Source organism: Crinia signifera, chromosome 3 (assembly GCF_055691185.1).
Source record: "Crinia signifera chromosome 3, ASM5569118v1, whole genome shotgun sequence".
NCBI classification, from domain to species: Eukaryota; Metazoa; Chordata; class Amphibia; order Anura; family Myobatrachidae; genus Crinia; species Crinia signifera.
In genome coordinates this window covers 330572214-330644302 of record NC_139219.1, presented here as the reverse complement: position 1 = coordinate 330644302, position 72089 = coordinate 330572214, and the positions used below count along the sequence as shown (strand labels likewise).

The 72089-nt window shown below is 50.7% G+C and overlaps 1 protein-coding gene and 1 long non-coding RNA gene across 3 annotated transcripts; both read left to right on the top strand.

The window, feature by feature from the left end:
* Positions 1–25756: 25756 nt before the first annotated feature.
* On the top strand, positions 25757–46363 carry LOC146062817 (uncharacterized). Of its 2 annotated transcripts, none has more exons than XM_083174827.1 (9): positions 25757–25844; positions 27661–27757; positions 28145–28382; positions 29402–29582; positions 30938–31044; positions 31420–31566; positions 32857–32937; positions 38781–38993; positions 45849–46363. In XM_083174827.1, the coding sequence occupies exons 3-9, from the start codon at positions 28164–28166 to the stop codon at positions 45966–45968; spliced, it is 1068 nt and encodes a 355-aa protein (XP_083030953.1). In that variant the 5' UTR covers positions 25757–25844; positions 27661–27757; positions 28145–28163; the 3' UTR covers positions 45969–46363. The 2 variants fall into 2 exon arrangements, with proteins under 2 accessions (XP_083030953.1, XP_083030952.1); XM_083174826.1 differs by lacking the exon at positions 25757–25844 and adding an exon at positions 27296–27507.
* A 3582-nt stretch (positions 46364–49945) lies between these two features.
* LOC146062816 (uncharacterized) lies at positions 49946–51442 on the top strand. The gene is made up of 3 exons (XR_014471535.1): positions 49946–50015; positions 51171–51217; positions 51318–51442. It is a non-coding gene; the product is annotated as an uncharacterized LOC146062816 (long non-coding RNA).
* The last annotated feature ends 20647 nt before the right edge of the window (positions 51443–72089 follow it).

The window sequence follows — 72089 nt, the reverse complement described above, 5'->3', positions numbered from 1 at the left end:
TTGGTTGAAATATATTCATTCATAAAGAAATAGAAATAAACGATTTTAACGACTTTTATCCCTTTATACACTTTTACTATCCGGCTTGTTTATATGAATTTGCGGTTTCATACTAAACAACTAACTCATTACTCCCGCGACTATATATATATATATAACCCGAGCCGGTCATGTGACTGTGACCCGGAATTAATATGAATATTTATTTTTGTTATTACACTTTTTCTCTTTTTATGCGATGACTGAATCATTGCTGAGTTTCCATATACAGCTATAGAGCAGGGAGAACGAATCCCGCTGTGTGTATAGAGGAATGTACAGTACTGTAAATACTTCTGGGTAACTAATCCCGCAGACGGCTGAGATTTGTTACTTCCCCTTGTTTGTCCCGGCTTTCTGCGGATACATATTACACGCATTACACGCAAATCAGGGGTAATGGTATTATAAATCACTCCAAGCGGCAGCACCGCGGTGAGGGCGGGAGATGGATTTGGTTTAATATTAATGTCTAGAAGATTTATATTCTCGCTAATTCCCTTTCTCATATCCTTTAACCGGCAATGTGGAAGGTAATAGATCCAGTCTGCAGAACACTCAGTAAGGGCTGAACAGAGAACATCAGTAACAACAAGTAGCACAGAACAGAACATTCTGCAGGGCTGTATAATGAACTGCACGCGGAACATTCTGCAGGGCTGTATATGGGACTGTATGCGAAACATTCTGCAGGGCTGTATACGGGGCTGCACAGGGAACATTCTGCAGGGCTGTATAATGAGCTGCACGCGGAACATTCTGCAGGGCTGTATAAGGGGCTGCACGCGGAACATTCTGCAGGGCTGTATAAGGGGCTGCACGCGGAACATTCTGCAGGGCTGTATACGGGGCTGCACAGGGAACATTCTGCAGGGCTGTATAATGAGCTGCACGCGGAACATTCTGCAGGGCTGTATAAGGGGCTGCACGCGGAACATTCTGCAGAACTGTATAAGGGGCTGCACGCGGAACATTTTGCGGGGCTGTATAAGGGGCTGCACGTAGAACATTCTGCAGGGCTGTATAAGGGGCTGCACACAGAATATTCTGCAGGGCTGTATAAGGGGCTGCACGCGGAACATTCTGCAGGGCTGTAGAAGGGGCTGCATGTGGAACATTCTGCAGGGCTGTATAAGGGGTTGCACACAGAACATTCTGCAGGGCTGTATAAGGGGCTGCACACAGAATATTCTGCAGGGCTGTATAAGGGGCTGCACGCGGAACATTCTGCAGGGCTGTATAAGGGGCTGCACGTAGAACATTCTGCAGGGCTGGATAAGGAGCTGCACATGGAACATTCTGCAGGGCTGTATAAGGGGCTGCACATAGAACATTTTGCAGGGCTGTATAAGGGGCTGCACGTAGAACATTCTGCAGGGCTGTATAAGGGGCTGCACGTAGAACATTCTGCAGGGCTGTATAAGGGGCTGCACGTAGAACATTCTGCAGGGCTGTATAAGGAGCTGCACACGGAACATTCTGCAGGGCTTTATAAGGGGCTGCACGTAGAACATTCTGCAGGGCTGTATAAGGAGATGCACACGGAACATTCTGCAGGACTGTATAAGGGGCTGCACGCGGAACATTCTGCAGTGCTGTAAAAGGGGCTGCACGTGGAACATTCTGCAGTGCTGTATAAGGGGCTGCACGTAGAACATTCTGCAGGGCTGTATAAGGGGCTGCACACGGAACATTCTGCAGGGCTGTATAAGGGGCTGCACACAGAACATTCTGCAGGGCTGTATAATGAGCTGCACATAGAACATTCTGCAGGGCTGTATAATGAACTGCACGCGGAACATTCTGCAGGGCTGTATATGGGACTGTATGCGAAACATTCTGCAGGGCTGTATACGGGGCTGCACAGGGAACATTCTGCAGGGCTGTATAATGAGCTGCACGCGGAACATTCTGCAGGGCTGTATAAGGGGCTGCACGCGGAACATTCTGCAGGGCTGTATAAGGGGCTGCACGCGGAACATTCTGCAGGGCTGTATACGGGGCTGCACAGGGAACATTCTGCAGGGCTGTATAATGAGCTGCACGCGGAACATTCTGCAGGGCTGTATAAGGGGCTGCACGCGGAACATTCTGCAGAACTGTATAAGGGGCTGCACGCGGAACATTTTGCGGGGCTGTATAAGGGGCTGCATGTAGAACATTCTGCAGGGCTGTATAAGGGGCTGCACACAGAATATTCTGCAGGGCTGTATAAGGGGCTGCACGCGGAACATTCTGCAGGGCTGTATAAGGGGCTGCATGTGGAACATTCTGCAGGGCTGTATAAGGGGTTGCACACAGAACATTCTGCAGGGCTGTATAAGGGGCTGCACACAGAATATTCTGCAGGGCTGTATAAGGGGCTGCACGCGGAACATTCTGCAGGGCTGTATAAGGGGCTGCACGTAGAACATTCTGCGGGGCTGTATAAGGGGCTGCACATAGAACATTCTGCAGGGCTGTATAAGGGGCTGCACGTAGAACATTCTGCAGGGCTTTATAAGGGGCTGCACATAGAACATTCTGCAGGGCTGTATAAGGGGCTGCACACGGAACATTCTGCAGGGCTGTATAAGGGGCTGCACGTAGAACATTCTGCAGGGCTGTATAAGGGGCTGCACACGGATCATTCTGCAGGGCTGTATAAGGGGCTGCACGCAGAACATTCTGCAGGGCTGTATAAGGGGCTGCACGTAGAACATTCTGCAGGGCTGTATAAGGGGCTACACGTAGAACATTCTGCAGGGCTGTATAAGGGGCTGCACGTAGAACATTCTGCAGGGCTGTATAAGGGGCTGCACGTAGAACATTCTGCGGGGCTTTATAAGGGGCTGCACGCGGAACATTCTGCAGGGCTGTATAAGGGGCTGCACGTAGAACATTCTGCAGGGCTGTATAAGGGGCTGCACGTAGAACATTCTGCGGGGCTTTATAAGGGGCTGCACGCGGAACATTCTGCAGGGCTGTATAAGGGGCTGCACGTAGAACATTCTGCAGGGCTGTATAAGGGGCTGCACGTAGAACATTCTGCTGGGCTTTATAAGGGGCTGCACGCGGAACATTCTGCAGTGCTGTATAAGGGGCTGCACACAGAACATCCATTAATTGGCTTATCATATTTTCTGTTAGAGTAACTACTATGCGCTGACCACCGATGCCGATGGCCCAGGTGTCATGTGACCGGGTGGGTGATGTAGCTATGCACTAACGTTGCAGTATGTTAAGGAATACAGCATCACAGTTATGTTTCCCATAGAGAAGCATTGAGGGGGGTTACACAAGTTCTCCCATTGATTTGTATATTGCAGCGAGTGCCCTGACAGGTTTTTCCGCCTTACATTCAGTTGATATAACGTGATCTTTCGGACACTATCAGGATACCGTAAACGTTAAATTAACACAAATTTTATTTCTCACTATTGAGCATCGATGTTGTTTGGTGCATTGTATAGAAGTTATCTTCTGAAGTTTGTAGTTATGAAGCCTCCTTCTAAGAAACACCATCTTTGTTAATAATTATCAGCTTAGGCGATACTGCCCCCTACTGTTAGCACCTAATAGTGCATATACATATGTAGACATCATACCCTCCAACATTTGAGGGGAAGAATTCGGTACACATTTGGAAAGGGGGCATGGCCAAGACTCCTTTCCTGTGGCTCCCAGCTGGCGTGGGACTACAAGCCCCAGCAAGGCATGCCAGTCACACTCTAGTAGACTAGAGAGCTGCAGCCTGTGACCCACATCACTGCAAACAATTCACACTGCAGTCATATAACTATGTCCCATTTGCTGCTATGACTCACACTACCACCTCCCCGTATACACCTACAGCCCTGTGCATTATCTGTGGCCACAGCTTACACTTTCTAGACACTCCGTATAGTATCAGCATATCTAGACACGCACTGGTGAGCCCAGTAAGAAGCCCATGCTTCCAGGAATGATTCCTTTTAATAGACTTGAACTCACCCAGCTCCTTGCTCCTGAGCGTGCAGCGGTGTCTACAGCTGAATCAGGCGGCGGCACAGGTTAGAGCGCTGGGAGGGGGTGGCGGCGACACACACAGGTCACACACAGTGTCCGACGCTGCCGGGGCTGGCCACCGGACCCCTCACTCAGGCAGATTTGCGCCTTTCCCATGAGTGCGCACTGTGCAGGGTGTGCGGTGCTGGCGCGTGACGTCATGACGCACGGCACCGGCCAGCGCATTGCACTCTTTTTTCAACGGGTGAGGCAGAGGAGAGGGGAGAGCTCAGCCGGAGGCGTAGTCGCATACCTCCCAACAGTCCCGATTTTATCGGGACAGTCACGATTGTCAGGGCCTGTCCCGCTGTCCCACCCGCGGGCGGCAGCGTCCCGCGGTGTGGGGGGCTGTTGGGAGTCCCCCCTGTCAGCTGCTAAGCAGCGGGGAATAAACGCTGTGCGCATGCGCACAGCGTCTATTCCCGCAGCCAGGGGGCTGGGGGCATGGCTAGAGGCTCACAGAGCCTCTGGGTCATGCCCCCATAGCGGCAAAATGGGGGCATGGCCTCGCGGAAGAGCCGCTAGTTTAGACCAAGCCCCCAAATTAGGCCACGCCCCCAAAAATTTCTGCACGCCTCCGGCGCGCAGGAGCATCGTCCCGCATGCATACCTTCAGAAGTTGGGAGGTATGTAGTCGGTCCAGGCAGCACAGGGAGCCGGGGCCAGGAAGAAGTTGATATGCAGCGCACAATGTGAGTCTGCTGAAATGTCATAAAATTCGGTACAACTTAAATTTGCCGTACAGACTGTTAAAAAACAGTACTGTACCGGCAAATTCAGTACAGTTGGAGGGTATGGTACACATTAAGGGGGAAATTTACTAAAGGAAATTTGTAAATAAATAGGTGTATTTGCATCCAGAAATACACTTATTTTTGACATTTACTATCCCGAAAATTCAGCAATTCGTATTCGTATTGATCTGCCATGTTCATAGGGCATTCGGACGTTTTCGTATATTTCCCTCTAAAAGTAGATGGACATGTAACTAATCCTGACATCACAAGATGGCGCCATTGTGCCAGCGATAATACATGACTGAAGAACAGAACTACATCTCTTATATATTTAGCCAGATCTGTCACTCATCCCCTGTGTAGGTAACGTTCCCGCCCAGCAGGATACACAAACCCGCCCCCCCTAGGGAAAAGACCAGTGTTCTAGGGATGGCCATCGTTGCCATTGCCATCGATGGTTGCCATCGATGGCAATTCTGCAACAGGCCATCGATAGTGCTAAACTATGCAATGGATGACCATCAATATTTTTACATATCGATGGTCATCCATTGTGTTTGATTGATTGGCCTGTGGGCCAATCAAAACACGGGGGCGGGGATTCGCGGGTGTCAGGGGGCGGAGCTATGCTCAGTGTCCAAGCACTTTGAAAAAAAAAAAAAACATTGTTTTGCTGTTCCATCGATGGAGGTAAACTATCTGGTTCTCCCCCATCGATGGCAAAAGTATTCAACATCGGCCATGAACCATCGATGATTTCGAATCATCGATGGTCGTTGGCCATCCCTACAGTGTTCTATGTGTGACAGGCTCACTGACACGGTGTGGTGTGATGAGTACCTGGACTCTGGACTTGCCGGCTTCAGATCTTCACGGCCTCTTCTTGGATGAACCTGTGGCAGGGAATGGCACAACCCAAGGAGGACCCACAAAAGCAACAGTACCACAATTAGCAGCGACAGTAATTTTATTTACCACTACACTGACTGGCCACTGCAATATTTCAATAAGTTGCAAACGATGTAACAAATACTCAATAAACAGGCATTTATAGTAAAGCATAAAATCAAACAATAATCACTCTCTACTTCAGCAATCAATTTAAATAATTCAAAAATCTCAATATACTCTAACAACAAATCAATTAACATACACTGCCACAGAATGCCAGTCTCTGGCTCAAACCAATGGTCCCTCGTCGACAGGTCCTCAAGCATATAAGGGTATGTCCCTATGATAGTGTGCACACTTATTTATGATTCCTAGGGAAGGGTAAATGACAAAAACAATCCTCACTGAGGGGCAGGCAGATTCCCGGCTCAGGGGTAACCTCCTGTTTGTAACTGTAAAACAGGCTGCCGGGGTAGCCTCAATATAGAGCTGTCCTGGACAGGGTGAATCTAGCAGGCACTTCTCTGCCCTGCTTCTATATCCTTTTACTGGGGTTAGGCAGACCTTGTCCTGTCTGTAGGGCAGGGGCGTAACTATAGCACCGCAGCCCCCGCGACCGCGGGGGGGTGCTATGCATGTGCGGGCGCCGGGGGCTGCAGTACTATAGTTACGTTAGCTGCAATGTGAAGGGAGCAGGGGGCAGGGGGGCATTGAGGCGGCTGGGGGGACGGAAGCTGCGGGGGACACAGAGGCGGCAATTACTTACAGCTGAGCCGGGCAGGGGGAGCCGGGAGCTGTCTGTACTGAAGAAAAAAAAGCCCATACAATGAATGGGCAGCCTGTGATTGGCTGCTGAGCGCTCTCTCAGCCAATTGCTGACTGGCTGAGAGAGCGCTCAGCCAATCACAGGCTGCCGATTCATTGTATGGGCTTTTTTTTTTTCTTTCGTACTGACAGTGACAGCTCCCGGCTCCCCCTGCCCGGCTCAGCTGTAAGTAATTGCCGCCTCTGTGTCCCCCGCAGCGCCCGTCCCCCGCAGCGTCCGGCCTCGCAGCGTCCCCCCCCCACCTGCATTGACGGCTACCTGGGGGAGCGGCAGGTGGCGCAGATGGAGACCGGGGGCGCGAGAATATAAAGAAATCTTATTCAAAAGACCGGGCGGCCAATCAGCGGCCCCCGGTCTCCATCTGTGCCACCTGCGGTCCTCGCCTGCCGCTCCCCCAGGTACCCACAGATATATCGGATCTGAACATCTAGACTGCGGGGGTTGGTGCGGCGGGCGGAGGGGCGGGTGAGTGGCTGGGCGCCCTCCCTTGAACGGCGGGGGGCGCCCAAAATGTAGTTACGCCACTGCTGTAGGGCTCAGCAAGGTACTAGCCTTTGTAGTGGGAGTCTATAAGGTGTCTCTATTTCCTGATATCCCCCTACAATGGTGCAGACGCTGTCTCAGGGGGACTGAATCAGTACCTTGGGTGTTGCTGGCTTCTGCCACATGAATCTCTGGCTATACTGCTGCATGCTGTCTGGCCCCTCTGCTGGGTGCTGCAGTGTGCTCTCTCTCTCTCTCATCCTTCTTCTCACACTTGGGACAGCAACCTCCTTCAACTTCCTTTCACATGCCTCAGTGCACTTGTTCCCCCTGCCTTTAGGCAGCACTGTCCTGTTCTCTCTGACACTGGGGTTGTTGCAGATCTTCTTCACAAAGCTTTTTCCCTCTCTCCACATGTCCTCTCTCACACACTGCTGCTGGGATCCCCTCTGACCTCCCAGCTTCCTGTCACACGTGCAGGGGAGGTGCAGTATACTGTTACACTGAATATTATTATGCAAATAAGACACAAAATTATAAAGAAAAATATGGCGGGGGATGGTGTCTCTTCAGGGCCGGTGCTAAGGTGTCTGGCGCCCTCCTGCAAACTAGAATTTTGCGCCCTCCCACAAACTAAAATTTTTAGACCCTCCCTTAATTTGTGCTACAAAACAAGATTTTGTTAGAGTACCTTTTCCCGTTTGATTTTTTGGTACTCTTTACCTAGAACGGCGCCCGTCGCGGGCATCGCGGGTACATTTATGGCTACCCGCGACGCGACCGACGCGATGCCCGCGATTTTCCCATTGAAAACCATGTTAAACCTGAAAAATCGCGTCGGTCGCGTCGCGGCCGGCCATAAATGTACCCGCGATGCCCGCGACGCGATGCCCGCGATTTCCCATAGGGAACAATGTTAAAAGGCAGATTGACCGCGATTTTACCGTTAAATGCCTCAATGACCGCGATTTTGACATAGGAAACAATGTTAAATGGGCCACAGAGCCCAAATAGTCCCCCTGAAGTCTTAAATGGCCCCCAAAATTTTTAACGCCACCCCACGATCAACGTGAACCCGAAGCGTGGCGAGCGCAGCGAGCCCCGCGAGGGGCGGCGGTACGCGTCCTACGACCTTTTCATGCCCTACTATCCACGTCGGCGTGGAGTTGAGAATAGAATAGTGTGGCGAGCGCAGCGAGCCACCGAGCCCGAAGCGTGGCGAGCGCAGCGAGCCCCGCGAGGGGACGCGGATACCTTCACAGGTAAACGCGTCCCCTCGCGGGCTTCACAGGTGTCCGTGGCGACGCGGACACCTGTGAAGCCCGCGAAGGGACGCGTTTACCTGTGAAGGTATCCGCGTCCCCTCGCGGGGCTCGCTGCGCTCGCCACGCTTCGGGCTCGGTGGCTCGCTGCGCTCGCCACACTATTCTATTCTCAACTCCACGCCGACGTGGATAGTAGGGCATGAAAAGGTCGTAGGACGCGTACCGCCGCCCCTCGCGGGCTCGCTGCGCTCGCCACGCTTCGGGTTCACGTTGATCGTGGGGTGGCGTTAAAAATTGTGGGGGCCATTTAACAATTCAGGGGGACTATTAGGGCTCTGTGGCCCATTTAACATTGTTTCCTATGTAAAAATCGCGGGCATTGAGGCATTTAACGCTAAAATCGCGGTCAATCTGCCTTTTTAACATTGTTCCCTATGGGAAAATCGCGGTAATCGCGGGTACCCGATTTTGATGTACCCGCGATTTACCCGCGATTACCGCGATTGCCGCGATTTTACCCGCGATCCCGCGATTTCAATCGTGGGCGCCGTTCTAGGTAAAGAGTACCGATTTTTTTTTTGTTAGAGTACCCTTCCCCAGGAGCCATCTCTCTCATGCACAGCCCCACACTCAGATGGGGGCATCTAGTGGCTCCTGCCAGTACTGCAGTTAGCAGTAACCCCGGAGCTTTAATCTGCCTCCTCCGACGCTCACCATTCCCCGCGTGCAGGGCGGTACTTCATGTTGCCAACGCCGCTGTCTGTCAGGCAGTGTCACAGGCAGCGGCAGCCGAAAGGAGCAGGGTGCAGAGCAGGGAGAGCGCCTCTGCTGGCTGGCGCCTCCCTGCTTTGCATCCCTTGCTGAGCGGGTTCCGCCGGCCCTGTGTCTCTTTCATATGGTGCAAAGACGCCAAGTCTATAGGACACATCTGTAGTTCTAAAGATTCCCAACTTAAAAAGTGCTTTTGTCATTGCTGGTCCTTTGTGACAGGTTGGCATGACGCCGCTGCTGCAGGTTGGTCGGCTGCGGTGGTGAATTTCCCACTAGGCACGTACCGTAGTGATGAGGAGGGAGGGGGCAAAGGTCATAATTTTTGGTGGGGGGGGGGGGGGGGGCTGAGGATGGTGCTACTTAGGCAGTTGAGACGGCCCAAATTGAAGGGGGCAGCGAAATGATGAGAGGGGGCAACTGATACCAAAATGTTGTGTCTAGGGACTTACTGACCCCTAAATCAGGGTTGCCAGCTCCGTGAGGCAGGGGGGTGGTGCCGCAGGTGTGACGAGACAGGGGCAGGGATTCGCCCCTGGTCAGCAGCACATTCCTGCTGCATATCTCCCGTTCTCCCACAAGCAGTGGCGCTGCACTGTACTGAGAGAGTTCTATTGAGGGTAGGATGTTTCCCATAGCAACCAATCCCTTTCTATCTATTACCTTATAGAAGGTGCTAAATAAAGTGCATTCTAAATGGTTGCTATGGGCAACATCCCAAATAGTAAATGTAACCCCTAGTGTCTGTGAGTCTGCAGCATGGTTGGGGCAATGGTCAGCATCGCTAGCTCACAGCACTGAGGGTTGGGTTTGTTACCCACAAATGCCCTGTGTGGAGTTTGTATGTACTCCTAGTGATGAGCATGGGATTCGCCAATAATCCAAAAACATACTGGTAGGTATTTGCCCCCGGCCAATCAGTTCCTAATTGTCATTTTTCAAACCCAGGCCATGGCTTGACAGCTAGGAGCTTATTGACCGGGGGTACAGTACCTACCAGTATGTTTTTGGATAATTTACGGAATACCAGCCACATTATCACTTCACTGAGTTTAATAAATCTGCCCGTGTGTGTGTACATGTGGTAGGGAAACCAGATTGCAAGCTCTGTGGTACAGTGACTGATGTGAATGACCAACTACCCTCTGTAGAATTGCACAAAACGTTTGCATTACATAAAGAGACGACAGTACAAAACAAATTTTGTGCGTGACTGAAGTTTTGCGCTAAAAGCAGCCTTGAGTGGTTCCCGGAGCTTAATAGGGCCTACACCAAAAAGGTCCTTGGAGTTGAACAAATGGAAAAATTGGTTTTAAGATCCAGAAACAGTACACAGCGCTAAGGTTAAAAATAAATAAATACAAAAATATCGTGAAAATAAAGTGAACAAAATCAATGTGCACAAGTATAAGGTCAAGAGTACTTCCCTTTCATATGTCTCAATGGGAGGGAAGTAAGAGTATCGGTCCCTTGAAGGAATTCTTTTAAGGTGCGAGATCCGTGCGTTTTCGTATGTCTCTCAAAAAGGGCATGAAATGAAGAAAATGTACATTGTATAAACAAATGGAATTCAATACAAATGAATCCTAAATAGTAAAGTTCAAGGTATTGACAGAGGAATTGGTTTTCTCCCGACTTCTATATTTTGTCACGAGGTCTACTTCAGGGGCGTTCCTCTACTCACTTAGATATTATATGTTATAATCCCATAAAGGTATCTTTTTCAAACACAGTTTACTGACAGAAAGAATAGATAAGCGTACCCCCACTCACTGGTTGCTCGGTGGGTTAAATCTCATCAGGGTATCTTTTGTGAAGGTTATCCCAAAGATTATATATCAGGTGAATGAATATATATGGGTGTACCCCCACTCACATCCAAGATGGTGAATGAAAGCACATCAAGGTATCTTTTATGTGTTTATTCAAGGTAGAGGTCTTAAAGAGGATAGCGTACCACACTCACGGTGTTTTAGACTGGAGCCAGACGCATCAAGGTTTCTTTGTAATATCAAAAAGAGGGTCTTTATGTTTTATTTCCACAGAAATTCTCTCAATTTAGAGAATTTCTGTGGAAATAAAACATAAAGACCCTCTTTTTGATATTACAAAGAAACCTTGATGCGTCTGGCTCCAGTCTAAAACACCGTGAGTGTGGTACGCTATCCTCTTTAAGACCTCTACCTTGAATAAACACATAAAAGATACCTTGATGTGCTTTCATTCACCATCTTGGATGTGAGTGGGGGTACGCCCACATATATTCATTCACCTGATATATAATCTTTGGGATAACCTTCACAAAAGATACCCTGATGAGATTTAACCCACCGAGTAACCAGTGAGTGGGGGTACGCTTATCTATTCTTTCTGTCAGTAAACTGTGTTTGAAAAAGATACCTTTATGGGATTATAACATATAATATCTTTATGGGATTATAACATATAATATCTAAGTGAGTAGAGGTACGCCCCTGAAGTAGACCTCGTGACAAAATATAGAAGTCGGGAGAAAACCAATTCCTCTGTCAATACCTTGAACTTTACTATTTAGGATTCATTTGTATTGAATTTCATTTGTTTATACAATGTACATTTTCTTCATTTCATGCCCTTTTTGAGAGACATACGAAAACGCACGGATCTCGCACCTTAAAAGAATTCCTTCAAGGGACCGATACTCTTACTTCCCTCCCATTGAGACATATGAAAGGGAAGTACTCTTGACCTTATACTTGTGCACATTGATTTTGTTCACTTTATTTTCACGATATTTTTGTATTTATTTATTTTTAACCTTAGCGCTGTGTACTGTTTCTTGATCTTAAAACCAATTTTTCCATAAAGAGACGACAGTTATTGGCAGCTTGGACACAGGAACGTCGTGTGGCGCTCGGATAATCTTTGGAATTAACATAAATAATAGGATATAAAGTAGTCTGTCTCCTTACATAGCTATACCCAGTGCCAGGGCTAAGTGCCAATCTCCGCAGCACACCACCATATATATAACATAAATACTAGGATATAGAGTAGTCTGTCTCCTCACATAGCTAAACCCAGTGCCAGGGCTAAGTGCCAATCTCCGCAGCACACCACCATATATATAACATAAATAACAGTATATAGAGTAGTCTGTCTCCTCACATATGTATACCCAGTGCAAGGGCTAAGTGCCAATCTCCGCAGCAAACCACTATATATATGTAACATAAATACTAGGATACAGAGTAGTCTGTCTCCTCACATAGCTATACCCAGTGCCAGGGCTAAGTGCCAATCTCCGCAGCAAACCACCATATATATAACATAAATACTAGGATATAGAGTAGTCTGTCTCCTCACATAGCTATACCCAGTGCCAGGGCTAAGTGCCAATCTCCGCAGCACACCACTATATATATAACATAAATAACATATAATTATAACCTAGAACATTGTTTATTCTACTAGATAATACAGGTGAGTGGTAATCGCTGATAATAACTACAGAGCTGTTACTAATTGCACATTAATCACCATAATATATATGATGAGATCATCCATCACTCATAACTAAAGCTTAATAACTACACTGCAAATACTACAGTCTGTGTACTCAGAGCAACCGCTTACTGGCCATACAGATACAGCATATATACTCAGAGTAACTGCTTACTGGCCATACAGATACAGCATATGTACTCAGAGTAACCTCTTACTGGCCATACAGATACAGCATATATACTCAGAGTAACCTCTTACTGGCCATACAGATACAGCATATATACTCAGAGTAACCGCTTACTGGCCATACAGATACAGCATATGTACTCAGAGTAACCTCTTACTGGCCATACAGATACAGCATATATACTCAGAGTAACCGCTTACTGGCCATACAGATACAGCATATACTGTATACTCAGAGTAACCTCTTACTGGCCATACAGATACAGCATATATACTCAGAGTAACCGCTTACTGGCCATACAGCATATATACTCAGAGTAACCGCTTACTGGCCATACAGATACAGCATATATACTCAGAGTAACCGCTTACTGGCCATACAGATACAGCATATATACTCAGAGTAACCGCTTACTGGCCATACAGATACAGCATATATACTCAGAGTAACCTGTTACTGGCCATACAGATACAGCATATATACTCAGAGTAACCTGTTACTGGCCATACAGATACAGCATATATACTCAGAGCAACCGCTTACTGGCCATACAGATACAGCATATATACTCAGAGCAACCGCTTACTGGCCATACAGATACAGCATATATACTGAGAGTAACCTGTTACTGGCCATACAGATACAGCATATATACTCAGAGTAACCGCTTACTGGCCATACAGATACAGCATATATACTCAGAGTAACCTGTTACTGGCCAAACAGATACAGCATATATACTCAGAGTAACCGCTTACTGGCCATACAGATACAGCATATACTGTATACTCAGAGTAACCTCTTACTGGCGATACAGATACAGCATATATACTCAGAGTAACCTGTTACTGGCCATACAGCATATATACTCAGAGTAACCGCTTACTGGCCATACAGATACAGCATATATACTCAGAGTAACCGCTTACTGGCCATACAGATACAGCATATATACTCAGAGCAACCGCTTACTGGCCATACAGATACAGCATATATACTCAGAGTAACCGCTTCCTGGCCATACAACATATATACTCAGAGCAACCGCTTACTGGCCATACAGATACAGCATGTATACTCAGAGTAACCGCTTACTGGCCATACAGATACAGCATATATACTCAGAGTAACCTGTTACTGGCCATACAGATACAGCATATCTACTCAGAGTAACCGCTTACTGGCCATACAGATACAGCATATATACTCAGAGTAACCGCTTACTGGCCATACAGATACAGCATATATACTCAGAGTAACCGCTTACTGGCCATACAGATACAGCATATATACTCAGAGTAACCGCTTACTGGCCATACAGATACAGCATATATACTCAGAGTAACCGCTTACTGGCAATACAGATACAGCATATATACTCAGAGTAACCGCTTACTGGCCATACAGATACAGCATATATACGCAGAGCAACCGCTAACTGGCCGTACAGATACAGCATATATACTCAGAGTAACCGCTTCCTGGCCATACAGATACAGCATATATACTCAGAGTAACCGCTTCCTGGCCATACAGATACAGCATATATACTCAGAGCAACCGCTTACTGGCCATACAGATACAGCATATATACTGAGAGTAACCTGTTACTGGCCATACAGATACAGCATATATACTCAGAGTAACCGCTTACTGGCCATACAGATACAGCATATATACTCAGAGTAACCTGTTACTGGCCATACAGATACAGCATATATACTCAGAGTAACCGCTTACTGGCCATACAGATACAGCATATACTGTATACTCAGAGTAACCTCTTACTGGCGATACAGATACAGCATATATACTCAGAGTAACCTGTTACTGGCCATACAGCATATATACTCAGAGTAACCGCTTACTGGCCATACAGATACAGCATATATACTCAGAGCAACCGCTTACTGGCCATACAGATACAGCATATATACTCAGAGTAACCGCTTCCTGGCCATACAACATATATACTCAGAGCAACCGCTTACTGGCCATACAGATACAGCATGTATACTCAGAGTAACCGCTTACTGGCCATACAGATACAGCATATATACTCAGAGTAACCTGTTACTGGCCATACAGATACAGCATATCTACTCAGAGTAACCGCTTACTGGCCATACAGATACAGCATATATACTCAGAGTAACCGCTTACTGGCCATACAGATACAGCATATATACTCAGAGTAACCGCTTACTGGCCATACAGATACAGCATATATACTCAGAGCAACCGCTTACTGGCCATACAGATACAGCATATATACTCAGAGTAACCGCTTACTGGCCATACAGATACAGCATATGTACTCAGAGTAACCTCTTACTGGCCATACAGATACAGCATATATACTCAGAGTAACCGCTTACTGGCCATACAGATACAGCATATACTGTATACTCAGAGTAACCTCTTACTGGCCATACAGATACAGCATATATACTCAGAGTAACCGCTTACTGGCCATACAGCATATATACTCAGAGTAACCGCTTACTGGCCATACAGATACAGCATATATACTCAGAGTAACCGCTTACTGGCCATACAGATACAGCATATATACTCAGAGTAACCGCTTACTGGCCATACAGATACAGCATATATACTCAGAGTAACCTGTTACTGGCCATACAGATACAGCATATATACTCAGAGTAACCTGTTACTGGCCATACAGATACAGCATATATACTCAGAGCAACCGCTTACTGGCCATACAGATACAGCATATATACTCAGAGCAACCGCTTACTGGCCATACAGATACAGCATATATACTGAGAGTAACCTGTTACTGGCCATACAGATACAGCATATATACTCAGAGTAACCGCTTACTGGCCATACAGATACAGCATATATACTCAGAGTAACCTGTTACTGGCCAAACAGATACAGCATATATACTCAGAGTAACCGCTTACTGGCCATACAGATACAGCATATACTGTATACTCAGAGTAACCTCTTACTGGCGATACAGATACAGCATATATACTCAGAGTAACCTGTTACTGGCCATACAGCATATATACTCAGAGTAACCGCTTACTGGCCATACAGATACAGCATATATACTCAGAGTAACCGCTTACTGGCCATACAGATACAGCATATATACTCAGAGCAACCGCTTACTGGCCATACAGATACAGCATATATACTCAGAGTAACCGCTTCCTGGCCATACAACATATATACTCAGAGCAACCGCTTACTGGCCATACAGATACAGCATGTATACTCAGAGTAACCGCTTACTGGCCATACAGATACAGCATATATACTCAGAGTAACCTGTTACTGGCCATACAGATACAGCATATCTACTCAGAGTAACCGCTTACTGGCCATACAGATACAGCATATATACTCAGAGTAACCGCTTACTGGCCATACAGATACAGCATATATACTCAGAGTAACCGCTTACTGGCCATACAGATACAGCATATATACTCAGAGTAACCGCTTACTGGCCATACAGATACAGCATATATACTCAGAGTAACCGCTTACTGGCAATACAGATACAGCATATATACTCAGAGTAACCGCTTACTGGCCATACAGATACAGCATATATACGCAGAGCAACCGCTAACTGGCCGTACAGATACAGCATATATACTCAGAGTAACCGCTTCCTGGCCATACAGATACAGCATATATACTCAGAGTAACCGCTTCCTGGCCATACAGATACAGCATATATACTCAGAGCAACCGCTTACTGGCCATACAGATACAGCATATATACTGAGAGTAACCTGTTACTGGCCATACAGATACAGCATATATACTCAGAGTAACCGCTTACTGGCCATACAGATACAGCATATATACTCAGAGTAACCTGTTACTGGCCATACAGATACAGCATATATACTCAGAGTAACCGCTTACTGGCCATACAGATACAGCATATACTGTATACTCAGAGTAACCTCTTACTGGCGATACAGATACAGCATATATACTCAGAGTAACCTGTTACTGGCCATACAGCATATATACTCAGAGTAACCGCTTACTGGCCATACAGATACAGCATATATACTCAGAGTAACCGCTTACTGGCCATACAGATACAGCATATAGACTCAGAGCAACCGCTTACTGGCCATACAGATACAGCATATATACTCAGAGTAACCGCTTCCTGGCCATACAACATATATACTCAGAGCAACCGCTTACTGGCCATACAGATACAGCATGTATACTCAGAGTAACCGCTTACTGGCCATACAGATACAGCATATATACTCAGAGTAACCTGTTACTGGCCATACAGATACAGCATATCTACTCAGAGTAACCGCTTACTGGCCATACAGATACAGCATATATACTCAGAGTAACCGCTTACTGGCCATACAGATACAGCATATATACTCAGAGTAACCGCTTACTGGCAATACAGATACAGCATATATACTCAGAGTAACCGCTTACTGGCCATACAGATACAGCATATATACGCAGAGCAACCGCTAACTGGCCGTACAGATACAGCATATATACTCAGAGTAACCGCTTCCTGGCCATACAGATACAGCATATATACTCAGAGTAACCGCTTCCTGGCCATACAGATACAGCATATATACTCAGAGTAACCGCTTCCTGGCCATACAGAGACAGCATATATACTCAGAGTAACCGCTTACTGGCCATACAGATACATCATATATACTCAGAATAACCTGTTACTGCCCATACAGATACAGCATATATACTCAGAATAACCGCTAACTGGCCATACAGATACCGCATATATACTCAGAGTAACCGCTTACTGGCCATACAGATACAGCACATATACTCAGAGAAACCTGTTACTGGCCATACAGCATATATACTCAGAGTAACCGCTTACTGGCCATACAGATAAAGCATATGTACTCAGAGTAACTGCTTACTGGCCATACAGATACAGCATATGTACTCAGAGTAACCTCTTACTGGCCATACAGATACAGCATATATACTCAGAGTAACCGCTTACTGGCCATACAGATACAGCATATACTGTATACTCAGAGTAACCTCTTACTGGCCATACAGATACAGCATATATACTCAGAGTAACCGCTTACTGGCCATACAGCATATATACTCAGAGTAACCGCTTACTGGCCATACAGATACAGCATATATACTCAGAGTAACCGCTTACTGGCCATACAGATACAGCATATATACTCAGAGTAACCGCTTACTGGCCATACAGATACAGCATATATACTCAGAGTAACCTGTTACTGGCCATACAGATACAGCATATATACTCAGAGTAACCTGTTACTGGCCATACAGATACAGCATATATACTCAGAGCAACCGCTTACTGGCCATACAGATACAGCATATATACTCAGAGCAACCGCTTACTGGCCATACAGATACAGCATATATACTCAGAGTAACCTGTTACTGGCCATACAGATACAGCATATATACTCAGAGTAACCGCTTACTGGCCATACAGATACAGCATATATACTCAGAGTAACCTGTTACTGGCCATACAGATACAGCATATATACTCAGAGTAACCGCTTACTGGCCATACAGATACAGCATATACTGTATACTCAGAGTAACCTCTTACTGGCGATACAGATACAGCATATATACTCAGAGTAACCTGTTACTGGCCATACAGCATATATACTCAGAGTAACCGCTTACTGGCCATACAGATACAGCATATATACTCAGAGTAACCGCTTACTGGCCATACAGATACAGCATATATACTCATAGTAACCGCTTACTGGCCATACAAATACAGCATATATACTCAGAGTAACCTGTTACTGGCCATACAGATACAGCATATATACTCAGAGCAACCGCTTACTGGCCATACAGATACAGCATATATACTCAGAGTAACCGCTTCCTGGCCATACAACATATATACTCAGAGCAACCGCTTACTGGCCATACAGATACAGCATGTATACTCAGAGTAACCGCTTACTGGCCATACAGATACAGCATATATACTCAGAGTAACCTGTTACTGGCCATACAGATACAGCATATCTACTCAGAGTAACCGCTTACTGGCCATACAGATACAGCATATATACTCAGAGTAACCGCTTACTGGCCATACAGATACAGCATATATACTCAGAGTAACCGCTTACTGGCCATACAGATACAGCATATATACTCAGAGTAACCGCTTACTGGCCATACAGATACAGCATATATACTCAGAGTAACCGCTTACTGGCAATACAGATACAGCATATATACTCAGAGTAACCGCTTACTGGCCATACAGATACAGCATATATACGCAGAGCAACCGCTAACTGGCCGTACAGATACAGCATATATACTCAGAGTAACCGCTTCCTGGCCATACAGATACAGCATATATACTCAGAGTAACCGCTTCCTGGCCATACAGATACAGCATATATACTCAGAGTAACCGCTTCCTGGCCATACAGAGACAGCATATATACTCAGAGTAACCGCTTCCTGGCCATACAGATACATCATATATACTCAGAATAACCTGTTACTGCCCATACAGATACAGCATATATACTCAGAATAACCGCTTACTGGCCATACAGATACCGCATATATACTCAGAGTAACCGCTTACTGGCCATACAGATACAGCACATATACTCAGAGAAACCTGTTACTGGCCATACAGCATATATACTCAGAGTAACCGCTTACTGGCCATACAGATAAAGCATATGTACTCAGAGTAACCGCTTACTGGCCATACAGATACAGCATATATACTCAGAGTAACCGCTTACTGGCCATACAGAGACAGCATATATACTCAGAGTAACCGCTTACTGGCCATACAGATACAGCATATATACTCAGAGTAACCTCTTACTGGCCATACAGATACAGCATATATACTCAGAGTAACCGCTTACTGGCCATACAGAGACAGCATATATACTGAGAGTAACCTGTTACTGGCCATACAGATACAGCATATATACTCAGAGTAACCGCTTTCTGGCCATACAGATACATCATATATACTCAGAATAACCTGTTACTGCCCATACAGATACAGCATATATACTCAGAATAACCGCTTACTGGCCATACAGATACAGCATATATACTCAGAGTAACCGCTTACTGGCCATACAGATACAGCATATGTACTCAGAGTAACCGCTTACTGGCCATACAGATACAGCATATATACTCAGAGTAACCGCTTACTGGCCATACAGAGACAGCATATATACTCAGAGTAACCGCTTACTGGCCATACAGATACAGCATATATACTCAGAGTAACCGCTTACTGGCCATACAGAGACAGCATATATACTCAGAGTAACCGCTTACTGGTCATACAGATACAGCATATATACTCAGAGTAACCTCTTACTGGCCATACAGATACAGCATATGTACTCAGAGTAACCGCTCACTGGCAATACAGATACAGCATATATACTGAGAGTAACCTGTTACTGCCCATACAGATACAGCATATATACTCAGAATAACCTCTTACTGGCCATACAGATACAGCATATATACTCAGAGTAACCGCTTACTGGCCATACAGATAGATCATATATACTCAGAGTAACCGCTTACTGGCCATACAGATACAGCATATATACTCAGAGTAACCGCTTACTGGCCATACAGAGACAGCATATATACTGAGAGTAACCTGTTACTGGCCATACAGATACAGCATATATACTCAGAGTAACCTCTTACTGGCCATACAGATACAGCATATTCTTTATACTGTATATGCATTGGGGGAAGCCACAGCCAGCACATGGTTGCCTACCTGCCCATCTTCTTCAGGGAGAACATGCTCTGTACCTGGACTTCCCTGGTAATGTATGATTGCCATCACCTGTGGTGACACCTTTATTATCAGTTACCTAGCTCCCCACAGGTGCTGGCAATCATACATTATCCATACCTCCCAGCATGCCCCTCTCCAGGAGGACACAATGCTCTGTTCCTGGGCTTCCCTGGTAATGTAGGATTGCCAGCACCTGTGGTGACACCTTTCTTATCAGTTACCTAGCTCCCCACAGGTGCTGGCAATCATACATTATCCATACCTCCCAGCATGCCCCTCTCCAGGAGGACACAATGCTCTGTTCCTGGGCTTCCCTGGTAATGTAGGATTGCCAGCACCTGTGGTGACACCTTTCTTATCAGTTACCTAGCTCCCCACAGGAGCTGGCAATCATACATTATCCATACCTCCCAGCATGCCCCTCTCCAGGAGGACACAATGCTCTGTTCCTGGGCTTCCCTGGTAATGTAGGATTGCCAGCACCTGTGGTGACACCTTTCTTATCAGTTACCTAGCTCCTCACAGGTGCTGGCAATTATACATTATCCATACCTCCCAGCATGCCCCTCTCCAGGAGGACACAATGCTCTGTTCCTGGGCTTCCCTGGTAATGTATGATTGCCAGCACCTGTGGTGACACCTTTCTTATCAGTTACCTAGCTCCCCACAGGTGCTGGCAATCCTGCATTATCCATACCTCCCAGCATGCCCCTCTCCAGGAGGACACAATGCTCTGCTCCTGGGCTTCCCTGGTAATGTAGGACTGCCAGCACCTGTGGTGACACCTTTCTTATCAGTTACCTAGCTCCCCACAGGTGCTGGCAATCCTACATTATCCATACCTCCCAGCATGCCCCTCTCCAGGAGGACACAATGCTCTGCTCCTGGGCTTCCCTGGTAATGTATGATTGCCAGCACCTGTGGTGACACCTCTCTTATCAGTTACCTAGCTCCCCACAGGTGCTGGCAATCCTACATTATCCATACCTCCCAGCATGCCCCTCTCCAGGAGGACACAATGCTCTGTTCCTGGGCTTCCCTGGTAATGTATGATTGCCAGCACCTGTGGTGACACCTTTCTTATCAGTTACCTAGCTCCCCACAGGTGCTGGCAATCATACATTATCCATACCTCCCAGCATGCCCCTCTCCAGGAGGACACAATGCTCTGCTCCTGGGCTTCCCTGGTAATGTATGATTACCAGCACCTGTGGTGACACCTCTCTTATCAGTTACCTAGCTCCCCACAGGTGCTGGCAATCCTACATTATCCATACCTCCCAGCATGCCCCTCTCCAGGAGGACACAATGCTCTGTTCCTGGGCTTCCCTGGTAATGTATGATTGCCAGCACCTGTGGTGACACCTTTCTTATCAGTTACCTAGCTCCCCACAGGTGCTGGCAATCATACATTATCCATACCTCCCAGCATGCCCCTCTCCAGGAGGACACAATGCTCTGCTCCTGGGCTTCCCTGGTAATGTATTATTGCCAGCACCTGTGGTGACACCTTTCTTATCAATTACCTGGCTCCCCACAGGTGCTGGCAATCATACATTATCCATACCTCCCAGCATGACCCTCTCCAGGAGGACACAATGCTCTGTTCCTGGGCTTCCCTGGTAATGTATGATTGTCAACACCTGTGGTGACACCTTTCTTATCAGTTACCTAGCTCCCCACAGGTGCTGGCAATCATACATTATCCATACCTCCCAGCATGCCCCTCTCCAGGAGGACACAATGCTCTGTTCCTGGGCTTCCCTGGTAATGTATGATTGCCAGCACCTGTGATGACACCTTTCTTATCAGTTACCTAGCTGCCCACAGGTGCTGGCAATCATACATTATCCATACCTCCCAGCATGCCCCTCTCCAGGAGGACACAGTGCTCTGTTCCTGGGCTTCCCTGGTAATGTATGATTGCCAGCACCTGTGATGACACCTTTCTTATCAGTTACCTGGCTCCCCACAGGTGCTGGTAATCCTACATTATCCATACCTCCCAGCATGCCCCTCTCCAGGAGGACACAATGCTCTGTTCCTGGGCTTCCCTGGTAATGTATGATTGCCAGCACCTGTGGGGACACCTTTCTTATCAGTTACCTAGCTCCCCACAGGTGCTGGCAATCCTACATTATCCATACCTCCCAGCATGCCCCTCTCCAGGAGGACACAGTGCTCTGTTCCTGGGCTTCCCTGGTAATGTATGATTGCCAGCACCTGTGATGACACCTTTCTTATCAGTTACCCAACTCCCCACAGGTGCTGGTAATCCTACATTATCCATACCTCCCAGCATGCCCCTCTCCAGGAGGACACAATGCTCTGTTCCTGGGCTTCCCTGGTAATGTATGATTGCCAGCACCTGTGATGACACCTTTCTTATCAGTTACCTAGCTCCCCACAGGTGCTGGCAATCATACATTATCCATACCTCCCAGCATGCCCCTCTCCAGGAGGACACAATGCTCTGTTCCTGCACGTCCCTGGTAATGTATGATTGCCAGCACCTGTGGGGACACCTTTCTTATCAGTTACCTAGCTCCCCACAGGTGCTGGCAATCCTACATTATCCATACCTCCCAGCATGTCCCTCTCCAGGAGGACACAGTGCTCTGTTCCTGGGCTTCCCTGGTAATGTATGATTGCCAGCACCTGTGATGACACCTTTCTTATCAGTTACCCAACTCCCCACAGGTGCTGGTAATCCTACATTATCCATACCTCCCAGCATGCCCCTCTCCAGGAGGACACAATGCTCTGTTCCTGGGCTTCCCTGGTAATGTATGATTGCCAGCACCTGTGATGACACCTTTCTTATCAGTTACCCAACTCCCCACAGGTGCTGGTAATCCTACATTATCCATACCTCCCAGCATGCCCCTCTCCAGGAGGACACAATGCTCTGTTCCTGGGCTTCCCTGGTAATGTATGATTGCCAGCACCTGTGATGACACCTTTCTTATCAGTTACCTAGCTCCCCACAGGTGCTGGCAATCATACCAGGGAAGTGCAGGGACAGAGCATTTTCTCCCTGAAGGAGAGGGTCAGGTAGGCAGCCATATAACTCTCAACTTTCATTGGTGGTTCAGCAGGACCTTCTTATGTGCCCAAAATTTTGGGGTGGTCTTCAAATGGCATCACTCATGCGAGGCCATGCCCTCATTTTGCCGCTGCTGTCCCTCTGCCTGCAGGGAATAGACGCATGCGCACAACGTCTATTCTCCTCTGATAAGCGGGCTCCAGGCGGGGTGTGGGAACGTCCCCAAAATATGGGACGTTACTGCTGTAAATGTGACAGTTGGGAGGTATGCAACACAGGTGATGATGAACTTCTCTCTGCGCTGGCTGCTGTGGCAGCTGCAGACTCAGACTTCACTTCTTCACACACGAGGAAATGTGCACCCAGCCAGCAGGAATGATTGCCATTGGTTAATTTATTTAGTTACATGGTAAACCACAGTACCAGACTGCTTGCTGATAATCAGGATAACATTGATAGACTGACCCTGGCCTGCTGGGACTTGTAGTTCTGAAGTGGACAGTGATTGTGGTTTCCCCTAAAGCATTATTCAGGAGGCCCCTGAAAGGCATGTATTAAGCATATCCCTTACGCTGTGTCCCCGCTGTCACTCTCCTCACCGCGTCACCGTTGTGACTCTCCCATCCTCCCTACCGTAACTCTCCTTGCTGTCAATCTCCCTGTCCCTAAACCTCGCCTCTTTACATACCTCCCAATGTTTGTGAAGTTGTAAACGGGACACTTGCGAAAAGGGGGTGTGGCCTACAAAAGGGGTGTGGTCTCACAGGACGACTAGGGTTACCAACTCATCCCTTTAATTCCGGACACATAATAATAATTACACAGGTTCAGTGGCTGTTTAAAAAAAAACAGGTGAAATGGAGTCTTGAAGTCAGCCAGCCACAGAACCTGTGTAATTAATATGTGTCCGGAATTAAAGGGGTGAGGTGGTAACCAAGGGAGGACACATCCTCAGGCCACGCCCCCATTTTCTGGCCCGTCTGCAATGCTGAATAGAGATTGTGCAGATGCTCATTTCGTCTATTCCATTCAGGCTGGGGGGACATCCAACTGCCCCCCCCCCTGCCGCGGGACCGCTCGAAAATACTGCGACGGTCTCGCGAAAAACAGGGCAGTTGGGAGGTATGCTCTTTCTGTAAGATCACGCCCCCTTTTTTATTTTCACCCTGCATGGAGCGCTGAGTGCGCCAGGACTCATTCGATGCTGCGGAGGCCGCGGGGAGAAGGAGGCCGCTGATGATGTTTGTTGCCTGGTAGGATCGCTGGCACACGCGTAGTCGTCTGATAATCGCTCAGTGATCCATTCGCAAGTCATTTGCAGACTTGCACGGGGCGGGATTTCACCCCAGACGCTGATTGGCCCACGGGAAACCGGGCCATTTCCCGGTGGGCCGGTCCAGATTTCCCTCTGGCAGGGCCCCCACATGCTTCCGGGCTGGCGTCATATATGCAAGCGGCCGCAGCCTGGTCACAAAAGGCAGCATAGCCCAAAACAAATATGGCCGCCACATATATGCTTATATTATATGCACATATGCGGTGCACATATTTGTTTTGGATTATGCTGCGACCAGGCTGATGTCACCACCGAGCGGACCGAAGCGCGGCGGTGCGGCGGACTAACCTGATGAGCTTGGTAAGTAGTGTCCGCCCCTCCCTCCCCCGGTCAGTTGCTATTTCACCTCTGCCACCCCCATCCCCCCCCCCCCCCCCCAAGCTGTAGCTTCAGCCACCCCCACCACCCCTGGGCTGTATCGTGAGCAATCCCCCCCCCCAGCTGTAGCGTCAGCACCCCTCATGCCCCCCCCCCCCCCCCTGGGCTGTAACGTCAGCACACCCCCCCCAGGCTGTAACGTCAGCACACACATTCCCCCATCCCGTTCCCAGCCTGGATTTCGTTCCCAATCCGCCCCTCTTTCACCCTGTCTGGCCGGAGGCTATCTGATCCCAGGCCTTTGGGCCTTTGCAATTTCACGCAGCAGCGATCAGGTCTAAATCAGACCCTAAAGGCGACGCTGTGGCCTTTCATCTCTGATTGGTCAGCAAAGAGATTGGCATCCGTAGAGTGTTTATATGCAGGGAAAACTATCAGCAAGTGATGGGCGTGTCTAACTCCACCATTCTACCAATCCCCTTGCTGGGGGGCGGGTCTGTTGAGCTGATCTAACGGGCGTGGCCAGGAGATAACGGTCCAGATGTGATGTCGTCATTACTGGGTGACAGCAGGAGCAGGTAACATCGCTGAGCTGCCATTGCTGCAGTTATATATAAGATATATATAGCACAGAGTCACTGGAGTGCTGGGGAGTTGGCTGCATGACAGCTCACACTATCCCATATTAATAGGGGTCACTTCAGGAATGGCCATCGGTGAGGTCACTGCCGATGGTTACTACCAGTGATAGTGCCAGCATTGATTAACGTGGATTACATGAAACCATCAATAATTTCCACCGATCAGTAGCCATCCCAGTACAACGGGCTGCTGGCCAATAAGGAGTGGGGTAGGGATGGCCATCAACTATCAATGATTCAAAATCATCAATGGACTATGACCGATGTTGAGTACTTTTACCATCGATGGTGGGAGAACCAGATGGTTTCCCATCACCAATGATGCAGAAGCAACGTTTAGGGACAGTGAGCCTAGCTCCGCCTCTGACACTCTCGCAAAGCTCCACCCCAGGGCTTTCATTGGCTCACAGCCTAAAGTACTGTGAAGCGATACTGCAACCAGCCATCCATAGTAATAAACTGTATGATGGATGACCATCGATAGTTTTACGTATAGATGGTCATCCATTTTCTTTGACTGACTGGCCCAGGTCTCTCAGTAGGAAGACCACTGGCTGCGGCATTAGCGTATAGACACGTTTGCTTCTGATGGCTGCAAATGCTTCCACCTTTTATTCAGGCCGAAGCTGAGGTGTCCCTAAAATCGTGCATTTCAAAGCCCGCAGCTGCAGCGCGCTGAAGATCGGTGGCCCAGCGGTTGTTTCCGCAGCCATGTTGCGCAGGCAGGGGGCTACCCTAGAAATGTGATTGCTTCGTGGGGAGGGGCTCTGCATGCTGGGCGGAGTTACCCTGCGCTGGGCGGCCCCCAGCTTGTTAGAGACTGCAGTCGCAGTTCTGCATTGTAATGCTGAATCAGGCCTGTCTGGTAATGTAGGGGTTAATATGGCCCAGATGCTTAATATGGTGCTAATCAGTCAATTTGCACCTGCAGTGTAAGGGTTAATCCAGGGGTTCTCAAGCTCTGTCCTCAGGACCCCACACAGGTCATGTTACCCAGGTCACCCGGCAGGTGCACGCATTACTCATTGACACATTTTAAAAGACCCACAGGTGGAGCTAATTATTTCACATGTAATTCTGTGAGGAGACCTGGAAAACATGCACTGTGTGGGGTCCTGAGGACCGACTTTGAGAACCTGTGGATTAGTTAATCATAATGTCGATTGACAAAGCTATCTGCTACCCTCCCCCACCCCCCTTTCCCGGCACAGTAGGGGTTAATACTAGGCACTGAGTCTGTGTACATTGCCTGGGTCAGCAATACTGGATCTGCCTGCTGGACCTGTCGCCCTCAGGAGGCCCTTCTGGTGAGGAATGGGTTAATCCTGAGGGACTGAATGTGCATTCCTGTGACTATAGCAACCCCTGATGCGATGCATGTGTGAGCCCCTGGTGCAATGCTCTGCAGCCGCCAGGCTTGTAAATACCTGTTGTTGGACAATTGCACCACAGCCCCCTCCCAGAATCCACCCCACAGTGTTGTGAGACAATGCAGAAGCCCCCCCCCCGGGTGGTCAGCCTGCACCAGGCAGCACTGAGGGTCCTGACTGCAGCCCCACGCAGAGTGTGACTTCTTATCCCTAGAAGGTGCCTCTGTCATGTAAGTGCCTCGCTCCGGTGACACCAGCTCCCATTGTGTGTAATCTGTGTGTCTAGTCTCTGCTCTGTGTGTGTTGTGTGTGTGTGTGTACGCAGCCGTTGCCTGGGAAATGCAGAATACCCAATCTCTGCTGTGCCTCTGCCCCTTCCGCAGCTGCAGCTCTCACCAGGCTCAGAGCAGGACCAGCATCCAGTGTGCAGGACCACGTCGGCATGAGATAGTCCCGGGACTGCTAACGCACCTGTGAAAGGTAAGCACCGGGCTATAAATAAAGTCTCCCGGGAGATAGCTGTCATGTTTTATTTTGTTAGCTGTCCAAGTGTTCACAAAAATAAGGAACTGTTTTCGGTGCCTCGTGCCTCAGTGCCTCATGCTGCAGTGTCGCCACCTGCAGAAGTAGCTTGTAATGGCCCCCAGTGATGTATTTGGGGTAATCTTGCAACCATCAGGGATATTAAACATGCCCAATATTACCGATAGCCCGATAGATCACCGATCATCGGCAGATCCGGAGGGCAGACCGGCAGTGTCAGGGGATCAGGACCATGGGGGACTTTAGTACCCACCGCTGCCCATGTCACACACAGTATTATATTCCCGCTTGTATATTTAACACCGGCTTTGCTTTATCCCACAGGGCAGTAGGCGCGGACGCCATGTCTCGCCGTCGCCTGGAAGAAGCGATTCTTCGATCCAAGGATTTTGAGAGTTCCGGAGAGACTGAGGGGTCTGATGAAGAGGATTCTGGGAGATTTGGCGAGCTTTTCGTCAGACACCGTATTCCACTGAGCAAAGACCGACACAGCATCTACAGCGCACGCTTCTCTCCCAGCGGCAAGCAGCTGGCGGTCGGCTTTGGCAATGGCGCCATTCAGGTTTGTTAATGTCCTATGTTACATTTCATATTGCGCCAATCTATGATTGTATAGTTTCCGCTGCTAAGCCCTTTATTGTTGTGTAAGGGGGATTACTGCCCACGCCAGGGGGTCAATGGGCGAGGACGCGACAGTTGTAACATCTGCGACGCGTCTGTTCGATGGAACCCTCTACAGAAACACCATCGTGAGTTGGACACTTCCTGATCTCTGCGATGAATGGTTTGCACCTTCCCATGGGCGAAAATTAGCGAGAACAATCCAGGGATCCACCTCCTGGTGCTGCGCCGGGAACTGCTTAGAAGAAGTCCTTCAGCAAGGGGATGGGGATCGGCGGGTGTGGCGGAACATTGCGTGGCTGCGCAGCGTGACCTCTAACATCAATCTATGCAGTCGCACAACATGTTTGCCTGGCAGCACCTGTGCCGACTGCTGGTGCCCAGCGCTGTCCGGCAAAAAGGGATCATTTCGGCATTTCCCGGGATTCAAATCCCGGCCAAAATTGTCATCCCTAGTGAAAATGTCAACACCAAAAATGTCAGCAATGGAAATATAAGGGTTAGGTTTAAAATCGGGTGTCAACGCTTTGTAGCTGTTGACATGAAGGCCCATACACACTGGGCTATCATCACTGAGCGGCTTTCCCCCTGCCCGGCGCCGTCAATAGAGGGGGGGCGGATGGTTTTGCATAATGCAGCGCTATGCAAAGCCGTCCTCAAAGCCGCTCATCTGCTGGTATAACCAGCAGATGAGCGGCTTTCCCGGCGATGTTGTGGGAGCACGCAGCAGCGCTCACCGCCGGGCCATACACATTGGGCGGCTTTGACCTGAAAGCCGCTCAAACCTGCTGTTTTGAGCGACTTTCAGCTCAAAGTCGCCCAGTGTGTATGGGCCTTTATTTTCCTATATAATAACTACAACAGATTATATTCTAGCGCTCAGTATTATTAAGCAGAGGTTACTCTGATGTGTAATAAACAGACAATAATCAGGTAAACGCTTCATCTGATTTCTTGCAGATTGTGGATGTGGAAAATGGCACAGTCTGTACCAACCTGTTCTCTGGACATCGCACGCGCCAAGCCCTGACTGGCATCAATTACCACCCCAAGAACAGCAACATACTGGTGACAGCTGGAGCCGACGGGCTGGTGTCATTCTATGACCTCCAGTCCGAGCTGCACGTGTTATCGCTAACAGGTACCCGTGCCGGTTATCTGTAGCGTCCTGTGACTTACACCTGTGCAGGTTATCTGTAGCGTCCTGTGACTGACACCTGTGCCGGTTATCTGTATCACCCTGTGACTTACACCTGTGCCGGTATCTGTAGCGTCCTGTGACTTACACCTGTGTCGGTTATCTGTAGCGCCCTCTGACTTACACCTGTGCCGGTTATCTGTAGCGTCCTGTGACTCACACCTGTGCCGGTTACCTGTAGCGTCCTGTGACTTACACCTGTGCTGGTTATCTGTATCGCCCTGTGACTTACACCTGTGTCGGTTATCTGTAGCGTCCTGTGACTTACACCTGTGCCGGTTATCTGTATCGCCCTGTGACTTACACCTGTGCTGGTTATCTGTATCGCCCTGTGACTTACACCTGTGCCGGTTATCTGTATCGCCCTGTGACTTACACCTGTGCCGGTTATCTGTATCGCCCTGTGACTGACACCTGTGCCGGTTATCTGTATCGCCCTGTGACTTACACCTGTGCCGGTTATCTGTATCGCCCTGTGACTTACACCTGTGCCGGTTATCTGTATCGCCCTGTGACTGACACCTGTGCCGGTTATCTGTATCGCCCTGTGACTTACACCTGTGCCGGTATCTGTATCGCCCTGTGACTTACACCTGTGCCGGTTATCTGTAGCGTCCTGTGACTTACACCTGTGCCGGTTATCTGTATCGCCCTGTGACTTACACCTGTGCTGGTTATCTGTATCGCCCTGTGACTTACACCTGTGCCGGTTATCTGTATCGTCCTGTGACTTACACCTGTGCCGGTATCTGTATCGCCCTGTGACTTACACCTGTGTCGGTTATCTGTATCGCCCTGTGACTTACACCTGTGCCGGTTATCTGTATCGCCCTGTGACTTACACCTGTGCCGGTTATCTGTATTGCCCTGTGACTTACACCTGTGCCGGTTATCTGCAGCGTCCTGTGACTTACACCTGTGCCGGTTATCTGCAGCGTCCTGTGACTTACACCTGTGCCGGTTATCTGTATCGCCCTGTGACTTACACCTGTGTCGGTTATCTGTATCGCCCTGTGACTTACACCTATGCCGGTTATCTGTATCGCCCTGTGACTTACACCTGTGCCGGTTATCTGTATCGCCCTGTGACTTACACCTATGCCGGTTATCTGTATCGCCCTGTGACTTACACCTGTGCCGGTTATCTGCAGCGTCCTGTGACTTACACCTGTGCTGGTTATCTGTATTGCCCTGTGACTTACACCTGTGCCGGTATCTGTATCGCCCTGTGACTCACACCTGTGCTGGTTATCTGTGTCGCCCTGTGACTTACACCTGTGCTTTTTCTGCTTTATCAGAGCCAGAGAATGAAATTCACGCTTTGGATTTCAGCATGGACGGCAGCGTATTCGCCACCGCGGGGAGAGATAGAAACATCCGTCTGTACGACAGTCAGACCAACGAGGTATTGTGCTGCAGATTGTCTGTGTCGGTGCCCGGTACTATCACCAGGGTATCTCTGCCGTATCCTTACCTGAACTTTTACCCCACTACAATCATAAGGAACATTCTATTAAATACAACAGTATAAAGTGAATAACACAATGAGTCATTGCTGACCATAATTATGTGTGTTACCTAGAAGACTGCAAGATAAGTGCACGGGTCACAGATGTAGTACAACATGTTGCCTGTATATCCTGTGAACCATTTGCCTCTGTGCACAGGATTGCCATATAATACAGGGATCCTTGTCCTCTGCTCAGTAAGCTCTCTGTCCTCTTTGGGGTAACACTAAAGAACGTGACCCATATTCTGTATGGGGGGGATATCGTGACAGGTTTTGAACGTCTTGCTGGCTCCGGACTTCCTGATCGGTGATGACCTGACATTGACCAGTGGTCACAGTCGCAGAATATTCGCTCTGAAGTTCCACCCCTCCAAATACCATCTCTTCCTGACCGGCGGCTGGGACGACTCCATTAAGGTGTGTGCTACAACTGGGCCTTTGTGTTTCTGTGTTACATGTATGACCCCCGGCCCACCGTGGTCGTCCCAGAGGAGAGTGCGTGTCCCATCGGGTCATGGTGACGTGACGCGGATGACAGTCTACTCCTGGTTCTGTTTGTGTGCAGGTCACCATTAATCGCGTACATTCTGATTCCTTCTACTATTATGCATGTCGACCATATGCGTCAACCTATCTCCCGGATGCGGCCACAGGATGTGTAACATAGGGTCGATAGTTATTAGGTAAACAGCGTCAACAGGCACATTGTTCACGTAGTCAAAAGGTCGACACAGTTTAAAAGTTGAAGCAGAAATGGTTGACACATAAAAAGGTCGACATGACGTTTTTACTGGTATCAATTTGTAACATTTCAGCATGTGGACAAAACAACCAGATAATAGGGACCCCCCCCCCCCCCCCCACGCTGGACAATAGGGAACCTTATATTGCTATTGTGCCACATACCACAAAGCGCATCACTACACTACACACAATAACATGACCTTACATAATGAAATAATTGCGGTGCTCAGGTTACATAATTACATAAGGTTTGTCAAAGGATTCGTGTGTGTATGTGTGTGTGTGCTTGTACCGTGTGTGTATGTGTGCTTGTACTGTATGTGCGTGTGTGCTTGTACTATGAGTGCTTGTACTGTATGTGTGTGTGTGTGTGTGTGCTTGTACTGTGTGCGTATGTATGCTTGAACTGTATGTGTGTGTGTGTGTGCTTGTACTGTGTGTGTGTGCTTGTACTGTATGTATGTGTGTGTGTGCTTGTACTGTGTGTGTGTGTGCTTGTACTGTATGTGAATGTGTGTGCTTGTACTGTATGTGTGTGTGTGTGCTTGTACTGTATGTGTGTGTGTGCTTGTACTGTATGTGTGTGTGTGTGTGCTTGTACTGTATGTGTGTGTGTGTGTGTGTGTGTGTGTGTGTGCTTGTACTGTATGTGTGTGTGTGTGTGTTTGTACTGTATGTATGTGTGTGTTTGTACTGTATGTGTGCTTGTACTGTATGTGTGTGTGTGTGCTTGTACTGTATGTGTGTGTGTGCTTGTACTGTATGTGTGTGTGTGTGTTCTTGTACTGTGTGTGTGTGTGTGTTTGTACTGTATGTGTGTGTGTTTGTACTGTATGTGTGTGTGTGTGTTTGTACTGTATGTATGTGTGTGTTTGTACTGTATGTGTGTGTGTGTGTTTGTACTGTATGTGTGTGTGTGCGCAGTTACTGTGCAACTTACGCTAAATCTGTTTCTGTCCTAAGGTCTGGGACAAGCGGATGGCGAAGGAAGCCCGACACGTCATCACTGGCCCCCATATCTGTGGCCCTGGCATTGATATCAGGGTAAGTCTCAGTAGCTGCTGTTCTACCAGTTCTGCTTCATGTCTCATTATATAGTGGGAGGAGCAGGGTCCCCAGCAGCACAGAGTATATCAGGAGATGAGTGATGTGTCAGTGAGGACAGGACTGCATGTGACAGGGGCAGTGACATGATGTGAGGAGGGGAATGGGGGCAGCAGGAAGCCACAGACTGACAGTTATATAGTGGGAGGAGCAGGGTCCCCAGCAGCACAGAGAATATCAGGAGATGAGTGATGTGTCAGTGAGGACAGGACTGCATGTGACAGGGGCAGTGACATGATGTGAGGAGGGGAATGGTGGCAGCAGGAAGCCACAGACTGAGAGTTATATAGTGGGAGGAGCAGGGTCCCCAGCAGCACAGAGTATATCAGGAGATGAGGGATGTGTCAGTGAGGACAGGGCTGCATGTGACAGGGGCAGTGACATGATGTGAGGAGGGGAATGGGGGCAGCAGGAAGCCACAGACTGAGAGTTATATAGTGGGAGGAGCATGGTCCCCAGCAGCACAGAGTATATCAGGAGATGAGGGATGTGTCAGTAAGGACAGGGCTGCATGTGACAGGGGCGGTGACATGATGTGAGGAGGGGAATGGAGGCAGCAGGAAACCACAGACTGAGAGTTATATAGTGGGAGGAGCAGGGTCCCCAGCAGCACAGAGTATATCAGGAGATGAGGGATGTGTCAGTGAGGACAGGGCTGCATGTGACAGGGGCAGTGACATGATGTGAGGAGGGGAATGGGGGCAGCAGGAAGCCACAGACTGAGAGTTATATAGTGGGAGGAGCAGGGTCCCCAGCAGCACAGAGTATATCAGGAGATGAGTGATGTGTCAGTGAGGACAGGGCTGTATGTGACAGGGGCAGTGACACGATGTGAGGAGGGGAATGGAGGCAGCAGGAAGCCACAGACTGAGAATTATATAGTGGGAGGAGCAGGGTCCCCAGCAGCACAGAGTATATCAGGAGATGAGGGATGTGTCAGTGAGGACAGGGCTGCATGTGACAGGGGAAGTGACATGATGTGAGGAGGGGAATGGAGGCAGCAGGAAGCCACAGACTGAGAGTTATATAGTGGGAGGAGCAGGGTCCCCAGCAGCACAGAGTATATCAGGAGATGAGTGATGTGTCAGTGAGTACAGGGCTGCATGTGACAGGGGAAGTGACATGATGTGAGGAGGGGAATGGAGGCAGCAGGAAGCCACAGACTGAGAGTTATATAGTGGGAGGAGCAGGGTGCCCAGCAGCACAGAGTATATCAGGAGATGAGTGATGTGTCAGTGAGGACAGGGCTGCATGTGACAGGGGCAGTGACATGATGTGAGGAGGGGAAAGGGGGCAGCAGGAAGCCACAGACTGAGAGTTATATAGTGGGAGGAGCAGGGTGCCCAGCAGCACAGAGTATATCAGGAGATGAGTGATGTGTCAGTGAGGACAGGGCTGTATGTGACAGGGGCAGTGATATGATGTGAGGAGGGGAATGGAGGCAGCAGGAAGCCACAGACTGAGAGTTATATAGTGGGAGGAGCAGGGTCCCCAGCAGCACAGAGTATATCAGGAGATGAGGGATGTGTCAGTGAGGACAGGGCTGTATGTGACAGGGGCAGTGATATGATGTGAGGAGGGGAATGGAGGCAGCAGGAAGCCACAGACTGAAAGTTATATAGCGGGAGGAGCAGTGTCCCCAGCAGCACAGAGTATATCAGGAGATGGGTTATGTGTCAGTGAGGATAGGGCTGCATGTGACAGGGGCAGTGACATGATGTGAGGAGGGGAATGGGGGCAGCAGGCAGCCACAGACTGAGAGTTATATAGTGGGAGGAGCAGGGTCACCAGCAGCACAGAGTATATCAGGAGATGAGTGATGTGTCAGTGAGGACAGGGCTGCATGTGACAGGGGCAGAGACATGATGTGAGGAGGGGAATGGGGGTAGCAGGAAGCCACAGACTGAGAGTTATATAGTGGGAGGAGCAGGGTCCCCAGCAGCACAGAGTATATCAGGAGATGAGGGATGTGTCAGTGAGGACAGGGCTGTATGTGACAGGGGCAGTGATATGATGTGAGGAGGGGAATGGAGGCAGCAGGAAGCCACAGACTGAGAGTTATATAGCGGGAGGAGCAGTGTCCCCAGCAGCACAGAGTATATCAGGAGATGGGTTATGTGTCAGTGAGGATAGGGCTGCATGTGACAGGGGCAGTGACATGATGTGAGGAGGGGAATGGAGGCAGCAGGAAGCCACAGACTGAGAGTTATATAGTGGGAGGAGCAGGGTCCCCAGCAGCACAGAGTATATCAGGAGATGAGCGATGTGTCAGTGAGGACAGGGCTGCATGTGACATGGGCAGTGACATGATGTGAGGAGGGGAATGGAGGCAGCAGGAAGCCACAGACTGAGAGTTATATAGTGGGAGGAGCAGGGTCCCCCAGCAGCACAGAGTATATCAGGAGAGGAGTGATGTGTTAGTGAGGACAGCCTGCATGTGACAGGGGCAGTGACATGATGTGAGGAGGGGAATGGAGGCAGCAGGAAGCCACAGACTGAGAGTTATATAGTGGGAGGAGCAGGGTCCCCCAGCAGCACAGAGCATATCAGGAGAGGAGTGATGTGTTAGTGAGGACAGCCTGCATGTGACAGGGGCAGTGACATGATGTGAGGAGGGGAATGGAGGCAGCAGGAAGCCACAGACTGAGAGTTATATAGTGGGAGGAGCAGGATCCCCAGCAGCACAGAGTATATCATGAGATGAGTGATGTGTCAGTGAGGACAGGGCTGCATGTGACAGGGGCAGTGACATGATGTAAGGAGGGGAATGGGGGCAGCAGGAAGCCACAGACTGAGAGTTATATAGTGGGAGGAGCAGGGTCCCCAGCAGCACAGAGTATATCAGGAGATGAGTGATGTGTCAGTGAGGACAGGGCTGCATGTGACAGGGGCAGTGACGTGATGTGAGGAGGGGAATGGGGGCAGCAGGAAGCCACAGACTGAGAGTTATATAGTGGGAGGAGCAGGATCTCCAGCAGCACAGAGTATATCAGGAGATGAGTGATGTGTCAGTGAGGACAGGGCTGCATGTGACAGGGGCATTGACATGATGTGAGGAGAGGAATGGGGGCAGCAGGAAGCCACATACTGAGAGTTATATAGTGGAGGAGCAGGGTCCCCAGCAGCACAGAGTATATCAGGAGATGGGTGATGTGTCAGTGAGGACAGGGCTGCATGTGACAGGGGCATTGACATGATGTGAGGAGAGGAATGGGGGTAGCAGGAAGCCACAGACTGAGAGTTATATAGTGGGAGGAGCAGGGTCACCAGCAGCACAGAGTATATCAGGAGATGAGGGGTGTGTCAGTGAGGACAGGGCTGCATGTGACAGGGGCAGTGACATGATGTGAGGAGGGGAATGGGGGCAGCAGGAAGCCACAGACTGAGAGTTATATAGTGGGAGGAGCAGGGTCCCCAGCAGCACAGAGTATATCAGGAGATGAGTGATGTGTCATTGAGGACAGGGCTGCATGTGACATGATGTGAGGAGGGGAATGGAGGCAGCAGGAAGCCACAGACTGAGAGTTATATAGTGGGAGGAGCAGGGTCCCCAGCAGCACAGAGTATATCAGGAGATGAGTGATGTGTCAGTGAGGACAGCCTGCATGTGACAGGGGCAGTGACATGATGTGAGGAGGGGAATGGAGGCAGCAGGAAGCCACAGACTGGGAGTTATATAGTGGGAGGAGCAGGGTCCCCAGCAGCACAGAGTATATCAGGAGATGAGGGATGTGTCAGTGAGGACAGGGTTGCATGTGACAGGGGCAGTGACATGATGTGAGGAGGGGAATGGAGGCAGCAGGAAGCCACAGACTGAGAGTTATATAGTGGGAGGAGCAGGGTCCCCAGCAGCACAGAGTATATCAGGAGATGAGTGGTGTGTCACTGAGGACAGGGCTGCATGTGGCAGGGGCAGTGACATGATGTGAGGAGGGGAATGGAGGCAGCAGGAAGCCACAGACTGAGAGTTATATAGTGGGAGGAGCAGTGTCCCCAGCAGCACAGAGTATATCAGGAGATGAGTGATGTGTCAGTGAGGACAGGGCTGCATGTGACAGGGGCAGTGACATGATGTGAGGAGGGGAATGGGGGCAGCAGGAAGCCACAGACTGAGAGTTATATAGTGGGAGGAGCAGGGTCCCCAGCAGCACAGAGTATATCAGGAGATGAGTGATGTGTCATTGAGGACAGGGCTGCATGTGACAGGGGTGGTGACATGATGTGAGGAGAGGAATGGAGGCAGCAGGAAGCCACAGACTGGGAGTTATATAGTGGGAGGAGCAGGGTCCCCAGCAGCACAGAGTATATCAGGAGATGAGTCCTGTGTCAGTGAGGACAGGGCTGCATGTGACAGGGGCAGTGACATGATGTGAGGAGGGGAATGGGGGCAGCAGGAAGCCACAGACTGAGAGTTATATAGTGGGAGGAGCAGGGTCCCCAGCAGCACAGAGTATATCAGGAGATGAGTGATGTGTCATTGAGGACAGGGCTGCATGTGACATGATGTGAGGAGGGGAATGGAGGCAGCAGGAAGCCACAGACTGAGAGTTATATAGTGGGAGGAGCAGGGTCCCCAGCAGCACAGAGTATATCAGGAGATGAGTGATGTGTCAGTGAGGACAGCCTGCATGTGACAGGGGCAGTGACATGATGTGAGGAGGGGAATGGAGGCAGCAGGAAGCCACAGACTGGGAGTTATATAGTGGGAGGAGCAGGGTCCCCAGCAGCACAGAGTATATCAGGAGATGAGGGATGTGTCAGTGAGGACAGGGCTGCATGTGACAGGGGCAGTGACATGATGTGAGGAGGGGAATGGAGGCAGCAGGAAGCCACAGACTGAGAGTTATATAGTGGGAGGAGCAGGGTCCCCAGCAGCACAGAGTATATCAGGAGATGAGTGGTGTGTCACTGAGGACAGGGCTGCATGTGGCAGGGGCAGTGACATGATGTGAGGAGGGGAATGGAGGCAGCAGGAAGCCACAGACTGAGAGTTATATAGTGGGAGGAGCAGTGTCCCCAGCAGCACAGAGTATATCAGGAGATGAGTGATGTGTCAGTGAGGACAGGGCTGCATGTGACAGGGGCAGTGACATGATGTGAGGAGGGGAAAGGGGGCAGCAGGAAGCCACAGACTGAGAGTTATATAGTGGGAGGAGCAGGGTCCCCAGCAGCACAGAGTATATCAGGAGATGAGGGATGTGTCAGTGAGGACAGGGCTGCATGTGACAGGGGCAGTGACATGATGTGAGGAGGGGAATGGAGGCAGCAGGAAGCCACAGACTGAGAGTTATATAGTGGGAGGAGCAGGGTCCCCAGCAGCACAGAGTATATCAGGAGATGAGGGATGTGTCAGTGAGGACAGGACTGCATGTGACAGGGGCAGTGACATGATGTGAGGAGGGGAATGGAGGCAGCAGGAAGCCACAGACTGAGAGTTATATAGTGGGAGGAGCAGGGTCCCCAGCAGCACAGAGTATATCAGGAGATCAGTGATGTGTCGGTAAGGAGAGGGCTTCCCGTTAAGCAGTGATGGGCTGTGCAGGCAGTCTGGAAGGTAACAAGGAGGCAACTACTGGTAAAACATCACTGACAGACACCCAGTGGGTGTTTCTGACTGGTGGCATAAGATGTGACCATGTCAGGGGAAGCCCAGCCTAGAATGCGACAGTGAATAAATACAGCCACCCAGTTCTGTGCGCTACATACAGAAATAATTTGTGACTGCCCGGTCACATCACAGCCTCCTGTGACCTGTAATTGTCTCTTGTGTCCCCGGGGAGCAGAACAACCACATCCTGACGGCGTCCTGGGCAGCACAAAACGCTCTGCAGCTCTGGGAGCTGCGGACCTGCAGCCTGATACAAGATGTTCCGTTCCCTGCCTCTGTCCTGCACGGGGAGTTCCTCTACGCAGCCCGGTTCTGCGCTGATGCCGTGGTCCTGGCAGGCGGCAGTGGAACTTGCAGCGCTCTCGCCATCAATGTTAATACGCAGGAGGTAAATCACATTTTGTGGCCGACTACCCCACCAATTACTATGCAGATTATTAATATAGTTATTCCTATAATACAGGGGTTCTCAAACTCGGTCCTCAGGACCCCGCACGGTTCACATTTTCCAGGTTACTCAGCAGGTGCACAGGTCATTACTCATTGACACATTATAAAAGATAAACAGGTGGAGCCAATTATTTCACATGTGATTCTGTGAGGAGACCCAGAAAACATGCACCGTGTGGGGTCCTGAGGACCGTATTTGGGAAACCATGAGATACCCAATAGCAGTATCCTGTATATAGATACAATGGTAGCCAGTGCGGGGATGTATGAGTCCCAGGAGAAAGATGGCCGCCATTGTCCCTACAGGCTGAAACTCTGCACATCCTACCGGGACACGTAAATCATACATACAGTATGTCTGACTGGCTACTAACATGTAATAATATAATTTGAGCCCGTCCTGACGTGTCGGCCCGGCTATCATTGGTGTCCATTACTGGAAACTCTCACCGGAGCTTTTTTAGTGTAATTTGTATTATTGTTTAGTGTGTTGTGGTTGCTGTGAGCACAAGTAATCTGGGATTAGCGAAGGCTTCCCCGCGTTCCTTCCCCCCAGGAGAGCGTCCGACAGTTGTATAGAATATGCTGTGTGCTGACGGAGGTGCCTAATGCACCTGGATTTGTGTAAAGTATGTGTATAGTATGTGTGTGTTTGTGCTGGATAATCTCAGCACCGGGACTGAGACGCAGCTACCGCAGCTCATACATAACCCGTCCTACAGGGGCTCGGTAATGTACGTCAGGGTAATCAGGTTCTCTTACCAGGTGGCCACATACCCCCTGTACTTCTGTCCATTCACCTGACACAGCTGTCACCTGTCACCCTGCAGCATTACACAGTAAGGATACACACAGCAGAGGTCTGTGCAGGATTGTGTACTTACTGCACCTGCTTGTAACACACTGCGCCTGCAGCTACTTACTGCACCTTCCTGTCCTACCCAATAACACACAGCGACTGCAGCTACTTACTGCACCTGCCCTACCTACCCAATAACACACAGCGCCTGCAGCTACTTACTGCACCTGCCTGACCTACCCAATAACACACAGCGCCTGCAGCTACTTACTGCACCTTCCTGTCCTACCCAATAACACACAGCGCCTGCAGCTACTTACTGCACCTGCCCGACCTACCCAATAACACACAGTGCCTGCAGCTACTTACTGCACCTTCCTGTCCTACCCAATAACACACAGCGACTGCAGCTACTTACTGCACCTGCCCGTCCTACCCAATAACACACAGCGACTGCAGCTACTTACTGCACCTTCCTGTACTACCCAATAACACACAGCGCCTGCAGCTACTTACTGCACCTGCCCGTCCTACCCAATAACACACAGCGACTGCAGCTACTTACTGCACCTTCCTGTACTACCCAATAACACACAGCGCCTGCAGCTACTTACTGCACCTGCCCGTCCTACCCAATAACACACAGCGACTGCAGCTACTTACTGCACCTTCCTGTACTACCCAATAACACACAGCGCCTGCAGCTACTTACTGCACCTGCCTGTCCTACCCAATAACACACAGCGACTGCAGCTACTTACTGCACCTGCCTGACCTACCCAATAACACACAGCGACTGCAGCTACTTACTGCACCTGCCTGTCCTACCCAATAACACACAGCGCCTGCAGCTACTTACTGCACCTTCCTGTCCTACCCAATAACACACAGCGCCTGCAGCTACTTACTGCAACTGCCTGACCTACCCAATAACACACAGCGCCTGCAGCTACTTACTGCACCTGCTTGTAACACACTGCGCCTGCAGCTACTTACTGCACCTGCCTGTCCTACCCAATAACACACAGCGACTGCAGCTACTTACTGCACCTGCCTGTACTACCCAATAACACACAGCGCCTGCAGCTACTTACTGCACCTTCCTGTCCTACCCAATAACACACAGCGCCTGCAGCTACTTACTGCACCTGCCCGACCTACCCAATAACACACAGTGCCTGCAGCTACTTACTGCACCTTCCTGTCCTACCCAATAACACACAGCGACTGCAGCTACTTACTGCACCTTCCTGTACTACCCAATAACACACAGCGCCTGCAGCTACTTACTGCACCTTCCTGTCCTACCCAATAACACACAGCGCCTGCAGCTACTTACTGCACCTGCCCGACCTACCCAATAACACACAGCGACTGCAGCTACTTACTGCACCTGCCCGTCCTACCCAATAACACACAGCGCCTGCAGCTACTTACTGCACCTTCCTGTCCTACCCAATAACACACAGCGACTGCAGCTACTTACTGCACCTGCCTGTACTACCCAATAACACACAGCGCCTGCAGCTACTTACTGCACCTGCCTGACCTACCCAATAACACACAGCGCCTGCAGCTACTTACTGCAACTGCCTGACCTACCCAATAACACACAGCGCCTGCAGCTACTTACTGCACCTGCTTGTAACACACTGCGCCTGCAGCTACTTACTGCACCTGCCCATCCTACCCAATAACACACAGCGACTGCAGCTACTTACTGCACCTGCCTGTACTACCCAATAACACACAGCGCCTGCAGCTACTTACTGCACCTGCCTGACCTACCCAATAACACACAGCGCCTGCAGCTACTTACTGCACCTGCTTGTAACACACTGCGCCTGCAGCTACTTACTGCACCTGCCCGTCCTACCGAATAACACACAGCGACTGCAGCTACTTACTGCACCTGCCTGTACTACCCAATAACACACAGCGCCTGCAGCTCCTTACTGCACCTTCCTGTCCTACCCAATAACAAACAGCGCCTGCAGCTACCTACTGCACCTGCCTGTACTACCCAATAACACACAGCGCCTGCAGCTACTTACTGCACCTTCCCGTCCTACCCAATAACACACAGCGCCTGCAGCTACGTACTGCACCTGCCTGTACTACCCAATAACACACAGCGCCTGCAGCTACTTACTGCACCTGCCTGTCCTACCCAATAACACACAGCGCCTGCAGCTACTTACTGCACCTGCCTGTCCTACCCAATAACACACAGCGACTGCAGCTACTTACTGCACCTGCCTGTCCTACCCAATAACACACAGCGCCTGCAGCTATGTACTGCACCTTCCTGTCCTACCCAATAACACACAGTGCCTGCAGCTACTTACTGCACCTGCCTGTACTACCCAATAACACACAGCGCCTGCAGCTACTTACTGCACCTGCCCGACCTACCCAATAACACACAGCGACTGCAGCTACTTACTGCACCTGCCCGACCTACCCAATAACACACAGCGACTGCAGCTACTTACTGCACCTTCCTGTCCTACCCAATAACACACAGCGCCTGCAGCTACTTACTGCACCTGCCCGACCTACCCAATAACACACAGCGCCTGCAGCTACTTACTGCACCTTCCTGTACTACCCAATAACACACAGCTCCTGCAGCTACTTACTGCACCTGCCCGACCTACCCAATAACACACAGCGACTGCAGCTACTTACTGCACCTGCCCGACCTACCCAATAACACACAGCGACTGCAGCTACTTACTGCACCTTCCTGTCCTACCCAATAACACACAGCGACTGCAGCTACTTACTGCACCTGCCCGACCTACCCAATAACACACAGCGACTGCAGCTACTTACTGCACCTTCCTGTCCTACCCAATAACACACAGCACCTGCAGCTACTTACTGCACCTTCCTGTCCTACCCAATAACACACAGCACCTGCAGCTACTTACTGCACCTGCCTGTACTACCCAATAACACACAGCACCTGCAGCTACTTACTGCACCTTCCTGTCCTACCCAATAACACACAGCGCCTGCAGCTACGTACTGCACCTTCCTGTCCTACCCAATAACACACAGCACCTGCAGCTACTTACTGCACCTGCCTGACCTACCCAATAACACACAGCTACTGCAGCTACTTACTGCACCTGCCTGACCTACCCAATAACACACAGCGCCTGCAGCTACTTACTGCACCTGCCTGTCCTACCCAATAACACACAGCGCCTGCAGCTACTTACTGCACCTGCCCGACCTACCCAATAACACACAGCGCCTGCAGCTACTTACTGCACCTGCCTGTCCTACCCAATAACACACAGCGCCTGCAGCTACTTACTGCACCTGCCTGACCTACCCAATAACACACAGCGCCTGCAGCTACTTACTGCACCTGCCTGTACTACCCAATAACACACAGCGCCTGCAGCTACTTACTGCACCCGCCCGACCTACCCAATAACACACAGCGCCTGCAGCTACTTACTGCACCCGCCTGTACTACCCAATAACACACAGCTCCTGCAGCTACTTACTGCACCCGCCTGTACTACCCAATAACACACAGCTCCTGCAGCTACTTACTGCACCTGCCCGACCTACCCAATAACACACAGCGCCTGCAGCTACTTACTGCACCTGCCTGACCTACCCAATAACACACAGCGCCTGCAGCTACTTACTGCACCTGCCTGTACTACCCAATAACACACAGCGCCTGCAGTTACTTACTGCACCTGCCTGTACTACCCAATAACACACAGCGCCTGCAGCTACTTACTGCACCTGCCCGACCTACCCAATAACACACAGCGCCTGCAGCTACTTACTGCACCTGCCTGACCTACCCAATAACACACAGCGCCTGCAGCTACTTACTGCACCTTCCTGTCCTACCCAATAACACACAGCGCTTGCAGCTACTTACTGCACCTGCCCGACCTACCCAATAACACACAGCGACTGCAGCTACTTACTGCACCTGCCTGACCTACCCAATAACACACAGCGCCTGCAGCTACTTACTGCACCTGCCCGTCCTACCCAATAACACACAGCGCCTGCAGCTACTTACTGCACCTGCCCATCCTACCCAATAACACACGGCGCCTGCAGCTACTTACTGCACCTGACCGACCTACCCAATAACACACAGCGCCTGCAGCTACTTACTGCACCTGCCTGTACTACCCAATAACACACGGCGACTGCAGCTACTTACTGCACCTGCCCGACCTACCCAATAACACACAGCGCCTGCAGCTACTTACTGCACCTTCCTGTCCTACCCAATAACACACAGCACCTGCAGCTACTTACTGCACCTGCCTGACCTACCCAATAACACACAGCGCCTGCAGCTACTTACTGCACCTTCCTGTCCTACCCAATAACACACAGCGCCTGCAGCTACTTACTGCACCTGCCCAACCTACCCAATAACAAACAGCGCCTGCAGCTACTTACTGCACCTGCCCGACCTACCCAATAACACACAGCGCCTGCAGCTACTTACTGCACCTTCCTGTCCTACCCAATAACACACAGCGCCTGCAGCTACTTACTGCACCTTCCTGTGCTACCCAATAACACACAGCGACTGCAGCTACTTACTGCACCTGCCCGACCTACCCAATAACACACAGCGCCTGCAGCTACTTACTGCACCTGCCTGACCTACCCAATAACACACAGCGCCTGCAGCTACTTACTGCACCTGCCCGTCCTACCCAATAACACACAGCGCCTGCAGCTACTTACTGCACCTGCCCATCCTACCCAATAACACACGGCGCCTGCAGCTACTTACTGCACCTGACCGACCTACCCAATAACACACGGCGACTGCAGCTACTTACTGCACCTGCCCGACCTACCCAATAACACACAGCGCCTGCAGCTACTTACTGCACCTTCCTGTCCTACCCAATAACACACAGCACCTGCAGCTACTTACTGCACCTGCCTGACCTACCCAATAACACACAGCGCCTGCAGCTACTTACTGCACCTTCCTGTCCTACCCAATAACACACAGCGCCTGCAGCTACTTACTGCACCTGCCCAACCTACCCAATAACAAACAGCGCCTGCAGCTACTTACTGCACCTGCCCGACCTACCCAATAACACACAGCGCCTGCAGCTACTTACTGCACCTTCCTGTCCTACCCAATAACACACAGCGCCTGCAGCTACTTACTGCACCTTCCTGTGCTACCCAATAACACACAGCGCCTGCAGCTACTTACTGCACCTGCCTGTACTACCCAATAACACACAGCGCCTGCAGCTACTTACTGCACCTGCCTGTCCTACCCAATAACACACAGCGACTGCAGCTACTTACTGCACCTGCCCGACCTACCCAATAACACACAGCGCCTGCAGCTACTTACTGCACCTGCCCGACCTACCCAATAACACACAGCGCCTGCAGCTACTTACTGCACCTGCCTGTACTACCCAATAACACACAGCGACTGCAGCTACTTACTGCACCTGCCTGACCTACCCAATAACACACAGCGACTGCAGCTACTTACTGCACCTGCCTGTACTACCCAATAACACACAGCGACTGCAGCTACTTACTGCACCTGCCTGACCTACCCAATAACACACAGCGCCTGCAGCTACTTACTGCACCTGCCTGACCTACCCAATAACACACAGCGCCTGCAGCTACTTACTGCACCTGCCCGTCCTACCCAATAACACACGGTGCCTGCAGCTACTTACTGCACCTTCCTGTCCTACCCAATAACACACAGCGCCTGCAGCTACTTACTGCACCTGCCCGACCTACCCAATAACACACAGCGCCTGCAGCTACTTACTGCACCTGCCTGTACTACCCAATAACACACAGCGCCTGCAGCTACTTACTGCACCTGCCCGACCTACCCAATAACACACAGCGCCTGCAGCTACTTACTGCACCTTCCTGTCCTACCCGATAATTCTGACCCGTTTGATGTACTAAATAATAATTTCTCCTTTGCAGATTCTTGGGGAGGTGTCGCTGCCCAACAAGGCTGTACAGACGCTAGACTCCGCCTGTGATGGTCAGGTGGTGGCGGTGGCAGGAGTTGGCGGTAACCTTCGCATTGCAGAGTTCTGCTGATGCACAGCAGGGGGGGTAATAACGGTCCGACAAGCAGAACTCACACCTTGCACATGTGGTCAAGACGGAATTCAGGGCTTGGGGTGCGGGGAAGGGATTTTACTTACACGTTATTCAGAAACTGATTTATGAAATATATATGTATATCACTTAGTACAGGCATGTCCAAACTATGGCCCTCCAGCTTTTGTGAAACTACACGTCCCATCATGCTTTGCCACAGATTTGCTATTAGGGAGTGCTCAAACTATGGCAAGGCATGCTGGGATGTGTAGTTTCACAACAGCTGGAGGGCGATAGTTTGGACATGCCTGACTTAGTACATCCTGGCTCCGTATAGTGCCAGATATATTCTCTGTGATGTGTATCCAGAACAATGAAAGAATTACAACTTGTTCCAGTCTTGGTGTTTGTTTGTGTAATGTGCGCATCAGATGCCGCTGCCAGGAGACTTGTCTTACGGCTAAATAAAGTCTCTGGGAACGAACCCGGAAATCTCAGGACCTGATCCTACAAGGAGATTAACCCTACTTACGCTGAACTAGTGGGACATGAGAGAAGAAAGGTATTCTGGGTAGTTGGGGGGGGGGGGGGGGCTTGTCCTCTTATCAGTGGTGCACAGAGAGGGGGCCATTCCCATGTTTATATTATATAACAATCTGCAATATGTTTGTCATATGGGCCCTTATTCTAGTTCACTCTCTGACAAATTCCTTCTTAGATGGACAAAACCATGTGCACTGCAGGTGGGGCAGATGTTACTTGTGCAGAGAGAATTAGATTTGGGTGGGGTTTTACTTCAAAGTGAGATCTATATTGCAGAGTAAAAATAAAGCAGTCAGTATTTACCCTGCACAGAAACAAAATAACTCACCCAAATCTAATTCTCTCTGCACATTTGACATCTGCCCCCCTGCAGTGCACATGGTTTTGTCCATCTAAGAAGGATTTTGTCAGAAAGAGTGAACTAGAATAAGGCCCATGATGTCATCATGACAGAGTTTCCCAAAATCCTCCATTGCAATCCAGGTTCTGAGGATATCCATGCTCGAGTCTAGATGGTTATATCAAATTGATTAACGTCCCATACACAAATACAATCCCATTTAAAAACGATTTATTTGATATCTTAATATATACTGTATATTGCAAAGTCCCACTTACCCTGGTGAATTCTGCGCCTGGATCCAGTTGTGTGGATTTTAGACTTGTTTTTAATGTTCCTTTGTTGGTGCGGAAGGCGACTCTCCTGTGCTAGTCTATGAGAAAGCAGCAGCGTGCATTTGCCTCCTCACAGATTAGCCACACATCCAATCCATTGCAACCACACACTACTTACATCCGCTAGCTCATGGATAGAATGTCTGACTGCAATGCCACCGGTGATGGGTTTAAATCTCTTGAAGTGTAATAAAGGACAGTGTAATTGAATGACAGAGCTTAGAAGTTACTGTAAGTACACAAATGTTGTAATGTAGTTACTTTCTCTTGCACTACTATTTCCCATATAGGGGCGGGCCTGGCTGCCGACATCCACAAAGGGGGCGGGCCCCTGATGTCATCATTGGAGGCACGCCTGGCCCTGCCGATGTCACTGACGGGGAGCTCCGGGCATCTATGGCGTCACTGAGCTTCCCTGTGCGCACCATTGGGGACACACAGCAGGCTGTTCTAGCAGGATGCTGCTGGAGGGTGCATTTTATCCCTTAAAAATCAGGCAGGGTGCAGCACCCTGCTAAAACAGCCAAGCGTGATCACTAGTATGTCAGCATTTTGTCAGTGTTGACCTTTTGTGAGCTGACATTCCCTGATTGCGACAGTTTCTGCGCAATGACGTAATACTGGCAGACAGCGCTTGTTGGCCGTCACCCTTGGCAACTCATGAGTGCATCTGTCTCTGTGGCCCTTTTATCCTGCGCCAGCTCAGCAAGCCGTGTCCTCCCTGTCCCAGACACATCCATGGCTGTAAGGCCATCGCACCATCTCCCCCCTGTCATTAGAGAAGTTCCCAGTGGAAAAGTGTAAATAATGGCGCTGAGCAGAGAGGTGGCGCCGGGGCGGGGGGGTGACCCCTTGGGAAGAACCAGAAGGAAGAGAAGGCACTTTGATGGTGATCAGATAACGTACATGGAGTACATGTCCTGTACTGCGAGGACCCGGGTGAGACATGTGGTCGGGTTAAAGGTTGTGTGACCAGGGATGAATGTGCACGGGGGGGGGGGGGGGGGGGTGTGACGACTTTACGCCTTGTTCTCGGTAACGTACAGTACTGGGTGTCTCCTGTACTATCAAGCCTTGGGATGCTTTCACATAAAGCAGTGCCAGCTCAGAAGCAGATATCTGGTTGTCACTGTAGGGCACCGGCCGATGGCTGGCATTGGTCATAGAGGGGTAGAGGGGAGCTATTGCCATTCGGATGCCCCAAGTACCTCTTACCAACATGTGACACCCCCCCCCCCCCTCAACAGCTTAATCTTTCTCTTCATCAAGCTGCCCCTCTAGGAAAAGGCGACCGTGGTCTTGTGCGCCCAGTGATGGATTGGAATCAGAATCAGGTTATTGCCAGGTGTCTCAGTACAAGGTGCACAATACACAGGAATTAGTTTCTGATCACTACTGCTCGCTGTGACAATACATTACATTACTTCAGACCATACAATAAGACAATGTGCAACATGTCAAACATGACATACAGTAGGGAGGCAGATAACTGACTATGTGATCGGGGACGGGTGAGGGATATGCTGCTGAGGAATTGACTAGGATGGCTGCCTAGGGGGTCCTTGTAGGCCTTAAGCTGTACCGTCTGCCTCCGGAACAGGTCATGTGCAGGGTGGGAGTTGTCCTTAATGATCCCGCCTGCATGTTTCAGGACCCGGCATGATAGATGTCAGCTGCAGGGAGGTTTGTGCCTATGATTTTCTCTGCTGTTCTCGCAATGCTTTATAGTCTGAGGCTGATCCGAACCAGACTATGATTGAGGAACGGATTGGATAATCGCCGTGTAGAAGAGTATCAGAAGCTCCTGCGGCTTCCTTAGTTGGCGAAGAAAGTAAAGGCCATCCCTGCTATACTCCCGATAGTAGGTCTCCATCTTGGCATGCTGCGCTGGTTTAGCCAGCTTGGGCTTATGAGGGTCAGCCATGGGTACTAGGGGCAGCCATGGTATTAGGACACTTCAGTACTGGTTCAGCATGTCTGCAGACAGTGTGCCCCCCACAGCAATCACCTGCACACCCACCTAACCACCAAGCAATCCCGATTAGCATGATGAACACTATTGCGGTGCAGGAGAGGGCACATACAGGCAGTGCTGTAACCGGACAGACATTCTTGTGCCCTGTGTCTGAAAGGAGAATTGGTGTCTGTCCCCCAACCCCCCCCCCCCCCTACTAAGCTTCAAAAGTGATAAACTGGAGAGTGATAAACAGCCAGCCAATCAGCTCCTACCTGCATGTCACAGACTGTGTTTGAAAAATGTCAGGCAGGAACTGATTGGTTGGTTGTTTATCTCTCTCCATTTGATCACTTTTGAAGCTTAGTGCATCTGGCCCCAGGAGAGAGTGAGAGGGACAGGACAGAGAGCACAGGGGAGAGGGGTGTTACAAATAGGACAACAGAGGCGACAGGGATAGGACATTGGGGACAGGACCAGGACAGAGGTGAGAGGGCCAGGACAGAACAGAAAGGACAGGAGAGAGGGGTGTTACAAATAGGACAACAGAGGCGACAGGGACAGGACCAGAACATTGGGGACAGGACCAGGACAGAAGGGAGAGGACAGGACCAGGACATTTGGGACAGGACCAGGACAGAGGTGAGAGGGCCAGGACAGAACAGAGAGGAACGGAGAGAGGGATGTTGCAGTTAGGACAACAGAGGTGACAGGGACTGGACAGAGAGGACAGGACCAGGACAGAGGTGAGAAGGCCAGAACAAAGAGGACAGGAGAGAGGGGTGTTACAGAGGTGACAGGGACAGGACAAAGGGGACAGGATCAGGACAGAGGGGACAGGACCAGACAATAGGGACAGGACCAGGACAGAGGTGAGAGGGCCAGGACAAAGAGGACAGGAGAGAGGGGTGTTACAAATAGGACAATAGAGGCGACAGGGACAGGACCAGAACATTGGGGACAGGACCAGGACAGAAGGGAGAGGACAGGACCAGGACATTTGGGACAGGACCAGGACAGAGGTGAGAGGGCCAGGCCAGAACATAGAGGAACGGAGAGAGGGATGTTGCAGATAGGACAACAGAGGTGACAGGGACAGAACAGAGAGGACAGGACCAGGACAGAGGTGAGAAGGCCAGGACAGAACATAGAGGAACGGAGAGAGGGATGTTGCAGATAGGACAACAGAGGCGACAGGGACAGAACAGAGAGGACAGAACCAGGACAGAGGTGAGAAGGCCAGGACAGAACATAGAGGAACGGAGAGAGGGATGTTGCAGATAGGACAACAGAGGTGACAGGGACAGGACAGAGAGGACAGGACCAGGACAGAGGTGAGAGGGCCAGGACAGAACAGAGAGGAACGGAGAGAGGGATGTTGCAGATAGGACAACAGAGGCGACAGGGACAGAACAGAAAAGGACAGAACCAGGACAGAGGTGAGAAGGCAGGACAAAGAGGACAGGAGAGAGGGGTGTTACAGAGGTGACAGGGACAGGACAGAGGGGACAGGACCAGGACAGAGGTGAGAAGGCCAGGACAGAACAGAGAGGAATGGAGAGAGGGATGTTGCAGATAGGACAACAGAGGTGACAGGGACAGAACAGAGAGGACAGAACCAGGACAGAGGTGAGAAGGCCAGGACAGAACAGAGAGGAACGGAGAGAGGGATGTTGCAGATAGGACAACAGAGGTGACAGGGAGAGGACAGAGAGGACAGGACCAGGACAGAGGTGAGAGGGCCAGGACAGAACAGAGAGGAACGGAGAGAGGGATGTTGCAGATAGGACAACAGAGGCGACAGGGACAGAACAGAGAGGACAGAACCAGGACAGAGGTGAGAAGGCAGGACAAAGAGGACAGGAGAGAGGGGTGTTACAGAGGTGACAGGGACAGGACAGAGGGGACAGGACCAGGACAGAGGTGAGAAGGCCAGGACAGAACAGAGAGGAATGGAGAGAGGGATGTTGCAGATAGGACAACAGAGGTGACAGGGACAGGACAGAGAGGACAGGACCAGGACAGAGGTGAGAAGGCCAGGACAAAGAGGACAGGAGAGAGGGGTGTTACAGAGGTGACAGGGACAGGACAGAGGGGACAGGATCAGGACAGAGGGGACAGGACCAGACAATTGGGACAGGACAAAGAGGACAGGAGAGAGGGGTGTTACAGAGGTGACAGGGACAGGACAGAAGTGACAGGGATGAGAAAGAAGTGACAGGGACAGAACCAGGATAGAGGGGACAAGGACCAGAGAACATAAGGGATAGTAGACAGCAGTGAGGGGTGTTCTAGACAAAAGAGAGATGAAAAACTTACATCAACCTTGTTCCATGTCCTCTCTCATGTCAACCTTTTCACCATGCCTACCTAATGCATGTCAACTTTTTTCTCATGAGTCAATCTTTTTACCCATAATGGTTGACAGACTGTTGGCCGGACACTGTTCATCTAATGACCCGTATTATCAGCACATTGTAATACAGAAACTAAGTATGACTGCAATAACAATATGATCCAGTAGATGGCGATAAGTGTCTGTGGATTGCTGTGTGGGGTCCTGTAGATGTATCCAGGATTATCATTCTGGTCACAGAGTACGCAGCGTCTATTGTCCTGTACAGATCTTCCAGCTCCGAGCTCCTACGTCGCCGCACGTCATCCTGTGGGCTCCTGCGTCATCGCACGTCCTCCTGTACACCCCTACGTCATCGCACGTCCTCCTGTACACCCCTATGTCACTGCACATCCTCCTGTGCGCTCCTACATTGCTGTACTTCCTCATGTGCGCTCCTACATCACCACTGGTCCTCCTGTGCGCTCCTACGTCGCCGCACGTTCTTCCTGTGGGCTCCTAAATCACTGCAGGTTCTCCTGTGTGCTCCTATGTTGCCGCCAGGGCCGGTGCAAGGCACCGGAGCACCCCAGGCGAGTCAGGGTGGGGGCGCCCCGGTGCCGGGGGGAGGGAGGGGGGGGTGGTACCTGTGTAAAAAAGTTGCTGAGCCGGCGTCCCTGCAGTGCTGGGGCGGTCAGGGGTGTCCGTGCCGTAGGGGTACCTGCGGTGCCGTCATGTGTATAAAGCTGGCTGCGGCCGGCGGGGTCCCTGTAGTGAATAGCAAATAACTAGCGCTTCCCGCTAGTTATTTGCTATTCACTACAGGGACCCCGCCGGCCGCAGCCAGCTTTATACACATGACGGCGCCACAGGTACCCCTACGGCACGGACACCCCTGACAGCCCCAGCACTGCAGGGACGCCGGGGCAGCAATTTTTTTACACAGTTCGCTGGGGGTGAGGGGCGAACTGCCGCCCTCCAGGTGCCGGCGCCCTAGGCAAATGCCTAGAGCTGCCTAGTGGTGGCGCCAGCCCTGGTTGCCGCACGTTCCTCCCGTGCGCTCCTACATCACCGCAGGTTCTCCTGTGCGCTCCTACGTTGCTGCATGTCCTCCTGTGCGCTTCTACGTCGCAGAACATCCTCCTGTGTACTCCTACGTCGCTGCACTTCCTCCTGTGCTCTCCTACATTGCCGCACACACTACTGTACACCCCTACGTCATCACACATCCTCCTGTGCGTTCCTACGTTGCTGCACTTCCTCATGTGCGCTCCTACATCACCGCTGGTTCTCCTGTGCGCTCCTACATAGCCACACGTCCTCCTAAACGCTGGGATAATGCACACAGTACAGTAGCTGGGATAATGCATACAGTACAGTAGCTGGGATAATGCACACAGTACAGTCGCTGGGATAATGCACACAGTACAGTAGTTGGGATAATGCATACAGTAGCTGGGATAATGCACACAGTACAGTCGCTGGGATAATGCATACAGTACAGTCGCTGGAATAATGCACACAGTACGGTCGCTGGGATAATGCACACAGTACGGTCGCTGGGATAATGCACACAGTACAGTCGCTGGGATAATGCACACAGTACAGTAGCTGGGATAATGCACACAGTACAGTAGCTGGGATAATGCATACAGTACAGTAGCTGGGATAATGCATACAGTACGGTAGCTGGGATAATGCACACAGTACAGTCGCTGGGATAATGCACACAGTACAGTAGCTGGGATAATGCACACAGTACAGTAGCTGGGATAATGCACACAGTACAGTTGCTGGGATAATGCACACAGTACAGTCGCTGGGATAATGCATACAGTACAGTAGCTGGGATAATGCACACAGTACAGTCGCTGGGATAATGCATACAGTACAATAGCTGGGATAATGCACACAGTACAGTCGCTGGGATAATGCATACAGTACGGTAGCTGGGATAATGCACACAGTACGGTAGCTGGGATAATGCACACAGTACGGTAGCTGGGATAACGCACACAGTACAGTAGCTGGGATAATGCATGCAGTACAGTTGCTGGGATAATGCATACAGTACAGTCTCTGGGATAATGCACACAGTACAGTCGCTGGGATAATGCACACAGTGCAGTCGCTGGGATAATGCATACAGTTGCTGGGATAATGCACACAGTACAGTCGCTGGTATAACGCACACAGTACAGTCGCTGGGATAATGTATACAGTACAGTAGCTGGGATAATGCATACAGTACGGTCGCTGGGATAATGCACACAGTACAGTCGCTGGGATAATGCACACAGTACAGTGGCTGGGATAATGTATACAGTATAGTAGCTGGGATAATGCACACAGTCGCTGGGATAATGCACACAGTACAGTAGCTGGGATAATGCACACAGTACGGTCGCTGGGATAATGCATACAGTACAGTAGCTGGGATAATGCACACAGTACAGTAGCTGGGATAATGCACACAGTACAGTAGCTGGGATAATGCACACAGTACAGTCGCTGGGATAATGCACACAGTACAGTAGCTGGGATAATGCACATAGTACGGTCGCTGGGATAATGCACACAGTACGGTCGCTGGGATAATGCACACAGTACGGTCGCTGGGATAATGCACACAGTACGGTAGCTGGGATAATGCACACAGTACAGTAGCTGGGATAATGCATACAGTACAGTAGCTGGGATAATGCACACAGTACAGTCGCTGGGATAATGCATACAGTACAGTAGCTGGGATAATGCACACAATACAGTAGCTGGGATAATGCACACAGTACAGTAGCTGGGATAATGCACACAGTACAGTAGCTGGGATAATGCACACAGTACAGTAGCTGGGATAATGCATACAGTAGCTGGGATAATGCATACTGTACAGTAGCTGGGATAATGCACACAGTACGGTCTCTGGGATAATGCACACAGTACAGTAGCTGGGATAATGCATACAGTACAGTAGCTGGGATAATGCATGCAGTACAGTAGCTGGGATAATTCACGCAGTACAGTCTCTGGGAAAATGCACACAGTACAGTAGCTGGGATAATGCACACAGTACAGTAGCTGGGATAATGCACACAGTACAGTAGCTGGGATAATGCACACAGTACAGTCGCTGGGATAATGCACACAGTACAGTTGCTGGGATAATGCACACAGTACAGTAGCTGGGATAATGCACACAGTACAGTCGCTGGGATAATGCATACAGTACAGTAGCTGGGATAATGCATACAGTACAGTAGCTGGGATAATGCATAGAGTACAGTAGCTGGGATAATGCATGCAGTACAGTAGCTGGGATAATGCATGCAGTACAGTCGCTGGGATAATGCACACAGTACAGTAGCTGGGATAATGCACACAGTACAGTCGCTGGGATAATGCACACAGTACAGTAGCTGGGAAAATGCATACAGTACAGTACCTGGGTTAATGCACACAGTACAGTAGCTGGGATAATGCACACAGTACAATAGCTGGGATAATGCATACAGTACAGTCGCTGGGATAATGCACACAGTACAGTCGCTGGGATAATGCACAGAGTACAGTAGCTGGGATAATGCACACAGTACAGTCGCTGGGATAATGCACACAGTACAGTTGCTGGGATAATGCACACAGTACAGTAGCTGGGATAATGCACACAGTACAGTAGCTGGGATAATGCACACAGTACAGTAGCTGGGATAATGCATAGAGTACAGTAGCTGGGATAATGCATGCAGTACAGTCGCTGGGATAATGCATACAGTACAGTCGCTGGGATAATGCACACAGTACAGTAGCTGGGATAATGCACACAGTACAGTCGCTGGGATAATGCACACAGTACAGTAGCTGGGAAAATGCATACAGTACAGTACCTGGGTTAATGCACACAGTACAGTAGCTGGGATAATGCACACAGTACAATAGCTGGGATAATGCATACAGTACAGTCGCTGGGATAATGCATACAGTACAGTCGCTGGGATAATGCACAGAGTACAGTAGCTGGGATAATGCATACAGTACAGTAGCTGGGATAATGCACACAGTACAGTAGCTGGGATAATGCATACAGTACAGTAGCTGGGATAATGCACACAGTACAGTACCTGGGTTAATGCACACAGTACAGTAGCTGGGATAATGCACACAGTACAGTAGCTGGGATAATGCACACAGTACAGTAGCTGGGATAATGCACACAGTACAGTAGCTGGGATAATGCACACAGTACAATAGCTGGGATAATGCATACAGTACAGTAGCTGGGATAATGCATACAGTACAGTCGCTGTTATAATGCACACAGTACAGTAGCTGGGATAATGCACACAGTACAATAGCTGGGATAATGCACACAGTAGAGTCGCTGGGATAATGCACACAGTACAGTAGCTGGGAAAACGCACACAGTACGGTAGCTGGGATAACGCACACAGTACGGTAGCTGGGATAACGCACACAGTACAGTAGCTGGGATAATGCACGCAGTACAGTAGCTGGGATAATGCACACAGTACAGTAGCTGGGATAATGCACACAGTACAATAGCTGGGATAATGCACACAGTACAGTAGCTGGGATAATGCACACAGTACAGTAGCTGGGATAATGCATACAGTACAGTAGCTGGGATAATGCATGCAGTACAGTAGCTGGGATAATGCACGCAGTACAGTCTCTGGGAAAATGCACACAGTACAGTCGCTGGGATAATGCACACAGTACAGTCGCTGGGATAATGCACACAGTACAGTAGCTGGGATAATGCACACAGTACAGTAGCTGGGATAATGCATACAGTACAGTAGCTGGGATAATGCACACAGTACGGTCGCTGGGATAATGCACACAGTACGGTCGCTGGGATAATGCACACAGTACAGAAGCTGGGATAATGCACACAGTATGGTCGCTGGAATAATGCACACAGTATGGTCGCTGGGATAATGCACACAGTACAGTCGCTGGGATAATGCACACAGTACAGTCGCTGGGATAATGCACACAGTACAGTAGCTGGGATAATGCACACAATACAGTAGCTGGGATAATGCACACAGTACAGTCGCTGGGATAATGCACACAGTACAGTTGCTGGGATAATGCACACAGTACAGTAGCTGGGATAATGCACACAGTACAGTAGCTGGGATAATGCACACAGTACAGTAGCTGGGATAATGCATACAGTACAGTAGCTGGGATAATGCATGCAGTACAGTACCTGGGTTAATGCACGCAGTACAGTAGCTGGGATAATGCACACAGTACAATAGCTGGGATAATGCATACAGTACAGTCGCTGGGATAATGCATACAGTACAGTCGCTGGGATAATGCACACAGTACAGTCGCTGGGATAATGCACACAGTACAGTAGCTGGGATAATGCACACAGTACAGTCTCTGGAATAATGCACACAGTACAGTAGCTGGGATAATGCACAAAGTACAGTAGCTGGGATAATGCATACAGTACAGTAGCTGGGATAACGCACACAGTACAGTAGCTGGGATAATGCATACAGTACAGTAGCTGGGATAATGCATACAGTACAGTACCTGGGTTAATGCACACAGTACAGTAGCTGGGATAATGCACACAGTACAATAGCTGGGATAATGCATACAGTACAGTCGCTGGGATAATGCATACAGTACAGTTGCTGGGATAATGCACACAGTACAGTAGCTGGGATAATGCACACAGTACAGTCTCTGGAATAATGCATACAGTACAGTAGCTGGAATAATGCACACAGTACAGTAGCTGGGATAATGCACACAGTACAGTAGCTGGGATAATGTATACAGTACAGTCGCTGGGATAATGCACACAGTACAGTAGCTGGGATAATGCATACAGTACAGTAGCTGGGATAATGCATACATTACAGTAGCTGGGATAATGCACACAGTACAGTAGCTGGGATAATGCACACAGTACAATAGCTGGGATAATGCACACAGTACAGTCGCTGGGATAATGCATACAGTACAGTCGCTGGGATAATGCATACAGTACAGTAGCTGGGATAATGCATACAGTACAGTCGCTGGGATAATGCATACAGTACAGTAGCTGGGATAATGCACACAGTACAATAGCTGGGATAATGCACACAGTAGAGTCGCTGGGATAATGCACACAGTACAGTAGCTGGGATAATGCACACAGTACGGTAGCTGGGATAATGCACACAGTACGGTCGCTGGGATTATGCATACAGTGCAGTCGCTGGGATAATGCACACAGTACGGTCGCTGGAATAATGCACACAGTACTGTCGCTGGGATAATGCATAGTATAAGTACAGGCAGTGCTTAAAGTGGTCCTGGAGAGGTGGTGGAACTCACTTCATCACCCTCCACCCACCCCCCCCCCCCTCCCCCACATGTCAACGCCAGGGTGGGTGCTCTGGTGTTCGGTGCCCCCTTGCAAGTTTCACATTTCAGGCCTATCCCACACACCCATGAAAAAAATAGTGCGGGACACACACATAATACCACCCCTAATTCAAATTAAGCCCCATAGTGCAAAACAACCCAACCCCACCCCAAATAAAGTAGCCGTGCGCGCCAAAGGCGCGCTGCAAAAATTTAGGGCATGGCTTTGTGGGACGAGATTGTGCAAACTGTAATGCCCATTACACATTATGCCACACACCTTAATGTCCATTACACAATATGCCACACATAGTAATGCTCATTACATATTATGCCACATGAGTGCCGCATACCTACATTGCTAGGGTTTTCTTGCTTGATGCCAGGGGTTATATGCTCAGGGCCAGGGGTTACATGATCAGGGCCAGGGTTTACATGATCAGGGCCAGGGTTTACATGATCAGGGCCAGGGTTTACATGATCAGGGCCAGGGTTTACATGATCAGGGCCAGGGGTAACATGCGCAGGGCCAGGGGTAACATGCGCAGGGCCAGGGGTTACATGCTCAGGCCCAGGGGTTACATGCTCAGGCCCAGGGGTTACATGCTCAGGCCAAGGGGTTACATGCTCAGGGCCAAGGGTTACATACCAAGGGCCAGGGGTTACATGCTCAGTATCAGAGGGAGCACGGAGACAGGGGGAAAGGAGGGGGTGAGATGAACAGAGGGGGGGTGTTGAGCTGACAGGGGGTGAGATGATGGGGGGGGGGGCGGTTTGCAGAGGGCTGGAGGTAATGGGAGCAAGAGGGGCTGAGATGATGGGAAGAGCTGAGGGGACCGAAAGGGGGTGAGGTGAGAGGGGGTGAGCTGATGTGAAGCAAGCTGACAGAGGGCAAGAGGGGGTGATTTGGTGATGGTGGCGAGAGGGGGTGAGGTTGCGGTGGGTTGGTAACAGGTGTTAGTGGGAGAAATCAGGTCACATTCTTACTATAATCAGCGGGTCTCCTGTTCCCTGGCCTCCCGGATGTCCTGCTCCCTGGCCGACACTGGTTTGCGTTTATGCTCCACAACAGCTGCTGACTGCCGCTGCTCTCCTGTGAATGCTGCTCTATGGTAGATCGCGGCCGCTGCGCTCCAATCCTCTCACGGTGTTCTGCACCTGCTTGGTCGAGGCTGCGCTGCTCCTGCTCCTCGGTTCCCGCATTCACACAGCGGACATTTAAAATGTATGAAACAGGGGCTCACGAGCCAATTGGAGCTCTCGTGGTTCAGGCTGCTGCCTGATTGGCTTGCGAACTCTGAGCTCCTATTGGCTTACGGACAGTGCCAAATATTATATGTAATGGCGCTGTCCGTGTCCATTGCTGCAATCGGCGCATCCTGACAATGTGGCAGCGGCGCATTATGGTAGGACTGGCTGTGAGTGGGGCAAGGTGAGCGGAAGCGGACGGTGGCGGAACCGTTCCGCCTCCAAAATGGAACTGACGGAACGCAGTTCCGCCCCGTTCCGGCTCACTTTAACCCCTGAGTACAGGTGATGTACAGGTGATGATCATACATTAAGAGGGAAGTGCAGGAGCAGAGCAATGTGTCCTCCTGGAGAGGGTCATGCTGGGAGATATGCACGGATATATGAAATGACATTATTCCTGTCCCCCCAGGGGCTAAAGTAATTATGGAAGGTCAGAGATACATAAATATTGTCAATTAAATTTTATTACCAGCCTCAGGGGGATCAAGCAGATGTCAGGTGGGGGGATACAGTGATAGAATGTCAATAGGTTAAATTGGATGGTGTCAGCAAGTTGTAATGTTGCGGGATCAATAACAAGAGACCTGGTGACATTGATGCGCTAGGTGACTTTCACACAGTGGCTGCATCACACAGCTGTCCCTGCGCTCTATAGGTGCGCTCTGTGCTTAGGGACCAGCATGTCAGCCCTCACATGAGAGATACAGTATATATATAGGTACTTGTTTCCTAGCACGGCCACACCGATTTACATCGGGGTGGTCATGTCGGAAAAATCGGGTCGATCGCATGCGATCGACGCGACCGACCGATTTTACATTGGATTCAATACCTGTGAAGTTATACGCGTCCCCTCACGGGGCTCGCTGCGCTCGCCACGCTTCGGGCTCGGTGGCTCGCTGCGCTCGCCACACTATTCTATTCTCACCTCCACGCCGACGTGGATAGTAGGGGAATGAAAAGGTCGGAGGACGCGCACCGCCGCCCCTCGCGGGCTCGCTGCGCTCGCCACGCTTCGGGTTGGCGTCTATCGTGGGGTGACGACGGGGACATCTATAATGTGAAATGGGTCATATTGGCCCATTTCACATTTTTCACATTTTCTCACTATTTCAATGTTAAAAAATATTTTAACATTGAAACCTATGGAAAAATCGGGGGCATCGCGTCGGGACCATTGTTAATGGTCCCGACCGACGCGATGCCCCCGATATTTTACCTTTCCCGACACGATTTCAATGTTAAAATATTTTTTAACATTGAAGCCTATGGGGCATCGCGTCGGTCGCGTCGTGACCATTGTTAATGGTCCCGACCGACGCGATGCCCCCGATATTTTGTCCTAGCCGGCCAAATGGACCTGATTTCAAAGGAAATCGGGTCCATCGTATGGATCGTGTACCTTAACTTAAAGGTACACGATCCATACAATTGTGGCCGTGCTAGGAAAAAAGTACCTATATATATATATATATATATATATATATATACTAGGTGATTCATCGCGCCCTACGGGCGCTCTTCACACCGGCGTAAGGGCTACGCCCCTTAATTTGTGAACATTTGTATTGTGAGAAATATGGTTAGAACTGTGTGAAAGATGCCCTGTATTGCAGCTTCTGGCAGTGGGTGAGGGTCCAGCGTGGCAGCACAGGAGTACCGGACGGTGGCCCTGAGTCAGTGTCTCCTCCTACTGGGTGGGAGTTAGGGTGCATGAGAGCAGGAGGCTGGGATATGAGGCATGATAGGGGTGTGTGGGCAACACAGCGTCAGCGATTACCCAGTGGTGGAAGTTACGGTTCAGGAGAGCAGGAAGCTGGGTAGTGATAGGGGTGTGTGGGCATACGGGGGACTAAAGAGGGTGGTGGACACTGTGCAGCTTCTGCCAGTGGGTGAGGGTCCAGCGTGGCAGCACAGAAATACAGGAGTCAGTGTCTCCTCCGACTGGGTGGGAGTTAGGGTGCATGAGAGCAGGAGGCTGGGCGGTAAAGCATGATAGGGGAATGTGGGCAACACAGGGTGAGCGGGTCTCCACTGGCGGAAGTTACGGGGCAGGAGAACAGGAGGCAGGGCAGTGTCCTCCCACATTGATGGCAAAAGTATTCAACATCGGCCATAAACCATCGATTATTTGAAAATCATTGATGGTCAATGGGCATCCCTAGAACTGGAGGAGGGTGGGGGACAGTATGCAGCTCCCGGCAGTGGGTGAGCGTCTCCTCCCACTGGGAGGGAGTGAGCGTGCATGAGAGCAGGAGGCTGTATAATAGTGGTATGTGGGCAAGACATTGATAAAAGTTGTGGCGCTGGTGCAGAGGGCAGTGGGGAAACCTGCAGTGCGGCAGCCAGGGCCGGATTTCCCACCTAGGGGCGGTACCTGCTTGTGGTGGTACAGGATCCCCCATTGTCACGGGGGTACGTGAAATGCGGGAGCGGGGGCCGCGGTGGTCGGCTGGGGGGTGGAATTGCCGGAAGGGGGTCTGGGGGGTCTGCAAATTGCGGGAGGGGGGGTGGTGTGTGGGGATCCGCGGTTAGCGGGAGGGGGCGGGGGTCCGCAAATCGTGGGCGGGGGCGTGGGGGGGCTTGAATCGTGGGAAGGGGGGTCCGCAAATTGCGGGAGGGGTGTTGTCGGGGTTAGTGAATTGCGGGAGGGGGGTTGCGGAGGTCCGTGAATTGCGGGAGGGGCGCGTGGGGTGCTGTGAGTCAAGGGGGGGTGGTGCGGGGGTCCGTGAATCACGGGAGGGGTCATGAATCGCAGGAGGCGGGGGTCGTGGGGGGGCTGCGAATTGCAGGAGGGGGGGTGTGGGGGGTTGCCGTAAATTGCATGAGGGGGGCATGAATCAAGGGAGGGTGGGCGCAGGGGGGTGGTGCGGGGGTCCGTGAATCGCGGGAGGGGGCATGAATCGCGGGAGGGGGGTCGTGGGGGGTTCCGAATCGCAGGAAGGGGGGTATGGGGGGTGCCGTGAATTGCGTGAGGGGGGCATGAATCGCGGGAGGGGGGGTCCCCGAATGTGTGAATTACGGGGCGGTCGCAAATCGCGAGAGGTGCCGAGGGGGCCCGCAAATCGCGGGAGGGGGGCGCTACGGGGGTTTCGTGAATCGCGGGAGGGGGGGTCGTGGGGGGTTGCGAATCGCAGGAAGGGGGGTGTGGGGGGTGCCGTGAATTGCGTGAGGGGGGCATGAATCGCGGGAGGTGGGGTCCCCGAATGTGGGAGTTAGGGGGCGGTCGCAAATCGCGAGAAGTGCCGAGGGGGCCCGCAAATCGCGGGAGGGGGGCGCTACGGGGGGTTCCGTGAATTGCGGGAGGGGGCGGCGCGAATTGCGGGAGGGGGGTCGCAAATCACAGTAGGGGGGGGTGTGCCGTGAATCGTGGGAGGGGGGGTCGTGGGGGGCCCTTTTAATGCCGGGAGGGGGGGTCCCGCGAATCGCGGGAGGGGAGGATGCAGGGGTCCTGCGAATCGCGGGAGGGGGCTCGCGGGAGGGAGGGGTCGCTGGGGTCCCGCGATTTGCGGGGGGGTCGCGGGGGTCCCGCGTTTCGCGGGAGGGGGTGGTCGCGGAGGTCCAGCGAATCGCGGGAGGGGGTGGTCGGGTCTGGGACGGATATTAGACAGCACTTACATCGACAGCCATTACATCGACACCATTAGTTCGACAGCTCAATAGGTCGACATGGTTTTAGGTCGACATACCATTAGGTCGACATGTCATGTCTCGGGCACGGTGCCTCGCTGCGCTCGGCACACTATTTTATTCTCCCACCACGCCCTAGTGTGGATAGTAGGGCATGAAATACCGCCTGTTGGCACATGTCGGCTCAATAAACAGTGAAAAAACCCATGTCGACCTTTTGACTGTCGACATAGACACTGTCGACCTAATGGCAGTGCCGACCTAAAAACATGTCGACCTAATGAGCTGTCGACATAATGACATGTCGACCTAATGGTATGTCGACCTAAAACCATGTCGACCTATTGAGCTGTCGAACTAATGGTGTCGATGTAATGGCTGTCGATGTAAGTGCTGTCTAACAATAGTCCGGATACCGGGGTGGTCGCGGGGGTCCCGCGAATCGCGGGAGGGGGGGTTCGCGGGGGTCCTGCGAATCGCGGGAGGGGGGGTTCGCGGGGGTCCCGCGAATCGCGGGAGGGGGGGTTCGCGGGGTCCCGCGAATCGCGGGAGGGGGGGGGTTCGCGGGGTCCCGCGAATCGCGGGAGGGGGGGTCGCGGGGTTCCCGTGAATCGCGGGAGGGGGGGGTCGCGGGGGTCCCGCGAATCGCGGGAGGGGGGAAAGCGGGGGTCCCGCGATTCGCGGGAGGGGGGAAAGCGGGGGTCCCGCGATTCGCGGGAGGGGGAAAGCGGGGGTCCCCCGAATCGCAGGAGGGGGGGTGCGGGGTCCCGCGAATGGCGGGAGGGGGGGTCACGGGGGTTCCGCAAATCGCGGGAGGGGGGTCGCGGGGGTCCCACGATTCGTGGGAGGGGGGGTCGCGGGGGTCCCGCGATTCGCGGGAGGGGGGGGTCGCGGGGGGTCCCGCGAATCGCGGGAGGGGGGTCGCGGGGGTCCTGGCAGAGGGTAGGGATGTGGAGGAGTAATGGTGGCTGTGGAGTAATGGTGGATGGTGGGCGTGTACTGTAGCCCTGGCTGGGCGGGGGGAGGTGATGTCAAGGGGGTGGAACGTCAGACACATGAAAGTGAAACTGTTCTACACAGGAACGTTCTCCACAGGGGTTGAGTGACAGATCTGGCTAAATATATAAGAGATATATATATATACTGCTGGGTGGTCCCCTCGCATGATATATATATATATACTGCTGGGTGGTCCCCTCACATGTGATATATATACTGCTGGGTGGTCGCCTCACATGAGATATATATACTGCTGGGTGGTCTCCTCACATGAGATATATATACTGCTGGGTGGTCCCCTCACATGAGATATATATACTGCTGGGTGGTCCCCTCACATGAGATATATATACTGCTGGGTGGTCTCCTCACATGTGATATATATACTGCTGGGTGGTCTCCTCACATGAGATATATATACTGCTGGGTGATCCCCTCACATGAGATATATATACTGCTGGGTGGTCCCCTCACATGAGATATATATACTGCTGGGTGGTCCCCTCACATGTGATATATATACTGCTGGGTGGTCCCCTCACATGTGATATATATACTGCTGGGTGGTCCCCTCACATGTGATATATATACTGCTGGGTGATCCCCTTACATGAGATATATATACTGCTGGTTGTCCCCTCACATGAGATATATATACTGCTGGGTGGTCCCCTCACATGAGATATATATACTGCTGGGTGGTCCCCTCACATGAGATATATATACTGCTGGGTGGTCCCCTCACATGAGATATATATATACTGCTGGGTGGTCCCCTCACATGTGATATATATACTGCTGGGTGGTCCCCTCACATGTGATATATATACTGCTGGGTGGTCTCCTCACATGTGATATATATACTGCTGGGTGGTCCCCTCACATGAGATATATATACTGCTGGGTTGTCCCCTCACATGAGATATATATACTGCTGGGTGGTCTCCTCACATGAGATATATATACTGCTGGGTGGTCCCCTCACATGTGATATATACACTGCTGGGTGGTCCCCTCACATGAGATATATATACTGCTGGGTGGTCCCCTCACATGATATTATATATACTGCTGGGTGGTCCCTCACATGATATATATATACTGCTGGGTGGTCCCCTCACATGATATATATATACTGCTGGGTGGTCCCCTCACATGTGATATATATACTGCTGGGTGGTCCCCTTACATGTGATATATATACTGCTGGGTAGTCCCCTCACATGATATATATATACTGCTGGGTGGTCCCCTCACATGAGATATATATACTGCTGGGTGGTCCCCTCACATGATATATATATACTGCTGGGTGATCCCCTCACATGATATATATATATACTGCTGGGTGGTCCCCTCACATGTGATATATATACTGCTGGGTGGTCACCTCACATGATATACATATATACTGCTGGGTGATCCCTCACATGATATATATATATATACTGCTGGGTGGTCCCTCACATGTGATATATATACTGCTGGGTGATCCCCTCATATGAGATATATATACTGCTAGGTGATCCCCTCACATGAGATATATATACTGCTGGGTGGTCCCCTCACATAATATATATATATACTGCTGGATGGTTCCCTTACATGTGATATATATACTGCTGGGTGATCCCCTCACATGTGATATATACACTGCTGGGTGGTCACCTCACATGTGATATATATACTGCTGGGTGATCCCCTCACATGTGATATATATATACTGACTAGGTGATTCACACCGTCGTAAGGGGCTGCGCCCCCTTAATTTGTGAACATTTGCATATGAGAAAGATGGTTAGAATTGTATGAAAAATGGCCTGTATTGCAACTTGAGTTATAGGTGAAATGTGTTAAATAGAGAGCATATGATGTGGAAGGGGTGTGTATTGTTTTGTTTAATTAAAAAGCGGTAACAGAGTAAGATGTACATTGATAGTGTGGATGGTACAGTGACATTTGTGGGTGTGGGGGGGGGGACTGTGTGTGCATGTTGTTTAGGTGTGTGTGTGTGCAAGAGTATAGTAGGGTGTTTCTGAGTCAGCGGCTCCCCAACTGGCGGAGGTCACGACACAGGAAAACAGGAGGCTGGGTAGTGATAGGGGTGTGTGGGCATAAGGGGGACTAAAGAGGAGGGTGGGAGATACTGTGCAGCTTCTGCCAGTGGGTGAGGGTCCAGCGTGGCAGTACAGGATGGTGGCCCTTAGGGCTGTTTCACACAGTACGGTTCCTGCCGCACGGTGAAATCCCAGTACGGTCAGGAGCCGCGCCGCACTAAGAATTTTATAATGGCAGGGATGGCCACAGCCCGGCAGCCGTCCCTTCCAGTGGGGGCATCCGGCTGCAGCCGTGCGGGCCGGGCCGTGGCCGTCCCGTGTGAATGGACACAATAGTGTCCATTCACAACTGCTGAGTGCGGCACGGCTCCCTGGCCGTACGGGATTTCACTGTGCGGCAGGAACCGTACTGTGTGAAACAGCCCTTAGTCAGTGTCTCCTCCTACTGGGTGGGGAGTTTGGGTGCATGAGAGCAGGAGGCTGGGCTATGAAGCATGATAGGGGCATGTGGGCAAAACAGCGTCAGCGACTCCCCAGTGATAGAAGTTACGGGTTCAGGAGAGCAGGAAGCTGGGTAGTGATAGGGGTGTGTGAGTATACGGGGGACTAAAGAGGGGCCTAGGGGTGCCGTGAATTGCGGGAGGGGCGCGGGGGGTGCCGTGAATCAAGGGAGGGGGGGGCGCAGGTGTCGGCGAATCGCGGGAGAGGGTCCGCAAAGCGTGGGAGGGGGCGTGAATTGCGCGAGGGGGGGTTGCGAATCGCGGGAGGGGGGGTGCGCGGGGGGTCCGTGAATTGCGGGAGAGGGGGGCACGGGGCGCGATGAATCACCTAGTTGGTTATATATTCTTGTAGAAGGATGGTAGGATGTTGCTGTCATTCAGAATGCATTTACATAAACAGTAATAGTAGCAGTAAAAGGTCTGACTTAAAACACCTACAGTAAAACAGAACAGGTGTTATATATTATACAAAGAATTGGTTGATGATGTGTAGGTTGACGTGCCCATAGTTCATAGTTGTCACTGGAAAAAAATTGCTACAAGAAAAAATCAACACAGAAAGTTCAACACATGTAAATGTTGACATAAGTGTGGCACTTCATCGGTGTCCATGTCGACACATGAGAATGAATATGAAAACATTCCAAAAAAGAAAAATAAATCTTCAAAAACTCATGTCAACCTTTTTCATTGTCGACCATAGCCGTGCCAGTGTTTTGCATGTGCCATTTAATCCTGGGGTTGCCGTGAATCGCGCGCGGGGGTGGGGGAGGAAGGAGGAGGTGAGGGGTGTCCGCGAATCATGGGAGGAGGGGTCGTGGGTGGATGCCGTGAATTGCGGGAGGGGGGGGGTCGCGGGGGGTGTGGGTGCCGCGAATTGTGGGAGGGGGGGGGGGGGCGCGGGGGGTTGCAGTGAATCGCGGGAGGGTGGGGCGCGGGGGCGGGTGGTTGCCGCAATGACAGGAATGGGGGGTCAGGGGTGGGGAATCGCGGTAGGGGGAGTCGTGGGGGGCACCGTGAACCGCGGGAGGGGGGGCCTGGCGCGAATCGTGGGAGGGGGGGTCGCGGGGTGCCGCGAATCGCAGGAGGGGGGGTGTCACGGGGTGGGGCCGCGAATCGCGGGAGTCACCGGGGGTGCCGCGAATTGCGGGGGGTGTGCTGCAAATCGCGGGAGGGGGGTCGCGGGGGGTGCCGCGAATCACCACAAGAAAAAATCAACACAGAAAGTTCAACACATGTAAATGTTGACATTAGTGTCCATGTCGACACATGAGAATGAATATGAAAACATTCCAAAAAAGAAAAATAAATCTTCAAAAACTCATGTCAACCTTTTTCATTGTCGACCATAGCCGTGCCAGTGTTTTGCATGTGCCATTTAATCCTGGGGTTGCCGTGAATCGCGCGCGGGGGTGGGGGGGGAAGGAGGAGGTGAGGGGTGTCCGCGAATTACGGGAGGAGGGGTCGTGGGTGGATGCAGTGAATTGCGGGAGGGGGGGGGTCGCGGGGGGTGTGGGTACCGCGAATTGTGGGAGGGGGGGGCGCGGGGGTTGCAGTGAATCGCGGGAGGGTGGGTCGCGGGGGCGGGTGGTTGCCGCAATGACAGGAGGGGGGTCAGGGGTGGGGGAATCACGGTAGGGGGGGTCGTGGGGGGCACCGTGAACCGCGGGAGGGGGGGCCTGGCGCGAATCGTGGGAGGGGGGGTCGCGGGGTGCCGCGAATCGCAGGAGGGGGGGGTGTCACGGGGTGGGGCCGCGAATCGCGGGAGTCACCGGGGGTGCCGCGAATTGCGGGGGTGTGCTGCAAATCGCGGGAGGGGGGTCGCGGGGGGTGCCGCGAATCGCCACAAGAAAAAATAAACACAGAAAGTTCAACACATGTAAATGTTGACATAAGTGTCCATGTCGACACATGAGAATGAATATGAAAACATTCAAAAAAGAAAAATAAATCTTCAAAAACTCATGTCAACCTTTTTCATTGTCGACCATAGCCGTGCCAGTGTTTGCATGTGCCATTTAATCCTGGGGTTGCCGTGAATCGCGGCGGTGGGGGGGGGGGAGGAGGTGAGGGGTGTCCGCGACTTACGGGAGGAGGGGTCATGGGTGGATGCCGTGAATTGTGGGAGTAGTAGTAGTAGTAGTACGTTTATTTATATGGCGCCGCAAAGTGTCCGCAGCGCCGTACATAGCAAACAAAAAAAAATGACGAGGTAACGTACAGGGTGTGTTGAAAAATACAGTATAAATGGGGGTATAGCTGGTAGAACTAAAATCAGCATCAGTTCAGAAGTAGGTGTCAAAATTGTCAAGGAGACTAAAGATGAAGTAGAGGAAGGGAAGAACAGGACAGGAGCACAGGTGAGGTAAAGAGGTAGGGTGAGTACGTGAGGAAGGAGGGCCCTACTCATAAGAGTTAACATACTAAAAATAGGTGGGTGGACGAACGAAAAACAATAGGATAAGTAGGAACGGAGGGGACGGAGGCAGGATAAGAGGATCAAAAGAGGTTAGGAGGAGGGATAGGCTAGTCGAAAAAAGTGGGTTTTGAGGGAGCGCTTGAAGGAGGTAAGGGAATCAGAAAGCCTGATGGGTGGCGGGAGGTTGTTCCAGTGCAGGGGGGCAGCGCGAGAGAAGTCTTGGACACGGGAGTGGGAGGAGGTGATTAGGTGAGAGGTCAGTCGGCGGTCAGTGATGGAGCGAAGAGGACGGGAGGGAGTGTGGATAGAGATCAGTGAAGAGAGGTAAGGAGCGGTGGAGGAGGAGAGAGCTTTGTAGGTGGTGGTGAGGAGTTTAAAGAGAACTCGGAAAGGAATGGGGAGCCAGTGAAGAGATAGACAGAGGGGGGAGGCGGAGGTAGAGCGGCGGGAGAGGAAGATGAGCCTAGCAGCAGCGTTAAGAATGGATTGGAGAGGTGCGAGGCGGGTGAGAGGTAGCCCGGAGAGAAGGATGTTGCAGTAGTCAAGGCGGGAGATGACAAGAGAGTGAATGAGAATTTTGGTCGCGTCAGTGGAGAGGAATGGTCTGATGCGTGAGATGTTGCGTAGGTGAAAGCGGCAAGACTGTGAGAGAGCACGAATGTGGGGGGTGAAGAGAGGGAGGAGTCAATGATGACACCAAGGCAGCGCGTTTGGTCGGTGGAGGTGATCTCGGTTTCACCAATACTGATGGAGATAGTGGGAGAAGAGGGGATGTTCGGGGGATGGAAGATTAGAAGTTCAGTTTTAGCCATGTTTAGCTTCAGGAAGCGTTGGGTCATCCAGGCTGAGATGGCTGTGAGGCATTCAGAGACCTTGGACAGGGAGTGATGGGGATAGATCGGGGGAAGAGAGATAGATTAGGGTATCATCAGCATAAAGGTGGTAATGAAAACCATAGGAGCTGATGAGAGTGCCCAGAGAGGTGGTGTAGAGAGAGAAGAGGAGAGGGCCAAGGACAGACCCTTGGGGAACACCGACTGGCTGCGGGGTAGTAGGAGAGGAGGAGCTCGGAGTGGAGACGGAGAAGGAGCGATCGGAGAGGTATGAGGTGAACCAGGAGAATACCGTGCCAGTGATGCCAAAGGAGCGGAGTGTGTTGAGCAGGAGAGGGTGGTCAACAGTGTCAAAGGCAGCTGACAGATCAAGCTGGATGAGGATAGAGAAGAGGCCTTTGGATTTAGCCGATATTAGATCGTTAGTGACTTTGGTCAGGGCAGTTTCAGTGGAATGTAAAGGGCGGAACCCGGATTGGAGGGGGTCGAGAATGGAGTTAGCAGTAAGGTGGTTTAGGAGACGATTATAGGTCAGACGTTCTAGGAGTTTGGAGGCAAAAGGGAGGAGGGAGATGGGCCTGTAGTTGGATGGGGAGTTGGGGTCCAGATTTGTTTTTTTGAGAATTGGGGAGATGCGTGTTTGAAGGAGGAAGGGAAGATCCCAGAGGATAGGGAAAGATTAAACAGGTGAGCCAGGTGAGAGCAGACTGACGGACTGAGACGACGGATAATATTGGAGGGGATAGGATCAAGCGGGCAGGTGGAGGGAGAAGCGGATTGAAGGATAGAGTGGACTTCAGCAGCAGTGGTGGGGTAAAATGAGGACAGGGGTTGGAAGGAGGGGAGTGGGGATGTAGGAGGGGAGGAGGGAGAGGGTGGGGTCGTGGCAGCAGTGATGGCAGTCCTGAGAGAGGAGATTTTGGTTGAAAAGTAGGTAGCAAAATCAGCGGCTACGATGGAGGACGGAAGAGCTGGAGGAGGGGGGGAGAGCAAGGAGTTGAAGGTGGCGAAGAGCCTGCGGGGATTGGATGATTGGGAAAGGATGAGGGACTTAAAGTAGGATTCCTTGGCCAGAGCAAGGGCAGAGCTGAAGGAGGAGAGAATGAATTTGAAATGGAGATAATCCGCGAGGGGTGGTCGCGGGGGGGGTGTGGGTGCCGCGAATTGTGGGAGGGGGGGGGGTGCGGGGGGTTGCAGTGAATCGTGGGAGGGTGGGTTGCGGGGGCGGGGGGGTTGCGGCAATGACAGGAGGGGGGGTCAGGGGTGGGGAATCGTGGTAGGGGGGTCGTGAGTGGCACCGTGAACCGCGGGAGGGGGGGCCCGGGGGATTGGCGCGAATCGTGGGAGGGGGGGTCGCAGGGTGCCGCGAATTGCAGGAGGGGGGGCGGTGTCATGGGGTGGGGCCGCGAATCGCGGGAGTCACCGGGGGTGCCGCGAATTGCGGGGGGTGTGCTGCAAATCGCGGGAGGGGGGTCGCGGGGGGTGCCGCGAATCGCCACAAGAAAAAATCAACACAGAAAGGTCAACACATGTAAATGTTGACATAAGTGTGGCACTTCATTGGTGTCCATTTCGACACATGAGAATGAATATGAAAACATTGAAAAAGTGAAAAATAAATCTTGTCAACCTTTTTCATTGTCGACCATAGCCATGTCAGTGTTTTGCATGTGCCATTTAATCGTGGGGATGCCGTGAATGGGGGGGGGGGGGGGGGGAGGGAGGGAGGTACATACCTCCCAACATGACCCTCTCCAGGAGGGACACATTGCTCTGTTTCTGGACTTTCTTCTTAATTAATGGATTACCATCACCTGTGCTTAAACACCTTTCTTATCAATTACCCTGTTTAAAACAGGTGATGACAATCATAAATTAAGCTGGAAGTCCACAACCCAGCGTTACAGCTCCAGACACACTTTGAGTGACAGATGTAGCTAAATATATGAGATGGGTGATCCCCTCACATAATATATATATATACTGCTGGGTGGTCCCCTCACATGTGATATATATACTGCTGGGTGATCCCCTCACATGTGATATATATATACTGCTTATATATACTGCTGGGTGGTCCCCTCACATGAGATATATATACTGCTGGGTGGTCCCCTCACATGAGATATATATACTGCTGGGTGATCCCCTCTCATGTGATATATATACTGCTGGGTGGTCCCCTCACATGTGATATATATACTGCTGGGTGGTCCCCTCACATGAGATATATATACTGCTGGGTGATCCCCTCACATGTGATATATATACTGCTGGGTGGTCCCCTCACATGAGATATATATACTGCTGGGTGGTCCCCTCGCATGAGATATATATACTGCTGGGTGGTCCCCTCACATGTGATATATATACTGCTGGTTGGTCCCTCACATCAGATATATATACTGCTGGGTGGTCCCCTCACATGAGATATATATACTGCTGGGTGGTCCCCTCACATGAGATATATATACTGCTGGGTGGTCCCCTCGCATGAGATATATATATACTGCTGGGTGGTCC

Bases quoted from the DNA above. Each gene is read 5' to 3' on its own strand.
- LOC146062817 (XM_083174827.1), top strand. From the start codon at position 28,164: ATGTCTCGCCGTCGCCTGGAAGAAGCGATTCTTCGATCCAAGGATTTT. The intron at 29,583-30,937 runs GTACCCGTGCCG...CTGCTTTATCAG, and splicing joins GCACGTGTTATCGCTAACAG to AGCCAGAGAATGAAATTCAC. The intron at 32,938-38,780 runs GTAAGTCTCAGT...CCCGGGGAGCAG, and splicing joins GCCCTGGCATTGATATCAGG to AACAACCACATCCTGACGGC.